General features: G+C 43.8%; 1 protein-coding gene across 3 annotated transcripts; it reads right to left on the bottom strand.

Annotated features, from left to right (window-relative positions):
- Positions 1–15,834: 15,834 nt before the first annotated feature.
- Positions 15,835–57,502, bottom strand: Fbxo32 (F-box protein 32). 3 transcript variants are annotated; one of them, XR_007212751.1, is made up of 10 exons: positions 57,150–57,502; positions 50,918–51,030; positions 49,458–49,507; positions 47,820–47,912; positions 32,134–32,227; positions 30,815–30,999; positions 23,483–23,665; positions 21,938–22,081; positions 21,270–21,554; positions 15,835–16,551 (listed from the first exon to the last, which is right to left on the bottom strand). XR_007212751.1 is itself a non-coding variant. In XM_048358411.1 (9 exons), exons 1-9 carry the CDS (start codon positions 57,263–57,265, stop codon positions 21,465–21,467), a joined length of 1,068 nt encoding a protein of 355 aa, XP_048214368.1. In that variant the 5' UTR covers positions 57,266–57,502; the 3' UTR covers positions 21,126–21,464. The 3 variants fall into 3 exon arrangements, 2 of the variants coding, with proteins under 2 accessions (XP_048214368.1, XP_048214369.1); XM_048358411.1 differs by lacking the exon at positions 15,835–16,551 and having other exon boundaries at positions 21,126–21,554; XM_048358412.1 differs by lacking the exons at positions 15,835–16,551; positions 57,150–57,502 and adding an exon at positions 54,256–54,526 and having other exon boundaries at positions 21,126–21,554.
- Positions 57,503–68,835: the final 11,333 nt, after the last annotated feature.

Below are 68,835 nucleotides of genomic sequence, written 5' to 3'. Positions count from 1 at the left end.
ATTTTAGGGCATTCAAGGAACTATAATAATTGAGGGCCTCTTCAGAGAGCACAGATAGCTATTTCGGTGGAAAGGAAATGAGGACATGAGTTTACTGTGCTTGGATCATAAACTGGATTTAGTCACTTGGAAGAATACATTTGTGGGCCACTTTTGAATCCCAAGTCTGTGCTTGTGGCAGTCTGCGACTGTGAGTGTCTGAAGAGCAGGAGCTCAGCCTGGTGACTCATCTTTCTCTACGTAAGCCACATAACGTGATCCTGTAGGACGCGAAATAGTCTCCAGAACAGCAAGAGAAAATAGCTAAGCACATCATATATATTACCTCACTAAAGTTTCAACACAGTGTGGTCACCATTATAACCCCCTACTTTCCAGTGAAAGAAATGGAAGCACTGAGAATTGAATTTGCAAGAGGAGTAGTGGAACCCATAGCAATACCGATTCTAAAACATTCTGTTCTTGCTGTGCTGTAGAACCGATTGTGAAGATGAAGTGAGATGATGTGGGTACCAAGTTTATTATAGTCCTTAGTCCATAATAAGTATAATTCCACTTATTTGAATGTATAAATAAATAATGCTGGTTTTCAGATGTGAGGAGATGATGCTGTCTCATTTTCATCCTGATGTAAGGCATATACCGAGTGATTTAAAAAATATTATTATTAGTGCTATGATTTGAACAACTTAGAGTCTCCCATTCTTGCTTAGCTTTTTCGTTCAAGTCTAGCACTCTACCAACTTGAGCCATACCTCCACTTCCTAAGTTTTGCTGCTTAATTGGAGTTAAAGAGTCTTTTCAGATGAGAGGTTCTTTTAAGTTTGTCCACTGATGCTGGCTTTCGTGTTCCATTCTCAGATCTCAGCCTCCTCAATTGCTAGGATCTATAATCCAGTGTGCTGAGTGTTCTTAACTGTCTATTGAATGGAAAGGAATGGGTGGTGAACATCTGCCTCACTACATTTCTTACATATTACATGTAGCATAGCCATGGGGGCTGAATACAATAATGATGGTGATAGTTGACCAGGTTAGAGAGTTTGTAAGTAACTAGAGAAAATGGGTCCAGTTTCCCCGAGACATTGTTGACCTTGTTAACCACTGCTTTTTAGAATCTAGGAAATGAGCACATGTAAAAAAAATTATACTAAGTGCCTGCTTAGTTATAATCACGCAAATGCTCTTGAGACACAATATTAGAAGAAACAATCCTTTTTTTTTTTTTTTGCCAGTCCTGGGCCTTGGACTCAGGGCCTGAGCACTGTCCCTGGCTTCTTTTTGCTCAAGGCTAGCACTCTGCCACTTGAGCCACAGCGCCACTTCTGGCCATTTTCTATATATGTGGTGGTGGGGAATTGAACCCAGAGCCTCATGTATAGGAGGCAAGCACTCTTGCCACTAGGCCATATCCCCAGCCCTAGAAGAAACAATCCTTTTGCTTGTGGAATTTAGTGTCCAGGAGAAGAACATACATGAAAAAACAAGATGCATAAAATGGGATAATTGAAGATGGCATCAAGAGCTAGAGTTAAAACAGCAACAACCAAACATGTAAAACTTACTGAATTAGCCAGCAGTTGATAGGTGCTGCTCGAGTAACAACCCCGGCTCTCTGTAGCTTATACGGTAAATGCTTACTTTCCACTTAGGTGTTCATTGTGGATTCCTTGCAGAGGAACAGCCCCTGGCTGGGAATATGCCAATATGGGGTGCATGGGGAAGAGTGATGGTGGAATCATGGGATCATGCAGGTGTATTTTTTTTGTCAGTCCTGGGGCTTGAACTCAGGGCCTGAGCACTGTCCCTGGCTTCTTTTTGCTCAAGGCTAGCACTCTACCACTTGAGCCACAGCGCCACTTCTGGCCTTTTCTGTATATGTGGTGCTGAGGAATCGAAGCCAGGGCTTCATGTATGCTCGCAAGCACTCTACCACTAGGCCATGTTCCCAGCCCATGCAGGTGTTCTTAAATCTCTGCTTGATGTAAAACATTTGTGGGACAGGGAACACATCCCTACTTCTTACATTACATTGGCAAGAGCGACTCAGGTGTCCAAGTCTGATGTCAGTGGGGCCCGGCAATATTACTCTCTTGCAAAAAGGGAATCATTGTTTGCAACAGTTATACTGTCAACTCAGGTTTCAAATTATGTTGTGGGATTCTCCAACAGAATATGACTTTTTATGTTATAAACAGGGAATAATGCACTATGTTAAGGGCTTCTGGGTGCTTTATCAAAGGATTAGGGGGGTGCTCTCCACCCCTGGATTTTCTTAAACAGGAAAAACAGTTTGTGTGTGTGTGTGTGTGTGTGTGTGTGTGTGTGTGTGTGTGTTTTAATTTTCTTTTATCTTTAAGGAGTTGCCATTCAGCTTAGAAGTATATGAGTGCAATGCATCTTGATCAGTGTCACCCCTCTTAATATTCTCCCAGAGGAAAACAGTGTTTAAAAATTAATTTTGAACATGTTAGGCATTTATAAGATGTTAAGATCTAAAATGACAAAAGGGTACCCAGTGGAAAATCTCCTTCCTGCTTTGTGTCTAGTCATCCAGCTGTGTGCCTGTGTATAGCAAGAGCTCTGCTGGCCATGGGTACTGGTGGCAGGCTAGTGGAGTGAAGAAGTGGCTCTGTATCCATCAAGTCTTTCCAAGAGGGCAATTTCACATAAATACTCTAAAAATCATTAAAGGCCACCATAGTTTCAAGAACAAATTTATACCAAAGGCTTATGTCTTTAAAAAATTATTATTATTGCCCTGTTATGAGTACAGAAAGAATTGCCTGAATGAAACATGGATTTTTTGTTGTTGGGCCAGCACTGGGTCGTGTACAGCGGAGTTCATGCTCTCAGTTGGCTCTTTTGCCCAAGCCTGGTGCTTTACCACTTAAGCCATACCTCCACTTCCGGCTTTTCGGTGGTCAATTGGTGAGAAGAGTCTCATGGACTTTCCTGCCTGAGCTGGTTTTGAACTGCAATCCTCAGATCTCAGTCTCCTGAGTAGCTAGGATTACAGACATGAGCCACCAGTGCCTGGTACATCTTTTTTATTTTTAAATTATTATTTAAAGGTGATGTACCTGTCTTGATTTCAGTATAGCAGAATCATAAATTCTCATGACATATGCGAATGAGAAGGGGAAAGATGGCTGCTGAACGCACAGCTGGGTTTGTTCAAGGAAGTTTCTGGAGCAACCACACAGACGTGGGTCCATTCACACACTGAGAAGCTTGCAAGTGGAGTTTGTCCCTTTCTTTCATCCTCTTTAATGTATTCTTTTGCCAAATTGAATAAAGACAAAGTATGCTTTTCCAAATCTAACGATGAAAGAGAGATGATAGAGATGAGATGGAAACTAGGATAACATGTAATAGTGAGAAAATGTCAAGTCCTCTATGTAGATTAAAAACATTCACCACAAGGGAGCATCCAAAGTCTCAAGCATCTCAGTGTGTACTGTGTGTCAATAGGAGATCATTATTGTGCCTTACTACGGATTCCTCTTAATGCATATAGGAAAATATACATCAGCGTATGTGAAGGGGCCAGAAGAGGGGAGGAGATGACTTGTCCAGCACCTGCACTGTTGGGCCATTTCTGGGTTCTGCGCTTTGGTGTTCTGGAATGCTTTCAGTGGCAAGGCACGGGGCAGTGATAGGGACAGCTAAGGTGACGGACAAGCAGGACAATCAGGAGGACTGAGTGTAGTTACTCGGATGGAAAAGTCTTAGGGTAGCGTGCTCAAGTGCTGTCTTCTCATAGTTGAAGGGCGGAAGTGTGGCTGTTAGAGTTATGTTGTGTGGCCCCTTGAGGCAGAAGTGGACCAGTGGGCAGAGAGGGAGTTGTGTGTCCATCCTGGAGAAGAGTCTCCTTCCAGAGCTGCTGTGAGCAGTAGTGTTTTGTCGCTGGAAACCAATGTTGCTGGGGTCAGAGCAGAGGCTAAATGTCTTTTCCTAAGTGGGTAAGGAGGCATTTCTCCCTGGCCTTGTCTCATGGGTCCATATCATATAAGCTTTGGTCCCCCTCTGCCCACTAACACAGCTCTCATATTGTGTCATAATCATTCATATCCACTTAGGTCTTATACCGTCTGGGACAACTTTTTTAAAATTAAATTTTTTGAAACCAGTCCTGGGGCTTAAACTCAGGGCCTGGGCACTGTCTCTGAGCTTCTTTTGCTCAAGGCTAGCACTCTACCACTTGAGCCACAGCGCCACTTCTGGCTTTTTCTGTGTATGTGGTGCTGAGGAATCGAACCGAGGGCTTCGTGCATGCTAGGGCAAGCACTACCATTAAGCCACATTTCTAGCCTGATTTTTGATTGCTATTATAAAGGTACAAGGAGTTACAGTTAATGTTAGGCACATTAAGTACATTTCTTTTTGAATAATGCCACCCCTTCCCTTGCTCTCTCCCAGTTTTTCCCTCCCATCCCTGCTCACAAGCTGTTTGTTTTGTTTTTGCCAGTCCTGGGGCTTGAACTCAGGGCCTGAGCACTGTCCCTGGCTTCTTTATGCTCAAGGCTAGCACTCTACCACTTGAGCCACAGCGCCACTTCTGGCTTTTTCTACATATGTGGTGCTGAGGTGCTGAATTGAACCCAGGGCTTTATGCATATGAGGCGAGCACTCTACCACTAGGCCATATCCCCATATTCCCCATATTCCCCTGCCCACAGTTGTATAGTTCATTTTCAACATAGTGTCTAGTGAGTACCACGGCTGCATTTGTTCATCCTCTATCCTTCCATTTCTGTGCCTCCCCCCACTTGCTCTCCCAAACACAGATAAATGCTACAAACAAGACAAAAAAAAAAGAAACAAAAACAGCCACAAAGAAAACAAACAACAAACCTCTTGCTTCCATTTCCTGGTGTTCATTTCAATAAATATCATTTTTAGGCATTGCACCTTTGTGTTCAGCCCCTCAGAAATCCTCCTTTGGTCTCACTGTAAATGCCTACACAGATTCTGTTTCTTTAATAAAAATAAATTTTTGTGTGTATATATGTGTTGGGAGCCGAGCTATATGTCAGTACTGAGGTTTGAACTCAAGACCTGGGCATTGTCCTTTAGCTTTTTTGCTCAATGTTAGTACTACACTTGAGCCATAGCTCCACTTCTGTCTTTTTGATAGTTAATTGGAGATGAGTCTCCTAGACTTCTGTGCCAGGCCTAGCTTTGAACCACAGTCCTCAACTCTCAGGCTTCTGAGTAGCTAGGATTACAAGCTTGAGCCACCAGAACCTGGCTATAAAGATGGATGTTTTGTGTAGCAATACCTGTGCCTATTTCCTTTTGTAGGAGCTTCCTTGGTCTTCCAGAGAGAATGCTTGAATTTCACAGGCAGATGGAGCTGTTACCCATGCTTTTTACTCCCTACCCACAAGCCTTCCATTTGGTTGTTGAAATCTTTGTTTGGGATGTGGGATTGTTACACAAGCCCTGTGGGCAAGCAGAGGAGGCCCAGACTCATCCTCCAGGCCTTGAAATCCTCTTTGGAGGCCTTGACATCTAAATCCAACCAGCCTCCTGGCAGAGGTGCAGGATTCAGAAGGGTTGGGTGCAGGGTTGGCAGATCTGTGGGCCTGGCTGGTCCTTAGTACAGCGTCCAGTGAGCCTGTGTGCATGCCCAGGACTTGAGGATGAAGTTGTCCCTTTTCTAATTTGAAACTAGATCAAAAAATTCATGTGAATTAAAAAAATAAAGTCCAGAGCCAGACTTCTGGGTTTCAAGTTATTTTAGGATAACATTTTTATCAGTTACTGTTTTGGAAACTGAATTCCCAGCAAGGCTCAGCAAGATCCGCTGCCGCTCTTCCCCGTTCAACTCTGCTTCACAGGGAGAGTGGGTTCTGGAACCACATAGCTTCCCTCAGAATCTAAGCTCAACTGTGTGTTGCCAGGCAAGACCAGTGTCCACGCTGGGCCTCAGCCCCCACCTCTGTAAAATAGCAGCGGAGAACAGGATGTATAATTAGAACGGTTAAGAAAATCAAGTGTTTATTATGCTTAGAACACAGCCTCACTACTCAATATAAATGTCAGGATAAGTACAATACTGAATACTCATGAGTTCAGCTGACCTTATGCAAGGTGCTTTTCTATTGAAAATATATTTTGATAAATCCTCCCAACCATTGGGGCTGGGAATATGGCCTAGTGATTGAGTGCTTGCCTAGCATGTATGAAGCCCTGGGTTCGATTCCTCAGCACCACATATACAGAAAAAGCCGGAAGTGGCGCTGTGGCTCAAGTGGTAGAGTGCTAGCCTTGAGCAAAAAGAAGCCAGGGACAGTGCTCAGGCCTTGAGTTCAAGCCTTAGAACTGGCAAAAAAAATCCTCTCAAACGGGGCTGGGGATATAGCCTAGTGGCAAGAGTGCCTGCCTCGGATACACGAGGCCCTAGGTTCGATTCCCCAGCACCACATATACAGAAAACGGCCAGAAGTGGCGCTGTGGCTCAAGTGGCAGAGTGCTAGCCTTGAGCGGGAAGAAGCCAGGGACAGTGCTCAGGCCCTGAGTCCAAGGCCCAGGACTGGCCAAAAAAAAAAAAAAAAAAAAAAAAATCCTCCCAAACATGTAGGAGAACATGCTATTTGGTCCCCATGTTATAGGTGAGAAAAATTGATCCAACCAATATAAATTTGGTATTATTGTGGCTTTGCTGAACCTCTTGTGTAGCTGATAGTAGAGTGTCATAATATTTAGGACCTTCAAATGTAATGACTTTAGCTGCCTTTTTTTATTTTTTGACATGATAGACAATGCCTGGCACAAAGTAGCTAATGTTGAGTGAATGGAAAGCAGTTTACTGGAAAGTATCAATTGGAGTATAAGTGGAAAGATTTGATTCCCCAATATTAACTCTCAATCACATTAAATGGCTCTTTCTGAGGATTGGTGGAGGGGATGACCTGATGACCTTCAAGATAATTTGCCAACTTTTCAGAACCTGTGGCAGGACATGTGTCTTAGGCCTAGGCCAATGGTTTTTTTTTGGTTTGTTTGTTTGTTTTGTTTTTTATGAGATGCTTGGAGACCACTGGATTAGATAAGCAAAGACTTAGCATGGTGATGTAACACTGATTAGTTGTTACCCTTTTTTTGCAGTGGCTGATTGCTTTTTATTCTTTTCTAGAGTATAGAAAACAAAGCAGAGGGGCTGGGAATATGGCCTAGTGGTAGAGTGCTTGCCTCATATAAATGAAGCCCTGGGTTCAATTCCTAAGCACCACATATATAGAAAAAGCCAGAAGTGGCGCTGTGGCTCTAGTGGTAGAGTGCTAGCCTTGAGCAAAAAGAAGCCAGGGACAGTGCTCAGGCTATGAGTGCAAGCCCCAGTACTGGCAAAACAAACAAACAAACAAAAAAGCAGAAATCAAGAGTAGCCCTAGTAAACAATAAAGACAACAGATGTGTGTGTGTGTGTGTGTGTGTGTGTGTGTGTGTGTGTGTGTATTGGTACTAGGGCTTGAACTCAGGGCTTGGTACTGTCTCTTTTTTGATCAAAACTAGTGCTCTACCATTTGAGTGACACCTCTACTTCTGGCCTTTTTCTTGAGGGGTGGCTTAACTGGAGATAAGGGTCTCATGGACTTTCCTGTCTGGGCTGGCTTCAAACTGTGATCTTCAGATCTCAGCCTCCTGAGTAGCTAGGATTACAGACATGATCCATCGGCATTATATAAACAGGTGTTTATATAAAGTTTACTGTGTCTTGACTACATCGACGTTATCAGCTTTATGCATCCTTCCAGCAGGTCCACAAGGTGGGCTGTGAACATCTTGTACTTACAAGACACATGCTCTACTGCTTGAGCCATGCCTCCATCCTCTCATTGGTTAATTTTGTGGCAGAGTCTCAATATATGCCCAGACAAGCCTGGGCTGTGATCCTTCTATTTATGCTTCCTCATGGCACTGAGGATGGCTGGGACTCACCACTGCCTGCAGCCCCTACCCTTTCCCCTTAGATGGAATAACAGACATGCAACTCTGCACGTAGCCATTGGTGGAGATGAGTCTCTCCAGTTTTACATGCCTAGTGGGCCTCGGCCTCCAGCCTGGAAAGCAGCTAAGAGGATAGGCTTGAGCCACTGTGCCCAACTAAGTGCTCTTGATCTCCATGCTCTGCTGCCTTTAGAAAGCAAGTCAACACTCCTCAGAAGAATTCTAGTTTTGTTTTTGTGTGTGTGTGTGTGTTGTTTTTCCAGAGCTGAGGACCGAACTCGGGGCCTTGCGCTCGCCAGGCAGGCGCTCTTCCGCTGAGCTAAACCCCCAGCCCCTCAGAAGAATTCTAAAATGAAAAAAAAGGCTGAGTGACAAAATAGAATGAAAACAATGGGATCCAGGTTAAAAAGAGTATGGGAAGGGGGAGCCACACCAGTGCTTGTATATGAGCTGAGATGACTTTGTTGTTAGACTCTGGCATTTACCAAATATGATTTCTCAGGATGTGGTCATCGGCTGACTTCCTCCTAGAGCCATTAGATTCCTGCTCTCCCTCTGCCGTCTCCACCCTCTGTCTCCCATAGTCTTTCCCCTACCTTCATCTCTTTCTAGGAGCCTTTTGGACTCTTTCAGAGAAACACAACGATGTTTCTGTCTATCCATCCACCTATCTAGATATATTGTATTAAAATACTTTATTAGAATTTTTTTTTCATTTAGAAACTTATTTGTTTATATCTTTAAGTAGTTGTACAAGGGGGTTTCAATTCAACATGTCAGTTTATGAGTACAGGGCCTCTTGATTAGTCACCTTTTCCATCAAGAATAAAAGGCTTGCCAGGCCCTGGTGGCTCACACCTATAATCCTAGCTACTCAGGAGGCTGAGATCTGAGGATCACAGTTCAAAACCATCCCGGGCAGGAAAGTCTGTGAGACTCTTATCTCCAGTTAACCACCAGAAAACTGGAAGTGGTGTTGTGGATCAAAATGGTAGAGTGCTAGCCTAGAATGAAAAAACTCAGGGACAGCACCTAGGTCCTGAGTTCAGGCCCCATGACTGACAAAAAAGAATAAAATGTTTTACAATAAAATATCTTTGTATATATAGTATACCGCTTTCTCTATTTCTATCCATTCTTTTGTTGTGAGGAATAGATTCAATTCCTAAGCTCTCTCTCTCTCTCTCTCTCTCTCTCTCTCTCTCTCTCTCTCTCTCTCTCTCTCTCTTTCTCTCCTCTCTCTCTCTCTCTCTCTCGCCAGTACTGGGGCTAGAACTCAGTGCCTGAGCACTGTCCCTGGCTTCTTTTTGTTCAAGGCTAGCACTCTACCGCTTGAGCCACAGTGCTGCTTCTGAATTTTTCTGTATATGTGGTGCTGAGGAATTGAACCCAGGGCTTCATGCATTCTAGGCAAGCACTCTACCACTAAGCCACATTCCCAGCCCCTCCCCCCACTCCTTTTCTCTTTCTCCTCTATATGTATCTACGTTAAGAAATTGGCTCTGCAAGACAGTTTGAGACTGCCAACTCTAAAATATGGGTGGTAGGTTGGGGCAGGGTGGACATCAAGGGAAAAACAAATATTTCAGTCTTAGATCTAAGTCAAAGTATTTTGGAAGTAGAATTCCTTTTTTTAGGGGGCTTCATATGCTTTTTTTTTTTTTTTGCCAGTCCTGAGCCTTGGACTCAGGGCCTGAGCACTGTCCCTGGCTTCCTTTTGCTCAAGGCTAGCACTCTGACACTTGAGCCACAGCGCCACTTCTGGCCATTTTCTATATATGTGGTGCTGGGGAATTGAACACAGGGCTTCATGTATAGGAGGCAAGTGCTCTTGCCACTAGGGCATATTTCCAGCCTTTCATATGCTTTTTTTTAGAGCCTTTAGCTGATTGAATGAGGCTGCCCACATTCTGGAGAGTAATCTGCTTCATTCATTCATTCATTCATTCACTCATTCATCCATGGCACCTAAAAAATGCCACCAAAGCAACATCTGAACTGGTCTCTGACCAAACAACTGGCAACTATGATCTCACCAAGTTGACCCCTGAACTTGCTCATCACAGAATTGTTTGGAGGGAGCTGTTTTCACTGGGGCTTGCTGTAATTACCTAGAACAATGGCAAGGCTCTGACAGTGAGAGCTGGGGACATAGAGAACTTCCATCTGTCCACACTACAGGTGTGCTTGGCCAGTGAGTCCTGGTCTCGGGCTTTCCAGCCACAGCTCTCAGCTTTGCTTACACTGATCCAGGAAGAGGCTGCCCTGGGCTTATGTTTTATCCCATGTTATCTGCTTTGGAGAAGCAGGAGCTTCATGATTCCTACTGGAGCTCCTCCAGTGCTTTGGCCTTGGCTCTGGACCCTCGACCCTCTGGGTCTTAGCTTGTAGATAGTATAGATTTTCCCATCTCCTCTTCCTTACCATGCAGGTAAGATCCTGGAGGCTGGGCAGAGCTGGGCTCATACTCCTGACTGGCTGCTCCAGAGCCCAGGGCTGCTCACTGGAGACCCTGTGTAACAGTGATTCTCTGCGATGCTTCTCATACAGGAACTAAATTGGTGTCAGCCTCAATGAAGCCATGGAAAAAACTGTACGGGATAAAGTATTTCTACCATGGACAGAGGCTGACATCTGCTCAGTCTGTATACTGCTTATCTGATGGTCAAAAATATGTTTTGGGGGGCTGGGGATATAGCCTAGTGGCAAGAGTGCCTGCCTCGGATACACGAGGCCCTAGGTTCGATTCCCCAGCACCACATATACAGAAAACGGCCAGAAGCGGTGCTGTGGCTCAAGTGGCGGAGTGCTAGCCTTGAGCGGGAAGAAGCCAGGGACAGTGCTCAGGCCCTGAGTCCAAGGCCCAGGACTGGCCAAAAAAAAAAAAAAAAAAAAAAAAAAAAAAAAAATATGTTTTGGACAACAAACTTCTTTTCAAACAGCATTTCCATTTGGGTCAGCAGCTTTACATTATGTATCTAAAACCAAACAACTACTCAACATAAAAAGGTTTAGAATAAACCTGTCAGTGGATCACAACAGCTCAACAGCTGTGTACACATGATCATATAAGATGAGGATAAGCAAAAACAACTCCAAGAGAAGGACACAGGAGGATTCTATTGTTGACATTATCTTTAAAGTTCTAGATAAATTTCCTGTGGCATACCCTACGTGGTTACTGTGTATGATTTTTGGTACCCTAGATATTGTATATATGACTACCTGATCTAGGGAAGGGAAAGAAAAATGAGGGTGTAAGATATCAGAAGAAATGTATTCACTGCCTTATTATGTAAGTGTACCCCCTTTGCACAATACCTTCTCAATAAAATGTAATTAAAAATAAGTTTTGGTGCTGAATTACACTTATGAAGATGTTTGTGCCTTCTATTTGTAGGCAGAGACTTGTTGGGGGTAGATATGGGATGTGAGGGTCAGAGCAGAAGGAACAGTGAAAGTTGATCTGTGGGGGCAGAACTGATAAGGAAAAAGCTTTGTTGGGGTGGATGACTAGACATGGCCTAGGTACTCTGCCAGAGTAGCTGTATTCATTTCCTATTACTGTTGGAACCATGGCTTAATGAGAATGCACAAAAACATTCTTTTTGTTTGTTTTTTTTTTGTGCCAGTATATGGGGATTTGATCTCAGGACCTCGTGTTCTCACACAGCTGGCACTCTACCACTTGAGCCACAGATTCACTTCTACATTTGTGCTGCTTAATTAGAGATAAGAGTCTCACCGCCTTTTCTGCCCAGCCAGGCTTTAAACCACAATTCTCAGATCTCAGCCTCTCAAGTAGTTAGGACTATAGGCATGAACCACCAGACCTGGCAAGCATTTTATAGTCTCGAAGTTCAGATCAGGTACAAGTCTTCCTGGACTAATGTCAGAATATTGGCAGGGCTGCATTCCCTTCTGAATGGTAGCATCTCTCTCTCTCTCTTTCTCTCTCTCTTTTTTGCTTTTTCAAGACACTACTTTTTTTTTTTTTTTAATAGACACTACTTTCATTCCTAGGCTTGTGGCCCCTTCCAAAGGCAGCAGCAGTAGGTTGAATCCTCTGGACAGTGCATCACACTGTCCTCTTCCTTCTCCATCTTCCACTTGTAAGGATCCTTAGCATGACATTGAGCCCGCTTAGGTAGTCCAGGATAATCTTTCCCTTTTAAGGTACTTAATTGAACCTGCAGTTTCTCCTTTACTTTGCAACATAACATATTCATAGGTTTCGGGGTTGGGATGAGGACATCCACACGGAAACAGTATTGTGCCTACCACAGTATCCTTATGATTTTCACATAAAATAAGTAGCAAGTATAACATATGACTTTAAGTCAAGAGATTGAATTATTTTACTAGTTTTGATATTTGATAGTTTTTAGAGACATTGAGATTAAAATGTATGTTTAATGTATTAAATGTATAAGTTATTTACTTGGGAATGTTTTGCTTATCTTAGCAAGTATTTGATGTGGTCAGATAAGCAAACACACTGGGTTTGTACTTGAAGTATGTAAAAAAATTCAAATGAGGGGTTGGGGAGATTTAGCTCAGCGCCTGCCTGGTGAGCACAAGGCCCCAAGTTCGGTCCTCATCTCTGGAAGAAAAAAAAAGAAAAAAAAACTATAAAAAAAAAATCAAATGAGCCAGGTGCTGGTGGCACATGCCTGTAATCCTAGCTACTCAGGAGGCTGAGACCTGAGAATCACACAGTTCAAAGCCAACCTAAGCAGGAAAGTCCATGAGACTCTTATCTCCAATTAACTACCAATAAAACCAGACATGGGGCTGTGTCTCAAGTGGTAGGGTGCTAGCCTTGAGCAAAAAAGCTTAGGGAGAATACTCAGGCTTTGAGTTCAAAGACTGGCGCGCGCGCACACACACACACACACACACACACTCACTCAGATGAATTAGATTTATAATTGCATGTTTAAAATGTTTAAAGGAATTTTTATTAAGTTTATAAAAGATACTTTTTAGAAGAACTTCAGTCTATTTAATGTGTTTATTAATAGTATAAAAGATCTTGTTTCACATTAAAATTTACTAGACTTGTATGTTAAATATCAAGATTCATTAGTTGAACGTAAAGGAGAATTTAATAAAGACTGGGTTTTGTATTTTTACTTCAACTAACAATTTAAGCCAAGAAACCATAAATTATTAGGTCAATGCAAGTAACCTCTGGCTGATTCATACTCTAGTTTAGGGTATGTGTGGTCCCTAGCCTGCTAAAAGCATTTTATGAATGTAAGTGTGGATTAATTAATTCCTTCAGGCCTGGCACTGTGCTAAGAACTATGTCACTACCCTGAATAAGCATAAAAGAGTTCTGAGAGGCGAGGTTATTCAGTTTGGGGAAGTATGGGTCAGGAAGAGCCTCCAAGGAGTAAGAGGTGTTAACCAGGTAATGAGTTAGAGAAAGAACTTTCTAGATAGATAGGCAGCCTGATCTAAGAAAGCATAGTCTATTGGTGGATTAGTAAGATTGTATGATCCTGGTGGAGGTTCGAAAAATGACTGTAATTGCTGTCATGTTCCTTTTATGTCCTCTTCTAATGGAGAATCAAGGTGTATCCCTGAGTCAAAGTATCAAGTAAGGGATTCCCAGTAAGGGATCGGAATACAGAATGAGCACTGCTTCCATTCTTAGAGTCCTGTTGTCAGGGAATGATAATATTTGTTCATGCTTGAACCAGGTACTGTTGGCTCATGCCTGTAATCCTACTCAGGAAACTGAGATTTGAAGATCACAGTTCAAAGCCAGATTGGGCACACAAATCAGGAAGACTCTTATTTCTAACCAACTAGCTGAGAAAGTGCAAACTGGTAGTTTGGTAGAGCACCAGATATGATGGAAAAAGCCAACTAAGAACACAAGGCTCTGAGTTCAAGCCCTAGTACAGACACACACACACACCTACACACACGCATGCACACACACACACACACACAAATGTTTATTGAACTTTTATTATGTGCCTGACTCCAGGTCTGTACCTCAGTTAGTTTGTTTAACCCTCACAACCAGAGAGATACTTTTATATTCACCATTTTAGAGTCTAGGAGATTGAGACGGAGAGGGCTTAAGTCAGGTGGGGAAGGCCACGTTGCAGGTAAGTGGCAGCCCATAATTTGGACGGCATACAGGCTGTTTTTTTTTCCTCTGTAGTGTTCTTGCCCTCCTTCTTTTTTTTTTTTTTTCTCAAATTTTTATTATCAAACTGACGTACAGAGAGGTTACTGTATCATACGTTGGGCATTGGATACATTTCTTGTACTGTTTGTTGCCTTGTCCCTCATGCCCCCCTCCCTCCCCCCCTTTCCCTACCCCCCCAGGTGTTCAGTTCACTTACACCAAACAGTTTTTCAAGTATTGCTTTTGTAGTTATTTCTCTTTTTTTACCCTGTGTCTCTCGAATTTGGTATTCCCTTTGAATTTCCTACTTCCAATACCAGTAAACACGGTTTCCAATATACTCAGATAAGATTACAGAGATAGTGTAGGTACAAACATAGGAAGTTGATACAAAACATCATCAATAATAGAAACTACACATACACATAGGACGTTGAAAGTAGTTACAACTGTGATATATCACTTGTTTCCATAACATGGAGTTCATTTCACTTAGCATCATCTTATTTGTTTCTAAGTGTATAGCTATTGGGCCTTGTGATGCTCTGCTATGGCTTGCCTAAACCTGTACTAATTATTCCCAATAAGGGAGGCCATAGAGTCCATGTTTCTTTGGGTCTGGCTCACTTCACTTAGTATAACTTTTTCCAAGTCCTTCCATTTCCTTACAAATGGAACAATATCATTCTTTCTGATAGAGGCATAAAATTCCATTGTGTAAATGTACCACATTTTCCTGATCCATTCATCTATGGAGGGGCATCTGGGTTGGTTCCAGCTTCTCGCTATGACAAATTGTGCTGCGATGAACATTGTTGTGCTGGTGGCATTACTGTGATTTTGTTTGTGGGCTTTTGGGTAGATACCCAACAGTGGGGCTGCTGGGTCATAGGGGAGTTCTATATTGAGCCTTCTGAGGAATCTCCATACTGCTTGCCAGAGTGGCTGAACCAGTTTACATTCCCACCAACAATGAAGTAGGGTTCCCTTTTGGCCACATCCCCTCCAACAATTGTTATTATTAGTTTTCTTGATATATGACATTCTTGCTGGGGTGAGATGGAATCTCAATGTTGTTTTGATTTGCATTTCCTTTATGGCCAGTGATGTAGAGCATTTTTTCATATGTCTATTGGCCATTCTCATTTCCTCATCAGAGAAGTTTCTTTGCAAGTCTTTAGCCCACTTGATGAGGGTTGCCCTCCTTCTTCTGAGCTGGCTCCCCACCTCTCTGACTCTCTCAGGAGTCTGCCTCACTTCCTCAAAGGTTCTAGGGTCGGCCTGCCTTAGCAGGTCTCCTTTCTTCTCTGTGTATTCCATTCACAACACTGATTACAAGTTAGTTTAATATCTTTTCTTTCTTTTTTTTTAGTCTTTCTGACTAGAGTTCAAGCTCCATTATGGCAGGAACCATTTCTGTCTTGTTTAACATCCTATTCTCAGGGCTTTTCCCAGAAATGTCTATCAGTGAATAAACAATTGACTTCAACATTCAATATTTGTAAGTCATTCTACTATACAAACAATATGGTATTATTCAATCTAAGAATAATACTGCATTATAGACTCTCTGAGTATTCAGCTCAAACTTATTTTTTATACAGTCCCAGAATTTTTAAAATAATAAATTTCTGAGTGAATGCATATGTCTCAAGAGGCAAGAGATAAACGTATTTGTTATAAAAAGGCAATGTGAATTGATAACCCCCCCAAAAAAATACACTAGTGTATGTTGTTGGAAAAACATTTATTGTAATTCAGTGTCGAATTTTTTTTTTTTACAAAAATATGCCACTGTCTGGTACAAACAACTATAAAAAAATCAGTTCATCATGCAAGAAAAGTGTGCAAATAATTTATACAGGATTCAGCTCACACAATATTAAATAAACATCTTGGCATGGAATTGGTCTAACTTTATGCTTCTAGTTACAATATGCAACCCACTCTGACATTTCTTATCTCAAAAGTACACTCAAGCTTTGAAGTCTAGGTCACAGACTATAAGATAAAAAAACTCTTTCCAGCCAGGGTGATTGGTGTTAGATAGGATAAAGATGACGCCAAAGCCTTCCAAACATAGAGCAGGGCTTGGAACATTCTGCTTAATGGACTTCTGCATCATTAATTAAATCATCTTCTATACTCAGAGACAGAGTCATGTTCAAACTCTAATAGTAATGCTAGAACTGATGGAGTTTCGAAAAAGTTCCCAGTGTTGTAGCAGCCATCCATTTTTGATCAAATGGAGCAGGGCCTAAATTTAGAGAGATTTTTCAGGAAACTTTGTTTACTGAGTTCAAGTAGGCTCAGCAGAAAAAGTCACAAATATCACAGCTTCTTGCTCCTCGCTGCCTGCTGGGATAAACTCTTTGCTGAATGAAGATGAGGTTTCGAGAGCAGTGAACATCTGTTGCATAACAACTCACTGGATCTAGCAGCTGGTACTAGAGGAGAGAGAGATGGGATGGATGACTTACATGTACTTAAGACCTGCTTGCTAACCATCACAACCTCTGTTTCCAGAAAACATGCTTCTGCCTAGCTCTTTATCTTTTTAAGGGCAACTTTTGTAATTACAATGTAAGTACCCAAAGGAAAAACGAATTTTCAAAATATATCACTTACTTTAAAAAATGATGAAGTCTCAGTATGTAGCCCTAGCTGGCCTTGAACTCTGGATCCTTCTGCCTCAGCCTCCCACATGCTGGGATTACAGGTGTGTACCGCCATGCTTAGTCTGTGGCTTACTTTCCAGCAAGTAGGTTGCCCTCACTAGAACACTGTACTCAAAACAGAGTCAGAGGTCTGTGAAAACATTAAATGACTCCTTAACTTTCTCCAGCAAGAATCAAGGGCTTAAAAGGTTTGGAAGACTTAATGGCAGACGCTCTTCATGCAGTCATCTTTCATGCCTCTCACAGTGAGGATCCTGAGACCAATCATATCAAAAATCACGTGTCTCCAGCCATGCTATCGGTGCCTGGGTGGGAGATGGAGATAAACAGTCCAGGCCTCTGAAAGCCCTACATTTCTGTGGAGTTCTATACAGGAGTCCTGGTTGGGGAGCTGGGGTTGAGGGACATCTTCTATATAAGCTGCTTAGACCATTCTGTCTAATAACCCTTCCTGCTCTAAAGCCTGGGGGAGGAGTTTCCTTCATTTGGAAATCCACAAAGCAGAGAAGAAAACATCTACAAAACCACCAAGTCTAAAGGAATTATGACCTTGTTTGTTGAAGCCATCAAGGACGCGGGATATATCAAAGAGTAACATCTCTGCATTTGCCAAGGGGCTCAGGGTGCTTCTGAGGTCTGGTTAAATACTGAGAGATTTCAGGCCAGCATGCAGTCAGAAGAGATGCTTCCCAGACTCAGTTGGAAATAGATTAAAAAAAAAAAAAAAGACCACAAACCCCAGCAGATGTCAACATAGAAAATGATAGAGTTTAGTTTTAAAAACGCACACATAAAATGACAGTTGAAAAACTTTACACATAAAATATAGTGTTTCCATAACAAGACATTATTGCCGCTAGGCAGAAAAAAATATATAAATTCAGGTGCAAATTTTATAATAAACACTGTACTGAGTGCTAAGAAGGATACATAGTTGAACATCTTTTACCATGATTTACCTCCTTGTAAATCATATCACTTGCTTAGACAAACGAAATTCCAAGCTCTCTGCTCCCATAGTAAAAACAACAGAATCAAGGAACATGTGTTAATAGCAAGCTCCTCATAGATGAGCGCAGTGGCAGAAACAGAATATACGCCCACTGCTTCATGTCACAACTGTGTTGAAATTTTGCTGTGCAAATGCTATCCATCTCTTGCAATTTACTTCAATATGAATTGATCATCACTAGCCAAATGTCATCTGACCACTGACATACTGGATAGAAGTTTATGTTGCAACTTTTGTTCCTTTTTTGCTACCTGCCATCCTATTCAACTGATTGGCCCTCTCAAAATAACAGTGTTAAATGATCAAAATGTCATTGGACTTTCTTTTTGAATGGATCTTGCTGTGAAACAAACACTTCCAGACTTCACTCGTTGTCCTTTCCACAAGTTCTGGATGTTTCTCTTTGGGCACTTGAGTTCCTGCTCTTGGACCTTTGAGTTAACATCCAGGATTTACTTCCCTTTCCTAGAAGTCTGGATTATTTCTAGTAGATGTCAACGTCTAGTTCTGCTTCACAGGGCTCAGGATGGGGGCTGGTAGGTACAGCAGAACAAACAATACCCTATCTCTTCCAGCAATTTTTATCCCCTTGCCTTTCCTTGCCTTTCTGATAAGGATTCTTAGTTTATTATCTTTATTTTGTAGGTTAGGTAGTCCTGGGTGGGTTTGCCAATAGAAATTCTCTCTCTCTCTTTTTTTTTTTTTGGCCAGTCCTGGGGCTTGGACTCAAGGCCTGAGCACTGTCCCTGGCTTCTTTTTGCTCAAGGCTAGCACTCTGCCACTTGAGCCACAGCGCCACTTCTGGCCGTTTTCTGTATATGTGGTGCTGGGGAATCGAATCCAGGGCCTCATGTATACAAGGCAAGCTCTTTTGCCACTAGGCCATATCCCCAGCCCCTGCCAATAGAAATTCTATAAATCATGAATGTCTTAGGAGTAAGAGTTTTTAGCTCCCTTTTCTTATATGTAAGGTTCTAGCCATGGTTAACAGAAATGGCCTACTACAAATACTCTGCCTACTCTACTCTTTCCATTGTCCTCACACAAACCACATCTAAGGTCCATCATTTCTGTTCCATTCCCTCTCCCTCTCCACCTGCCATTTCCTTCCTTATTCTCCTCTTCCACTGAAAGAGACTCATGTGTGCTAAGTTTCTTCACGTTCATCCTCCAAACACTTTGTTCCCCCATGCTGCGTCCAATAACACCAAAAGACACAAAGAGAGTGGCAGGCACTCTTTTGGTGAATGTTGCAGGAAGCTGTAACCCCATTGGGAGTCATTTTGTACAATGCAGGTTGTCTGAAGTATGATGTCCAACCCGGTACATTGCTGATGCTCGGTGAGTCTGGGTCTCCAGATTGGTGGTGGCAGTCCAAAGTGCATACAATATTTCTGGGACCACACCCAGTAAGGAGCAAGGGCCATCCATGTCCTTGAACAGCAAGTAGGTGGGTAAATGTGGAAGGCTATGAACTCCTAACCCTAAAAATGTCACCAAAGTCCAAGTATCCAGCGGCTTTCTGCAGCAATGGCAGACACACCCTTCACTTTTAAGGAAGGCAAGATATTTGAGAGGACCTGAATATTATAAGGAAAAATACATTTTTTATTTTACATTCTGAATATTAAATTGATCTGGGGAGAAAAGCTTTAAAATCAAAAGATCAAAACAAGAACAAGAAGCTGGGTGCTGGTAAATTCTATCTACTCTGGAGGCTGAGATCTGAGGATTATAGTTTGAAGCCACTCAAGACAGCTAATTATCTCCAATTAGCCACCAAAAAGCCAGAAGCAGAGCTATGGCTGCAGTGGTAGACCACCAGCCCTAAGCAAAAAAGCTGAGAATGCCAAGGCCCTGAGTTCAAGCCCCAAGCTTGGCTCTGGCGCGCGCACGCGCACACACACACACACACAGTCATGTTTCATTTAGGGAATTCTTTCTACGTTCTTACAATATACAATAATAAAAAAGAAGTAAGTTCCTTTGGTATAAATTTGTTCTGGAAGCTGTGGTGGCCCTTAATGATTTTGCCAAGTGTTTATGAGAGGGGTTGAAACACTATCTATCCCTTGTCTTCTTTCTGTATGTGCTCAGCCATCTTGTCCTCATTTTAAGGGTCACCTGAAGGGTCACTGCTTCAGGGGACTGCTCCTTGACACGAATGTGGGCCAGGTTCCTATTTCTGTTTTACTTCATTGCCAAAGGCACGCAGTGTGGCATCTTTGTTTGGCAGGAGTAGGGCTGGGAAGCAAATACAGCTGCAAATATATGTACATTGTAGGAAAGCAACATTCTATAAAAAGTAAAAAACAAAACCATGACCCACCCTCTCCCAGAAATAGCTGACAATTAACTCATGAAGTCCTGGGTTTTCTTCCCCTGCACAGTGACTGATCTGTGTCTATTTGCCTAGTCAGAACTCCTGGGATCTTAATGCTTGAACTCTCTTCATCTTAACTCTCTGGCCCTGAAGCAAATGAAGTTCTCTCCCTGTTTCTCTAGAACTCCAGGTTTATTTTCAATTACACCTGCTAAAAGTTCTAGCTCAGTTTGCCTCAGTTTGATGGCTTCTCGGCTTCTCACCCCACGAAGGGCAATGGTGGCTAGAAACATGTTTAATTGGCCATGTAAAATTAGTATTTTAAGCCTCAAGCACTTGGGTTCCAATCAGTTCACAGACATCTGCTCATCCATGAAGATAGCCAAAGAAGCTCGGACAAACCTGGAAGTTAAACTGGACAAACCCAGAAGTTAAGCTGGAGAAACCCGGAAGTTAAACTAGAAGAAGGAAGTCTTCACATCTACATGGTACCTCGGTCTATCCATTCTTTGCCACAACTTTGGCTGGGACTTTCCTTAACTGGCTTTCTGTTTCCCTAAAGGAGCTACATCAGAAAAGGAGAAAAAAGGCACAGGTACTTGGAGACTTTTCTAGGACAGAGGGAACTCCAAAGACTCCCCTGTTTGCCTAAAAAGGAAGTCTGAAACAAGATGAGGGTTGCTTCAAATATCCTTTCTATTTTAAATCACTTTTTATAGTGGTGAGTAAACTGACAAGAAACACAGACACTGCCTACTGGATAATGGGTGCTGTTGAGAGAATACTCTATGCTTTTTAGAGGTAGACTATTGTGTGGCATCTTTGTAGGATAAGGCCTTTATGCTCATGCAGGTAGTGGGTGGGTGGTACTTCTTTGCCTTTTGAAAAACAAGCCCCAAATCAAAATAAAAAGCCCAAAGAGTTCTCCTATGTGGTTTTTCTTCTTCTCTTTCACATTGTAAACAGAGAGTGTTCAATCTTGTTATTTGAGTTTTGCCTCCCCCCCACCCCAGGGAATTTATAAAGGAGTTTCCATAAACATCAAGAGAATGGCATTATTCACAGCTCACGGAATTCTTGCCTTTATGGTCTCGCTGGCAAATTGTTAGAAAAAAAAAAGAGTTTATTTACACTATTTTTGCTTTTCCATACCAGTTCTAATGTGAAGTTCACATTTAAAAATTCTCAACGGCAACTGCATCTCTCCCTTCCAACGTCCGCTCCATGACTTCTCGCTGAAGTTTCGAGCCAATGTCTAAAATGTACACTATTTACAAATGAAGTGTCCAAGCTTCCAGCCATCCAATCTGCAGGGGCCCCTTGTGGAGTGTTGTCATGTGTTGGGATTCAGAATTTGAACAAGTTGATAAAGTCCTGGGGTGAAAGTGAAATAGAGCAGCTCTCTGGGTTGTTGGCTGTGCACGGATGGTCGGTGCCCTGGAAAGGAGAGTTGGGGTAGGGTTAGATTTCAGTACTCAGAGGCTGCGCACTCGCTCCTGGCATAAGGAGGCAGCATACAATATCAAAACAGCAATTCTGTCAAATGGGCCCCAGCACTGGAAAAGCTCTGAGTTTTCTCGTGTGTGCTCCCATGCACCTGGAGAGAGGAGAATTCACAGGTGAATGGGATACAGAGATCAGCAATGAAGGTCTTCGTGTTTCTTCCTCCTGTCCAGACACTGAATGTGTTTTACTTACTCCTTGAGCCAGGAGACAGGAAAAGGGAGGAAGAGGAGGAAAGGATGGAGCCTCCTGTCACTGTACTGCTGACTCTCAGGGACTGGCAGGGACTCTGTGGCAGCCACCTCTGGGACACATACCTTCCAGGAAAGGATGTGGCAATGCTTGCAAAGCTGTAGGGTGTCTCCATATTGCTCTTTCCTTGGATAACATCGTATAAGCTTAAAATACATCTTCTTCCAATCCAGCTGCCCTTTGTCTGACAAAATTAATCGCTTGCGGATCTAGAAACCAAATGAGCAAAAGTAGTTGCAGAAGAGTTCCAGAGCATGGTTTGTGGCTTTCTAGAGCTGAAAAATTCTGCTTCCACCCTCTTCTCCCCACCACGAATTTTTTCTTTCCTTATTTCCTTCCTTCCTTCCATCCTTCCTTCTTTCCCTCTATCTAATCATAGCAATGGGGAAAAATGTCAAGACTTAAAGAAATACCTTCCTAGCTCTCCTCATAATAGTATCCAACCAGTCTTTTTAAAGAAATAGGTGACTGCTGACCTCTTTCTAGTTATTGATACCACACTGTATTGGATGTTGCTTTAAAGTTCATAACATTTCCATAACCCGCTTCAGCCTTTGCTTTGCTTTGCTTTAGTTTTGAGTGACTATTTCCCTGGAGATGCAGTAACTGACACTACGGCTCTATTTTATATTTAAGCATTCGTAGCTTCATGACCAGCACCCATACAACTCACACATCTATATAAAGAAATTAGAAAAATCCAAATTCAAATTCAGGGCCATTGTCTCACCTAGAGAGCCACTTTACTAATTTGGACTGGCACTCAGCCATTTTTGGCCTTTGTTCATCTTGTCTAAAGTGGGTGTGATAATGCCTGTCTTCCCTAGGTCATCAGAACAGGAGGAAATAATGTCTGTAGCAGCACTTGGATTATAAAGCACCATAAAATGTTCTTTTGTTTTTTATTTTATTTTATTTATTTATTTATTTATTTATTTTTGGCCAGTCCTGGGCCTTGGACTCAGGGCCTGAGCACTGTCCCTGGCTTCTTCCCGCTCAAGGCTAGCACTCTGCCACTTGAGCCACAGCGCCTCTTCTGGCCGTTTTCTGTATATGTGGTGCTGGGGAATCGAACCTAGGGCCTCGTGTATCCGAGGCAGGCACTCTTGCCACTAGGCTATATCCCCAGCCCTCTTTTGTTTTTTTTTTTAAAGAAAGGAAGTATGGGGCTGGGGGTGTAACTTAGAGGTAGAGTGCTTGCTTTGCATGCATGAAGCCCTGCATTCGATTCCTCAGCATCACATAAACGGAAAAGGCCAGAAGTGGTGCTGTGGTTCAAGTGGTAGAGTGCTAGCCTTGAGCAAAAAGAAGCCAGGGACAGTGCTCAGGCCCTGAGTTCAAGCTCCAGGACTGGCAAAAAAAGAAAGTAAGGAAGTATGCCAGTTTATGAATTTTTTTGGTGACTTGTTAAAAATATGATTAGGTTAAGATTTTTTATTTCATCAAAACAACAAAACTCAAACCCCTAAACCTCTCACAGTCATGTAGAAGGTCCTTAGATGTAGTTTTCCAGACAATGCAGGTTCGGCCTGGGGTGGCTAGCCTTCATGGTAGGCAAGGGGAGGGGTGGACTGGGAGGCGGGCAGGAGGCTGCTGGTCCCCTTCCTTACCTGCCGCTCGGAGAAGTGGTACTGGCAGAGTTTCTTCCACAGCAGCCGGTCCTCACTGAGCACGTGCAGGTCTGGGGCCACCTGCCCCAGACTGACCAGGTCCCGTCCATCACTCAACCTTTGCAGGATGTTCAGTTGCAAGCATAAAGGCAGGTCAGTGAAGGTGAGGCCTTTGAAGGCAGGCTGCAAGAGAGAAGGATGAATGAGGAGAAGTTGGGAGTGAGAGAACCATCATTCTCCTGGTGACACCCTCCAAAGATGCCAGTGGCCCTCCACTTTCAAGCTGGCTTATTGCTCAGGAGTTAAAGGCAGTCATTGCCCCCATCCTCCATACAGAAGTCCTACAGAGAGCAGCCTGGAGTGGCTGGCACTAAATGGTGCCATGGGCCTTTTCCTGTTTCACAGAGTTCTATGCTTCTGCTCTGAATATTTGTCAAACAGCACATTCTAAACTCTTGTGTCTCATGCAGTTCACTGCTCAATGCCAACATTCACGACCTTCCCAAATGTCATGGCCCCGGAAAGCATGAGAATCCCAGCCTGCCATCTCCCTGCCCCTTGTCACCTTGGGGCCCTTTACCCAAGTATGCTTGGCCAGTCCCAAACACATCTTCCTCCCTGTGCACAGTACCCTTCCTGGGCCTCTTTCTTTTCCCTTAGGACAGGAGTCGCTTTGGCAGTTCCCCAGGCCATGGCCATGCATGGAACTTTCCAGGAATGCCTAAGATCTTCAATTATTCCTCCCCCCCACCAAACCCTGAATGGTACAGCCCTGCTACACCAGCAGGTCCTGAAGGCAGAGGGTTTTATCTGGTCCTGTTGCTGTGTCCTTAGGGTCCAGAAGAGGGCTTGTAACAGAGCAAACACTGGCAGGTATAGGTAGAATGAATGAAACTTGAATAGTTTTAACTGAATAGTCTAAAACAGATAAAAAAAAAAACAATTCAAAGACACTGTGCTTGTGTGTGTATATAATATGTATGTGTGTACACGAGTCTTATGTTTGCACATATGTGTGTGGATCTGTGTGTGCGTGTGTCTGAGTTTGTGTGTGCTGTATTTGTGTATGCCTGCATGAATGTATGTGTGTATGTACGCAGGTATATATGTATCTATACATGTCTGTGTGTGTCTTGTCTCTGTGTGTATATGTGTGGTCAATAGATTTTAGCTCGATGTTTTTTTTTTTTTTTTTTGCCAGTCCTGGGCCTTGGACTCAGGGCCTGAGCACTGTCCCTGGCTTCTTTTTTGCTCAAGGCTAGCACTCTGCCACTTGAGCCACAGCGCCGCTTCTGGCTGTTTTCTGTATATGTGGTGCTGGGGAATCGAACCTAGGGCCTCGTGTATCCGAGGCAGGCACTCTTGCCACTAGGCTATATCCCCAGCCCTAGCTCGATGTTTTATAACCTCTGAGAGGTCACAGAATAAAACAAGCACAGGATGAAGAAACCTTTCCTTAGCTTGGAAAGACACCCTGGCAATCGGTCTTATGTTCCCGCATCAAGTTCTTTTCCATGGGGGGGGGGGGGGGCAGTCCTGTGAGGAACAGAGGAGAGGACACAAAGGCCAAACCCACGGAGGACTGCAGGGCTCACAGTCCCAGCCATTGCCCGTGTCGATGGGAGGCAGGCCTGGCGTGCCGTGGGAAGGTGGGCAGCGGCCCTGGGCCCTGAGAAGGGGGCTCTGTGAAGAACAGAAGGGGACGGGCAGCAGGTCTGGATCCCAGGCATTTTTGGGAAATCACATCTGAATTTCCCAAGAACAATGACTGGATTTAGAAGACATCAACGGTCTCTCCCATTTTAACCATCTCAGATTTGGGCCTCCTGTTTCATCAGTGTCTGCGACTTGACATTCTGATCTCTCAGTTCTATTCCAGGTTGCTGGGCTGGGCTTTTCGACTGCTTGTCGTGTTCAAGAGCTGATGTGACTGCAGAAGGCCGTAGACCATTTATCATCTGTTGCTGATCATGTGAGCTCATAAAACTGCCATGAGATTTTCGTTTGGTTTCCAACACTTCAAAGCCTCTCTCTTTTTTTTTTTGTTAAAAATGCCCATGCCAATTATTACATTAACTTTATTAAAGGCAAGTCCACTTGGCAAGTTCTCTCTGTCAAATTTTCAAACCTGAACGTTTCCAAAATCCTTGCTTAGACCCCATGCCAAACTCTTCCTGCTGATAAATGGTTAACTGCTTGCATGCCTTGCTGGCTGGCCATAAACATGTAAAATATAAACTCTTGCTTCTCTAGTGCAGCATTTGGCTAACATCCATTTATGTCTTTCTCCCCCCATCCCACGTTTCAAAACCCTGCCTTGCCCCTAGCACTGTAATTATATTTCATTTTCCCTCTACAAACCAGTTCCTTTAATTTTTTCCCCTTCATCCTTTATTAGTTGAATTACAGTTGCCAACACAAATTCATTCCAAAGAATTAGATAGGAAGATTTCAAAGGAAAAGAAGATTATATACTGGAAAGATATCCATTGGACTTTGGCATACATTTGCTATGAAAGTCACCTTAAATATGTTCATGGAATAACCTACTTCTCTTAGCACTAAACTCTTAGGAAGAATGTTTTAAAATACAATCTGCCTTGAAGTAATGAAGTCCTCTCTGTCTCTTTTTCCTTTCTCTGTAGAGCTGGGCATTTATGGGAAAAGTTCTTCAGAGCTCTATAGATTCCAGTTCAGCTTTAAAAAAAATCATAGAGCTCAGAGCCCAGGAGAACATAGTGGGTGAGAAAGCAAGAGTTAAAAGGATAGCCTGGTCCTGGCAAAATGACACCTAGCCCTCCATATCTTTAGATTGTGTATCTTCAGAAAAAATGAACCATGGGTAGAAAATATTCAGGTCCTGGTCTGGGTATGGTTCATCTCTGCATTCTTAGCTACTCGGGAGGCTGAGGTTGGGAGGATCACAGTTTAAGGGCAGGCTAGGCAGAAAAGTTCTCAAGACCTCTTCTCAACAGATAGCTGGACCAGGAGGTACATCTATGATCCTAGCTACAACAGAAAAGACTATGTAGCTCTTGTGGAGGAAGCAAGAGAGCAGAAAATCAGGGCTGGAGGTTTGACTCAGTGGTAAGAGTACCCCTTTAGCAAGCCCAGAGTTCAAACCCTAATCCAGTGAGAAAATAAAAAATATGCATATATATGGAACATGTGAAGTTTCTTTTCTTGTCATTCTTCCTTAAACAATATAGCATAACAGCTATTTACACAGCATTTCCATGGTAGTAAGTATTAGAGAGAATTTAGAGGAGGATATATGTAGGTTATATGCAATTGTTACTTTGGTGTTCTCGCAGGTCTTGAAGGCAATCCCTGTGGATACTGGGGACACACACACACACACACACACACACACACACACACACACACACACACACACATTGCTGAGCCTGTGGCTTGAACTTAGGAACTGAGATTTTTTTGCTCTATAATTTGAGTCATACCTCCACTTCTGGCTTTTCTTTTTGCCAGTCCTGGGCCTTGAACTCAGGGCCTGAGCACTGTCCCTGGCTTCTTTTTGCTCAAGGCTAGCACTCTGCCACTTGAGCCACAGTGCCACTTTTGGCCATTTTCTATATATGTGGTGCTGAGGAATCGAACCCAGTGCTTCATGTATACGAGGCAAGCACTTTACCACTAGGCCATATTCCCAGCCCCCACTTCTGGCTTTTTTTGAGTGCTTAATTGGAGATAAGAGTCTCACGGGGCTGGGAATATGGCCTAGTGGCAAGAGTGCTTGCCTCCTACACATGAAGCTCTCGGTTCGATTCCCCAGCACCACATATATGGAAAACGGCCAGAAGGGGCGCTGTGGCTCAGGTGGCAGAGTGCTGGCCTTGAGCGGGAAGAAGCCAGGGATGGTGCTTAGGCCCTGAGTCCAAGGCCCAGGACTGGCCAAAAAAAAAAAAACAACAAAAAAAGAGTCTCATGGACTTTTCCTGCCCAGGCTGGCTTTGAACCATGGTCCTTGGATCTTAGACTCCTGAGTAGCTTGGATTACAGGTGTAAGCTGCTGGTGCCTGGCTTGACAAATATAGTCTTCACTCCTCAGGCTAATTGTTTCTCATTTATAAAATGAAGAAATGCATATCTTACAGCACTTTTGGGTAGAATGGATGAGATACTGAATGGAAGTACTTAGCTCAGTGCCCAGTAAATTTTAGTCATTTACTCTAATTCCAGTTATTCACTAGATGAGATAATTAACACACGTGAAGGACTCAGATGACTGTGTGCTTAAGAAAGGACTTGAAAGTAAATAACACTCGACACATTTACCATGCTTTCTGTGTACCGGGCACTGTTCCAACAGCTTTCTATACACTCAAGAGCTCTCTCATAGGGCTAAGCGGTGGCATCGGTGCCCTGATTTTCCATATAAGGGAAACGAGGCCCGGGGACATTGACCAACTTGCCCCAAACCTGTGGTTGGTAATGTACCATGGTCATCCATCATCCAGGGCAGTACATTGTGTTGCTCTGAACACTGAACAAGAACTTCAGCAAGTAGTGAGGAAGAAGATGGCCCCTCATACATTTATTCATTCAACTTGCAATTTCTTGGCTGCCTTGTTCCGGGGACAAGAGCAAAGATAGATAATGTCCTTTATGGAGTTTATAAACTAGTGGGTGGAGACAAAGGTGCGTGGGCATAAGAAGCCCATGGACCTGCTCCCAAGAAGTGCTCTGAGGGAGGGGATAGGACTGTGACTCTCCACAGTGATGGGCAGGAGAGACCTTGGGCCAAAGGGCCTGAGGCAGGACCAAGCTGGGAGTGTGCACACAGCAGAGGAGAGACGTTTGGAGCAGCTCAAGCAGGGTGGAGCAGGAGAGATACTCCTGTTTAATCTCTTTTGCATCAGATTTCATTGGATTAAGAAAGGATTTTTAAAAAGCCGGATCATTGGATAAGTTCAGCAAGCTTTGCCATTTTAGGAATAAGGAGTCCAGGGTTCTGACTTAAGCTCTAGGCCTCACTGCTGTGTCATGCAAGGAGAGTCACTGCGCTTCTCTGGTCCCCACTCCAGTTGCTTTCTGTAAAGAACTATTTTGAGTTCCCAGATTTTGGCACTAAAGATAAGAAAATATTTCGAGGCCTGAAGAAGCTATGTGGTTGCTTTTCTCAGGTTGTTCAGTCCAATAAACCTGCTGGCCTGTGAGTTTGTCTCTCTGATCTTTTAAAATTCATATTCTGGGAACTAAAGGAAATATTTTCTTACACTTTTCATGTCATAGTTACTTCTTCAGAATGTTTGGGGACCAACTAAGGAAGGCTCTGAAGAAGTGAGCTGGTGGAAATGCAAGGTAGAGGGGCAGATGGGGCTCCTACAGGATAGGTAGAGGGAACAGAGAAAGCTCTGGACAAGTGTGACCACCTAGATGTGTGTTCCAGAGTTGTTGGAGGAAAAGTGCCATTGGAGCATGTGGAATTTGTTCCATTATATCACTGGCACTGTAATCTCCTGAGCTTAAGATAGGAAGTTTTAAGGGTAGACAACAGAGAGTGCTAGAAATCAGAAAGAAGGTATAGGGGGTATTCTGAGAGAGAGAGAAGAGAGGAATATCAGTCTCAGATTCACACTGTCGAACTATGTCCACACTTGAGAGGAAACAGTGTAAATTATTAAAATAAATAAGGTTCTGTGTGTGTGTGTATGAGCACACACGCAGATGTGTATGCTTGCATGCCAGTACTGGGGCTTGAACTTAGGACCTGGGTACCACTTGTGCCACAGCTCCACTACCAGCTTTTTGCTGGTTAATTGGAGGTCAGAGTCTCATGGGCTTTTCTACCTAGGCTGGCTTTGAACTGCAACCCTCAGATTTTAGCCTCTTGAGTAGCTAGATTACAGGCTTGAGCCACCTGGCTTGACAAATCAGGTTCTTCATAGTAGATGTATTCCTCTAAAATGATCAAATGATTGAGTTTTTGGAAGATGACCTGCACGTGTGTGTGTGTGTGTGTGTGTGCGCGCGCGCGCCTGTGTACTGTAGTTGAAGTGATTCTAAGAAAGTTACAAAACTCTGAAGCTTCTAGTTATTTCTTGCTTTCAAGTTTAAGGAAGCAAGACTCAGAGAAGCCATTAATATAACATAGCAAAGCAAAGGAAGTGGCTTTTGAAACTTCTTATAGTAAAATAGTTATTGAAGAGGTCAAGAAGGCTTCAGTATGCTACCTCCGCCAGATACAGTACAGCCCCAAACTTTTATCAGTGTGGATTCCGGAAGCCATTAACAGCCACATCCAGTGATTAGATAAGTAAGCCGAGTGCTACGTGAGCTGCTTAAGTGTCTGTCGGTTAGGGAGCCCTAAGCGATTACAACAGTGTGGAGTCTTTCATATGTTTTGTGTGCTTTAGTCTTCCCCTCTCTATTAAGTGGACAAGGATAGAGGGGGGGGGGTTATGTTTTGAAAGCCAAAAGCAACTACTGATAGAGGTGGTTATGCTTTGCTGCTAACCTAGAGCTTTAAAAATAAAATTCAATGAGAATTCTCATCTTCTTTTTCTTTGTTCACAGTACAGTAACATAAATCAGATTTCTTTTTTTGTGCCAGTCCTGGGGCTTAAACTCAGGGCCTGAGCAACAACGCCCTGACTTTTGTTTTATTTTTGCTCAAGACTAGGGCTCTACTACTTGAGCCACAGCTCTTCTTCCAAGAATCAGAATAAAAAAAATTTTTTTTTTTTTTGGTCAGTCTTGGGGCTTGAACTCAGGGCTTAGGTGCTGTCCCTGAACTTCTTTTGCTCAAGGTTAGCCCTCTACCACTTGAGTCATAGTTCCACTTCCGGCTTGAAAAATTATTAGAGATAAGGGTCTCACAGACTTTCCTGCCTGCACTGGCTTTGAACTGAGATCCTCGGATCTCGGCCTCCTGAGAAGCTAGGATTACAGGTGTGAGCCATTGGCGCTCAACCAGGAACCAGAATTTTCAAAGGCTGGTCCCAGTTCACCAAGCCATTCACCAAGCCACTGCCTTCATGGGCTTCGCTGTAGTCAAGACAGCATCAAACAGCTCATTAAAAAAAAAAAAAATTCACCCTGAAGAAAAAAAAGAGCAGAGGGATCCCCGAAATCCACCCGGACAATCAGCAACACCCCCAAAGCCAACTTCTCAATTCCCCATCATGATGTTTCAATTGGCTGTCGTCCTTCACGTCTTTTCGTTCCATTTTACCAAGTGACTGTTCCCACCCTCCCCCGGCCCCTCAGTACCAGGATAAAGCCTGTCATCAGAAGAGGCCAGCTTGGTCCCTCAGCAGCCCTGGTGCGGCTGCGCAGCCTCCCTGGGGGAGGCGGGGCCTCCCTGCTTACCCTGGTGATCTGGATGTTGTTCAGCTGTTGCTGCCAGTGTAGAATGGTCTCCATCCGATACACCCACATGTTGACGTTTCCCACCAGCACAGACTTGCCCACTCTTTGGACCAATGTGCACAGGGAGGTGTAGAGGGTCTGCAGCAGCTCCCTTATAAGTCTAATGTTTTGTTGGTCTTCAAGAACTTGAGTGGGGAGGAAAACAAATATAATCCGAGTTAGGATATGAAAACTGTGAACATTTTATGAGTGGGCGTTTCTTCTTCTCCCCCTGTTCTTCTCACCTGGGCATTGCCTCTGGGAATATGGTTTTCTTTCTCATTTTTTTTTTTAAACACTTGGCAAAGCTTCAGAGGTAGAGGCCAACTGGTAGAGTTTCCATTTATCTAGGTCACTCTTTGTTCTCTTCTTTCTGGGTTTTTATAAAGCCCCCTTTTCTTTCTATTGTTCTACCAGTGTTAATGGCTCACCTGATCAGAAAGTCACTTCTTGCTCAGTAGTGACATCTTTTGGATGGTCAGTGATTCCACTGTTTGGAATCTGGGTTCTAAATCCTGTCTGACAAATCTCTTTGTCATTATAGACAAAGGACTTCTCACAGGCCTGGGTTTCCCCAGGCATACAATGACCTAGTGGAGGCAGAGCCCCAAGGCTCCCTCTAGCTCCAGGCTATGAATCTGGTGTGCATCGCAGCTCTATTTCCTAGGAATCTGGCTAAGTAAATCACCAAAGGAAGGACCTGGGTCCTTCCTGAGAAACCTTTGAGATTTAAAGCATGGCAAAGGGATGATCCCAAAGAAAGGATGGGAGATTGGTGGTCTCTTTCTTTGTCCCTCTCCTAGTTTTTAGCAGAACTCAATCTGTATATGAGTTTGAACCTAAGCCTTGCTAGGCAGATGCTCCACTACTTGAGCCATACTCACAACCCTTCTTCTCAGTTGGTTTAGTTATTTTTCAGATAAGGTTTCCCCTCAAGGCCAGCCTGGGATTCCAATCCAGTCTTTTACTGCCTAACAAGTAGCTACATTACCTATATGGACCCCCATATCTGGCTTGTTGGGTGAGATGGAAGTATCAATAATTGTTGGCTGGGCTTCCCTCAAATTGTAATCTTCCCATTTCTACCTTTCAAGTGCTGTGGTCACAGACATGAACTACTACTTCTGGATCTACCCCTTTCTGAACTGGAATTTGGCATCCTTCAAATACAACTCGAGTTGTTCATTTCCAATGACTTGTATTACTATTGACTGTATCAGAAAATCACCTGCCTATGCCAACACCTACAAAAAGGGGCCAGAGAGTGCAAGAGAGCTCACCTTTTAGTACCACTTTTTCCAAAATGTTCATGAAGTTCTTTTGAGCAATGCCACTCAGGGATGTGAGCTGTGACTTTGCTATCAGTTCCAACAGCTGTGGATAAAAATAGAAGTCGCCAGGCTTAGAATACAGAGATATTTTTCTCTTCTAATCTTTGCTTTTGAGTCACATGACCCATAGATACAGACTGAAGGAGAGAGAGAGATAAATGGCAGCTAGGGAGACTAGGCAATAAAAAGCAGATGCTCAAAGCAAGAGACAAATGGGAGTAATTCAAAACCCAGGTTAAGCTGACTATCTCATTGCTTTTTTTCCACCCCTTTTAAATATAAAGAGTTTTGGCTTCAGCCAAGGCTGTTTCCTTCTACTTTTCCTACTTGGGCAATCAGAGCTGACAGTACTCTGAAAGGAACGAAACCTCCCATGACCTGTGAAAATCTGAGCTTTGTGGAATCGTCCCAGTGGGAATGGTTTTGCCCTTACTCAAACTTCTCCCCAGCAGTACCCAAAAGCTCATGTTCGGCAACCATGTGCATTTTCCAAGGAAGGGGCAATTCTTTTTCAGACAGTTCCTGCTTATGCAGTGGTTCAACAAACATGCCACTTCATGAAGGTTTCTGGCTGCATTTGCATTTACATTTTTCAAGAAAGAGAGAAGGCAACCCTAGTGAAAGAGAGAAGTTCAGCAAGGCACAGTGTATTCTATGTATCTCTTCAGAGACAAGGATGTCACTGTGGTGAAGATCTAGGATCCCTGTAGCATCACTCCCCACCCTTCCCAATCCTAGGCTTGAACTCAGGGCCTGCACACTGTCCCTGAGCTGCTTTTGCTCAAGGATAGTGCTCTACCACTTGAGCCACTGGTCCACTTCTGGTTTTCTGGTGGTTAACTGGAGATAAGAATCTCATGGACTTTTCTGCCTCAGATGTTAGCTTTCTAAGTAGCTAGGATTATAGGCATGAGCTGTGATTATTAGCAAGTCATTAATTCTCTTGACATCTTGGTTTTTTTCATCTCCACTAATAATATTTACAGTCCTTAAGGCTGTGGTGAGCTTTATATAAGAGAATGCATACAAAGTACCAAATAAAACTGAGGTGTTAAATAAAGGTTGGTTGGTTGCTGAAGGATTATATTCTTTCCTACAATCCCCACTATTGACAAATGAAAAAGAACTATAATAACTGACATTGGTGCAGCCTTCATTCAGTCTTTTTTTGTTTTTGCCAGTCCTGGGCCTTGGACTCAGGGCCTGAGCACTGTCCCTGGCTTCTTTGTGCTCAAGGCTAGCACTCTGCCACTTGAGCCACAGTGCCACTTCTGGCCATTTTCTATATATGTGGTGCTGAGGAATCGAACCCAGGGCTTCATGAATACAAGGCAAGCACTCTTGCCACTAGGCCATACTCCCAGCCCCTTCATTCACTCTTTCTTTCCTTCTATAGGAACATTCCATACAGATGTGGAGTGATCTTAAAAGGAAAAAAAAAGCAAAGAATCTATTTTCAAAAGTGAAACATTAGATTGTGAGGTATCTTTGGAATCATCCTGTTCAACCCATTTCCCAGATGAGCACATGAGAATGCACAGAGTAAGCCTTCTGGACCATTCCATAACCCAGGAGTAGACGCAGCAGTGTCCTGCCTAACACAGGAAAATGAAGAGGACACATATCATGCTTTTCAAGAGTCATCGTACAAAAGGGTGATGTAAGTGAAAACAAGTTCATCAGAACAAAGGAAAACCAGGCCTCCATTGGATTCCGGCTTAGTAAACTAGACCTAGAGAATCAAGACTCCTCATTTCTTAGCATCTCTGCTACTTGGAAACTTCTATCTGCTCAGGCCCTCAGCTGACTTTGTCTCAGGCTTATTAACATGGATGATGATACATGTTAGGTTTTGCAATGAAAGCTGAACAAAATAGTAAAATGGAATGTAAAAAATGGGCTGGTTGCTGGCAGCTCATGCCTATAATCTTAGCAGCACAAGGGCTGAGATCTGCAGGTTGTGATTTGAAGCCAGATTGGGCAGGAAAGACCATGAGACTCTCATCTTCAGCAATCTATCAAAAAGCCAGAAGTAGGACTATAGCTCAAGTGATAGAGCTCTAGCCTTGAGCTTAAAAGAAGCTCACACAAAATTGGGCTGCAAAAATAGAAACAAAATAGAACAACTCCCACCCCCACGCCAGGAGTTGGAAGGAAAAAAGAATCAAATCTGCCCTACCCCTTTGCATCAATGTCTCAGTTCAGAATACTACAGCTTCCCAGACATTTAAGCATTGTGTCCCTGTAGCCCTTTGGGTGCTTGTCAAACCATATATAGACTCAATTTCTGGAGCATAATTTTACTTAGTATTGAAAAAAAAAAGCCCCACATGCCTATCTTTCTGGCCTGGCTGCTGTACTTTTTACACGTGCGGATTTTTACACATGCAGGGAGTAAGAAGGACTGACTGGGGGAAGGACATGGGACTGTTAGGAGACTCTGATGTTGTAAGGCTAGAAGTCAGGAGCTGACAGGGAGGCTAACAGATACCAGAAATCAAAACACCAAGAGAGGCCACATCCCTGGACAGTGCACACCGAATACTCTCTGCCTGTCTGGTTTAGTTCTGTCACCAGCCAGCACGTGACAGTCAAGAGAACAAGTGAAAAAATAAATGGTACAAAGGGATTAGCCAAACATTTCATTTATCACTCTGACCAGCATCAAGATCCAGAAGGCCAAGCTGGTGGTTTATTAATACCCAGAGTCTCACATGACCAACCCAAAGCAAGATGAAAGAAAACAAAAGCCCAGAGCTCATTCTTGCAGGGCAGTGGGCTGAGCACTGCGACTCCTCACTGAGGCGGGGCAAGGGTCGAGAGACAGCGCTCGGCCTGAAATCCATCCAAAACCCACCGCCCATGTGACCACTGGCTCCCGAGGATGTCCGTTTGAATCTCATCTGAAAATGCACCAACCACAGGGACAAGAAAAGTGAAGGGCATGACTGTGCATTTAAGGGGAAACAAAAAACCCTTTGGACTGGCTGAGATTTTCTTTGACTAAGGCGGGGGCTGGATACAGTAACAAACATTTGTCAACTGAGAGCAGAATGATGTGTCAACTCCTCTGTCTCACCCTATCTCAAGAGAAAGTCCCCCTGTTCACTGCCAGGCAGCTATAGGACCCTGGAATAGGAGAGCTAGGATCTCTGGCTTGGTGACCTTTACAGCTGTCATTCATGTGGCAAGTATTTTTGAGTGTGTACTCTATCTTAGCATTGCCGGAGGTGACAGGGTTATGACGATAAAGACATATGATCTCCAGACTCATCTAGTCATCTAGCAACTTTTTTCTTTTCTTTTCCTACCCCCACCTCCTGCCTCTGTGTGTGTGTGTGTGTGTGTGTGTGTGTGTGTGTGTGTGTGTGTGTGTGTGTGTGTCTCATACTGGACTTGAACTCAGGGAGTCATACTCTTCCTCAGCTTTTTTTTTTTTTTTTTTTTTTTTTTTTTGCTCAAAGCTGGGGCTCTCCTTTTGGGTCACACTTCTACTTCTGGCTTTTTGCTGGTTAATAGAAGGTAAGCACCTCAGATTTTTCTGCCTGTGCTAGCTTTGAACCTTGATCCTCAGATCTCAGTCTTCTGAGCAGCTGGGAATATAGGAGTGAGCCACTAGCACCGAGGTCTGTTTCTTCATTTCTAAGATGGCAATGACAAGACTACCCATATCTTAGGATGGTTACATGAATCAAGTGAGATAACTATATAAAAATCCAACTGTATATACTAAACATAAGGCATTACTACTCTAAGTAACTCTTCTTGCAAATTATAGTCTTTTAGGAAAGATTAACATTGATGTGTGGGTTGGCAAATTTCTTCTGTGAAGGACCAGACAGTACATGTTTTAAAGCTTGTGAGTCCTCTGGTTTCTGCATCAATACTCGGCTCTGCAGCTGTAGTGTAAAAGTAGCGGTAAACAATATGTAAATGAGTGTGCATGGATATATTCCAATAAAACTTTATTTACAAAAACAAGAGAAGGGCCAGATGTGGACCCTGGACCAACTTCTGGTATATGTCATCGTCAAGTATAAGATTGAGGGCTCCAGAGACAAACTGTCTCAGTTTTTCCATATAGAAATGATGCACAATAATAGCACTCACTTCACAGTTGCTGAGATTTAAAGCCTTCCTAAGACACAATTGTGCCTGGTACTAAGAATATATTCAATAGACTATTATCATTGGCTTGTATCATAATACAGAGACATTGTCAGATAAAATTATTGCCAGGCAGATAATAGTGAAGTAAATTAAGGCCCCATATTTCAATTGTATGTGTTGCTACCTAAATGCTTTCGGATTTTCATATTCCTTTGTAATCTTTATGTTTGTGACACATAGTTACACTTGGCATGAGGTCTTGTTTCGCTAAAAGCAATGGGTGTTTCCTTTGTGTCAGGGGCTGTCCTCAGCCCAGGGCGGTATGTTTCCCACTTGACACTGAAGTTCAGAGAGGTTACTTACATCCCGTAAGATAACTAGCAGTAGAAAATAGTGGAGTCAGGATCTGGTCAGGAATAACTACTTCAGTAGCATAAAGACTTCAGTTTGGCAAGGCCAATGGATTTTGCATGTAGGGCCAAAATTTACTCCGAATACAACAGTGATATACCCTAATAAAATACAATAGCCAGATCGTTACATTCTGGGGAAGGAGTTTTGTTTGGTAATATTGAGGTTTGAACTCAGGACTTTATACTTGCTAGGCAGGTGCTCTACCACTTGAACCATGCTCCCAGCCCTGAGCCTGGACATTTATTTATTTGGCCAATCCTGGGGCTTGGACTCAGGGCCTGAGCACTGTCCCTGGCTTCTTTTTGCTCAAGGCTAGCACTCTGCCACTTGAGCCACAGCACCACTTTTGGCCGTTTTCTGTATATGTAGTGTTGGGGAATCGAACCCAGGGCTTCATGAATACAAGGCAAGCACTCTTGCCACTAAGCTATATCTCCAGCCCGAGTCTGGACATTTTTATTTGAACACTATTCTGTGACTGGCAATCAGCCTTTTCACATTAAGGGAGAAATAGTACCCAGAAAATGTAACAGCATGTTTAGGAGGAAGCAACCGCTTTGAGTCAACTATGAAGCTTACTTACTACATCGGGTGATGTCAGGAACCAGCAGGCAGTGTTGTGTTGTGTGACACTCATAGTAAAAGCACAGAATCTGTTCTGTTTATTTCTGTGTTAAGTGAGCTATGTGCCCAGGGTTTATATCTAGCAATTTGTTTACCATGATGATGGAGTCAACTGGACTCCTTGTCCTTAGCCACAAGAGAAAGAGCAGAGGAAAATGTCTTGGTTGAAAATGGCTGTTTTCTGCTAGGCAAATTTGAGCCTAGGTGCCAATCATTTGTGGCTGTGTTGAGGAAGAGGCAGGAGGTGAAAGGGAAGAGGGAGGAGGGCTCTGGGGGGGCCTCCTCCTGAATTCCACAGTGTCACTGCTGTGTGGTCTGCATGCAGAGCTGGAGCTGGCGAGCGGTGCAGAGAGAGTCATTGTGCAGTGAAAGGGGCTGTGCTACTGGAGAGAGGATGGTGGCTACCACATCCCCTAAACCACATCCTGCCCTTCAGCTTCTTCTCATGCTACTTTTGGAGAGGATGAGTGGGAGAACAAGCTAGTTGCAAGCAATGTTGTACAGCAAATCGCAGAACCAGTTTGAAGGGATGTGTAAAAGGTGAACAGGCAGAAGAGAGGCTTCCTCTTACTTAGCTTAAAGATAGGTTCTTAGCTGGGGAGCTGGGAGCTCACGCCTGTAATCCTAGCTACTCAGGAGACTGAGATCTGAGGATCATGGTTTGAAGCCATCTGGGGGCAGAAAGGTACTTGAGACTCTGATATCCAATTAACCATTTTTGCAAAAAGTAGGAAGTGGAGATATGACTCAGGTGGTATAGTGCCAATCTTGAATGACAAAGTCAAGTAAAAGTATGAGATCCTGAGTTCAAAAGACTAACACGGGCTGGGAATATGGCCTAGTGGTAGAGTGCTTGCCTTGCATACATGAAGCCTTGGGTTTGATTCCTCAGCACCACATATATAGAAAAAGCCGGAAGTGGCACTGTGGCTCAAGTGGCAGAGTGCTAGCCTTGAGCAAAAAGAAGCCAGGGACAGTGCTCAGGCCCTGAGTTCAAGCCCCAGGACTGGCCAAAAAAAAGAAAGAAAGAAAGAAAAGAAAAGATCAGCACATACACAAAAAGAGTGTTCAGTCTAGAAGGGAGCTGCAAAATAGTTTATCCAAAGGCCCCCTGCTTTGAATGAAGTGCTTCATGATGGCCAAGTGACACAGCCAAGGTCAATGGTAGGCCATCTGGACTGTCAGGTTAGCCTTCACACGATAGGAGTGGTCTGGGAGGAAATCACTCATAATACTACTGTTCGCCAATGCTTCCCAGAAGGGCAGGGAGGCTAGCAATTGTGCTTTAGGAAGTAACAACAAGAAGAGCAGCAATCCTGCCCACTTGTGTAAAAGATCAAAACCACACTGAAGTGAACTATGAGGCTGTTGTCCAAGCATATTCTATCCTCCATAGGATATTGCTTATAGAATATAATTAGTCTCCAAATTCCTCCATCTCCTAGGATGGGGGTGGGGCTGGACAGCTTACTTAGAAAACCTGCCGGCATGATCAAAGGCAGGAGAGTCTCAGCCTCCAGAAGCTCCAGCCTGGTCTCCTGTGCTTGAGACCCACGCTTGTGCCCACAGGCAGGCTAAGTCTTTCATAACAAGCTTCCGGTTACATTAGGCAGTACCCCTGGCAGCATGAAGTACAATGGACTTCCAAGACCCTTATTTACTCAATGGATAACACGGGTTACAAACCTGGAAAGTTCTGCCCTGACTTTGAGCTTAAGCACTGACAGGTTGGAAGAGGAAAAAATTCAGCGGCATTAATCATCTACAGGCATGTCAAGATTGGGTAAATATTATGTGCAAGTGAAACATCGAACTGAGGGAGTTACAATAAAAAGGGCCAAGTTTATACAGATTAACTGTATCATCAGCCAAGAGAAACTTGCTCTTTATCTTTCATCTAGCCCAATTATATGTGTGTGCATGCCAACACATGGAACTTGAACTCAGGACCCGGGCACTATCCCTTAGCTTTTTTTTGCCTAAGGCTAACACTCTACCACTTGAGTCACACTTACACTTCAGGCTTTTTGGTGGCTAAGTGGAGATAAGAGTCTCACAGACTTTCCTGCCCAGGCTGGCTTTGAACTGTGTGATCTTCCAGTCTCAGCCTCCTGAGTAGCTAGGATTTTAGGCGTGCACCGCTGTTGTTGGATGCTAATAGCATTTCAATTGGATCCAAAGCTCTTTGCTAGCTGGCTGTTGCTGTTGTCATAGTGGGCCTCCTTCCTGCTATTCCTATACCCCTAGCTTTAAGACTATCACAAGAAGGTCATCAAGTGTGTTCAGTGTTGAACAAATCCAAAATCACTGTGTCCAGGGAGCCTGCAGGAAGGGCCAGGCTGCTTGTGGACATCGCGGCCCTCCGGGCTTGGCAACTGCTTCTCCTTAATTTAAGGCATGGGGTTTGAATTTGAGTCATCAGGCCACATTCAGCTTTTCGTTTGCCAAACCACCAGTCAACTTATTTTGGAGAATGTTTTTTTTTTTCAGGGGTGGTAGGAATGCAGCAACTTGCTGGAAATATTCATAATAGACCTAGAGTGATAGTTTAGAAAACAGAATGTGCATCACTGGCTGCAGTGAGTGGTTCAAGCCCGTAAGCCTAGCTACTCCAGAGGTTGAGATCGGAGGGTCATGGTTCGAAGCTAGCCCCGGCAGGAAACGCTCTGAAACTCTTATCTCTGATTAACCAGCACAAAGGCAGAAGTAGAACTGTGGCTTCAGTGATAGTGTCCCAACATTAAGGAATAAAGCTAAGAAAGAATGTGAGGCCCTGCCCGAGTTCAAGCCCCAGTACTGGTAAACAAACAAATCATGATATGTATTGGTCCAGGTCACCTATGATCCCAGCAGGATCATAGAGGCTGAGATCTGAGGATCACAGTTAAAGCCAACCCAGGCGGGAAAGTCCTTAACACTCTAGTCTCCATTAGACACACACACACACACACACACACACACACACACACACACACACACACACACAGAGAGAGAGAGAGAGAGAGAGAGAGAGAGAGAGAGAGAGAGAGAGAGAGAGAGAAAGCCAGAAGTGGAGCTGTGGCTCAAGTCATAGAGTGCCAACTTTGAGCAAAAAAGACCTCAGGGAAAGCACTCCAAGACTGAATTCAAGCCCCAGGACCTGAAAAAGGAAAAAAGACAAGGCAGGCTGCATTCTTCATGTGTCCAGCAAGCAATGTGATTAAGGAGGGATAACACAGGACCAGTAGTCAGAGTACCATGTTTTTTAATTTTTTTTTTTTTGCCAGTCCTGGGGCTTGGACTCAGGGCCCAAGCACTGTCCCTGGCTTCCTTTTGCACTTGAGCACTTTGCACTTGAGCCACAACGCCACATTTGGCTTTTTCTGTATATGTGGTGCTGAGGAATCGATCCCAGGGCTTCATGCATACTAGGCAAGCATTCTACCACTAAGCCATATTCCCAGCCCCGAGCACCAGGTTTTGGTCCTGTTTTCTCCCTGCATCCCTTCCTAGGCAATCTGGTGCAGAGGCCTTAATTCCCTGACCTCTGCTGCTTTATCTTTAAAACCCACTGATAACAGCTACCACTTGTGAGTACTTTTTTTTTTTTAGCTACAACAAAAAAGTAGCTCTACAGGTATGGAATTAGTTGATAGAATTGTAATTTCATAATTGATAGAATCAGAAGCTTTAGACATTATGACTTTCTGAAACATCGTTTTCCCAAGGGACTCTCTTTCTTCCTTCTTCCTGTACCTTGATTGGCACTGTCTGGCTGGTCTGATGATGTCACACAAAGTAGACACACACTCCTTTCAAGTCTGTGCAAACTCCTGGCCCAGCCATATTTAAACAATCATCACCAAGGCTTATGGGCTTCTCATCACACAGTGAATGTGCTGTGAACTGCTTATCTTTCTCAGTGTAAGCACAGCTTTGAGATCCTCACTTCCATTTCAAGACTTGTTCAGGATCATATAGAAGTAGCACATGGGAACACCATCAGCAGATCCTGAATACTAAAGCACATCTAGACTGTTCTCTGAATGGACAGATGCTCTGCCTGCCTCTCTCCTTCTCCCCCGAGTTCTACCCTTACTTAAAGTTCCATTCAAAACTAACCTTCCTTGGAAGCTTTTCTTGGACATCCTGCCCACAATCACCCTACATTCTGAGACTTCATAGGCCATCCACTCTATTACAATACTGGTACTTTTCAAACTCTTTGTCATATGTGTTGGCTTAGATAACTTCCTTTAATGTTTAACACCACCAATTAGAAGGTTGCAAGGGTCAGCATTATTTTATCCTGTAAAAGGCCAGATAGAGCATATTTTAGAATCCAATTCCTATTTAGCACAGAAAAAGCCATAGATAATATCTTATGAATATGCATAGATGTACTTCAATAAAACTTTATGGACACTGAGATCGAAATTATACATAATTTTCATGTGTTAAGAAATATAGGGGCTGGGAATATGGCCTAGTGGCAAGAGTGCTTACCTTGTTTACATGAAGCCCTGGGTTCGATTCCCCAGCACCACATATATAGAAAATGGCCAGAAGTGGCGCTGTGGCTCAAGTGCTAGAGTGCTAGCCTTGAGCAAAAAGAAGCCAGGGACAGTACTCAGGCCCTGAGTTCAAGCCCCAGGACTGGCCAAAAAAAGGAAATATACTTAATTTTAGTATAAGCCAGTGGCTTATGTCTAATCCTCACTACTCAGGAGGCTGAGATCTGAGGATCACGGTTCAAAGCCAGCCCAGGAAGGAAAACCCATAAGGTTCTTATCTCTAATTACACTGAAAACCTGGAAGTGGAGCTGTGGCTCATGTGGTAGAGTTCTGGCCTTGAGTGAAAAAGCTTAAGAGACAGCATTCAGGCCCCGAGTTTAAGCCCCAGAATTGGCACAAAAAACCAAAAAGAAATATACTTAATTTGTACAAGTTAGCTTGTAGGCCATATGAAAATAAGTGCTTGGCTATATTGGCCTGAAGACCACTAGCTTGATAATTTCTGCTGTAGATTTAAGGCAGACATCTTGAACTCAGGTCCTCAGCTGTTGCTTGGTTTTTCCACGCAAGGCTACCACTCTACTACTTTAGCCACACATTCATTCCTGGCTTTTTGTTGGATAGTTGGAGATAAGAGTCTACTGAATTGTCTGACCAGGCTGGCTTTGAATCTCCCTCCTAAGATCTCAGCTTCCTGAGTAGCTACGATTGTAGGTGTGAGCCACTGGCACCAGTGAGTCTTACCTATTTTATCATCTTATTTCCTTACTGGCTGGCAGAAGAACCAAATGAAAACAGCACAGATTTTGGAGTCATTTGTGTCTGAATTCAAGGTCCAGTTCCATTTTACATTGACTCAGTAATAGCAGATATATAATCATTGGCTTTTGTTTTGTTTTGTTTTCTTTTCAGTGCCAGTACTGGTGCTTGAACTCAGCCTGGGTGCTGTCCCTTGAGCTTTGTTGCTCAAGGCTACTGCTCTACCACTTGGGCCACACCTTCACTTCCTGGCTTTTTGGTGGTTACTGGGGGATAAGAGTCTCACAGACTTTCTTGCCATGGCTAGGCTTCTAACCAAGATCTTCAGATCTCTGCCTCCTGAGTAGCTAGGATTACAGGCGTGGGCCATTGACACCCAGGTCTATGAGCTTTTTAAGCCATTAAAAAAAATTGGTACCGTTCACTTTTTAAGATCTTAATTCCTTTTTCCAACAACGCAGCTTTCTCAAGTGACTCAGTGGGGGAACAGAGTTGTTTTTGGATAAATGTCAGTCTTTTCCATCATTGAACCTCACTGGGAAGATGCCCAATATTTAAAACATGCAGAGCCACGCGAAGCACCTTCGAAGTCCCACTGAGAGCAGGCAAGTTTTTGCCTGACTGGCCTCCAAACTGATAGTTCCCATTGTTCACCAGGAAAGATGGCTTAAATCCTACTTCCTTCCTGAGAAATGTTAGAAGAAATTTGGAAACCTATATAATATTTTTCACACCCATTATCTTTAATCTCCCATTCTTATTAAAAATGCTTTGCTCTACATATGGTTTCACTAGTTCTATGGAGCGACAAAAGGATTCATTTGGAGAAAGTGTCACAACTCATAAGCTGTTAACTTTGGCCCACGGTGTGAGATGGGCCACTCTCTTCCATCACTGAATTCCACACGGATTGCAGTCACACCCCACAAGTCATATCTAGACTATAATGCCTCTGTGTATATTGTTTAGAAATGCCTATTAGAAAAGATGAGATTCAGGTGTTGTAGGTAGGAAATGTTGGGGGGGAGCAGAGCTGACTCCATTTTGATTATCAGGTCAACCTGACCCTAAAATTCTGCTTCTGTAAACGGCTTAACTTGTTTGTTGCTTGCTCTACCCCCTGCGTCAACCCCCTACATCTGTGCTACGCTTTTACCTTTCTAAACCCCAATTTGAGGACTGCTCGGGGGGGGCACGGTGGCAGCTCCCAAGTCTGCACTGTGTCCCTGGCCAGATGGCCAGTGGCCCTGGCTGGTCAGTTTGCTTTTGCTTCCCCAATAAACCCATCTTTTTGCTTGAGATTGTCTCTGAGTGGTGAACTCTTAGAGGGACAGAGACTCCCCTCCCTTGAACCCCTTAACAAGGTTCCAAACTCTTTTTTGTTTGTTTTGCCAGTTCTAGGGCTTGAACTCACGGCCTGAGCACTGTCCCTGGCTTCTTTTTGCTCAAGGCTAGTACTCTACGTCTTGAGCCACGGTGACATTTCCGGCTTTTTCTGTTTATGTGGTGCTGAGGAATCAAGCCCAGTGCTTTGTGCAAACACTCTACCTCTAAGCCACATTCACAGCCCTCTTCCTTCCTTCCTTCCTTCCTTCCTTCCTTCCTTCCTTCCTTCCTTCCTTCCTTCCTTCCTTCCTTCCTTCCTCCCGCCCTCCCTCTCTCTCTCTTTCTCCCTCCCTCCTTTCTTTCTTTCTTTCTTTCTTTCTTTCTTTCTTTCTTTCTTTCTTTCTTTCTTTCTTTCTTTCTTTCTTTCTTTCTTTCTTTCTTCCTTCCTTCCTTCCTTCCTTCCTTCCTTTCTTTCCTTCTTTCTCTTTTTGAGCTGGTTTACAGGCTTGAAAATTTATTGGGATCACCTGGCAGATTTGTTCTTTAAGTGGCAATACCTGGGTAGCACCTTCAGCAAATCAAATCCCAGTGGGCCCGTTTGTAACACCCAGCCAAGGCAGAGAGCCACTTTCTCCTCTGGCCACGCTGTGCCTCTGTAGTCAACGCTTGGCTGCTGTCCCCAGGACCCAGTTTCTAGCCCTGTGGTTGGCTCAAACCCTGGAAGCCTCTGGGTCTTGAGATAGAAGAGAAATGATTTTGGCAAGTGACCCTCCACAATAGGTTGTTGCATCTATGTATTTAAAATCATCTTTACCATGCATAGCTGAACTTGTATTCACTTCATTGAGGGGTGGCTAGGGGGAGGGAACTGGGGCAGTGGGCGTGGGGTGAAGCCCATGAAAATGACATGAAACTTGTAGAAGTGTAGAAGGGGTAGACTGCCATGAACCAAAAGAAAATCATATAAAAATCTTTCTGTGTTATATCTCAAAACTTTTCAGATAACAAAGATTCTCTGAAATGTTTGTGCTATCTCACATTTTCACATAGTACTACTGGCTCTCTCTTTTATCACCTTTGAATATATCTTTTTGTTTGGAAGATGACTGCCAGCAGGAATGTAGGAAAATGTTAAAAAAATATGTACTTTGGCTTTAAAAGCTTTAAACTTTCCTCTCCCTCCTTCCCCATCCCCCGTGTCCTCAAAATTGGTTTAGTTCCCTACTGGAACCAAGTAATATTGTATCATTAAAGCATCATTAAGTCAAAGTGAAAAATAAGGACAACGTGTTGGTAAGCTACTTGGTAGAGTTGGTTTAAGGATAAAAAGAACCTATGAGACGTATGTTGAGTTCCTAGGAAGAAAAAAACCTCAATACACAGTGCCTATCATTAAAATATTTTAAGTTCCCTATAAAAATAACATATTATTTCTCAAATTACAGAGGCTTCTGACAGCAAAGGGGAAAATGATTGTTCTTTCCAAAACAGAAAGATTTTTCCATTATTTGTGAACCTATCAACTTTGAAAGCCTTCAGTAGTTTCTATAACTTTTAAGATTATATAAAGGAAAGTGCTTAAGATGTATTTTACAATTAGATTCAATCAGATATAAATTCTCTGTGTTTTCACAGTCAAATACCAGAGACCCCATTTTAATATCTATCTATCTATCTATCTATCTATCTATCTATCTATCTATCTATCTATTTGGTGGTATTCAAGGTCTCATGCTTTCTAGCAGGCACTCTGCCACTGAGCCATGCCTCCAGAACTGTTTTTTTTTTTACTGATTATTGTTGAGATAGAGTCTCATTTCCTACCTAGGCTCACACCAGGATCTGCCCATTTTATTTTAGATTTCTCATCGTTGCTGGGATGATAGGCACATGTCACTGTTCTCTGCTTCCCTTTGCTGAAATGGAATCGCTTGGATTTTCCTGCCCAGGGATGGCTTAGAACCATGATATGCCCAATCCCAGCCTTTTAATTAGGACAGAAGTATGCCATTGGACCCTGAGAAGGGGTCTTGAGAACTTTCTACCAAGACTGGCCTTAAGCAGTGATCTTTCCTTTCTTGGCCTCCCAAAGTAACTAGAGTTACAGGCATGAGTCAGTGGGCACCCAGCCAAATCTTTTTAATGTTTTTTTAAAGCAGAAAAATGCTCTTATCAATTAAATTGAAAAGGCATTTTGTGGGGAATCGACAGCAAATTTGGTAAATAGGTAACAGTAACTATTAGTTCCTGACTTTGCATTATGGATTCTAATTTGCAGAGTATTCATGAATAATATATTCCCATGTTTCTATATGTACCCTGTGAGGTTGGGGCCAAACCAAGTCTGTGAGGGGTAAAAACAGCTGGAATTTAATGTCTTCAGGACATTTCACTTTAAATCCTCTCTCACGTAGAAATTATTGAAGCCATTAAGTATGGATCCTATGACTGCCCAGGTTTCCAATCTAGATTTTGTTCCTTATGTAGTACTGCCATTTGTTTAAATGGAGATAATAAAAGTACGTGCATCTCACGGGATTATGGAAAGGCTAGAAGGTGAAGAGGCACATTGTTGAGTGAAACAGATGTTTTTCCTTTGCTCAATGTTATTTGTTTTGAAAGGAAAAGTAGATAGGAAGGAAAACCATCTAAAAATGGACTGTTTTGGTGATCAGTCTGTAACAAGAAATCAGATCTAAGTGTCTTCCTTTAACACTGAAGATGGAAACTATTCGTATTCTTAGCAACAGAAGTTTCCAGATCTACCTGGGACTGGTTCCAACCAGTTGGACTAGTTTGCAGGCACTAGGACTAGGTGACCTCTTTAAACTGGCAGAGTCATGCCAAGTGACACAAACATTTCACCCAAGAAGCGCTCTTCTCTTCATGTCTGGGATGGAGGAAGGTTTAGTGGGAGGATGGACAGATCTGCTCATTTGTCATGGGCTCAGCTCTGGGTTTTTCACCTGTTTCTTACAGGCTTGTTTTTCTTTTTAAGCAGGTCAGTCTGCACAGCCAGTTTGCATCTGCCCAGCTAGTATGCATCTGCCCAGATAATAGGTGAATGAGCCAGGCCTCAAGGGGGAGGGGGGAAAATGTTCTAACTCTGGCAGAGCTTATGTGATCATCTGACCCCATGACAGGGCATGGAGAAGCCCAACAAGCCAGAAAAAGAAAATCAAAACCCAATCATGCAACACCCACAGGAGGATAAGTCCCTTCTATTTCAGAGACTAAGACCTGAGCAGCTGTTCCTCCCCAGGATGAACAACCAACAGAAATGCATGCGGGAACCTGGGGCCAGCTGGAGCTGAAAGTCGCTCAGCCAGAGAGAATGAATGCCTTGAAAGTCATAGTTAAACTTGCTTTCTTTACTTCCTTCATCATTAATAATATACATTAGTGCTCATTCCTTTTTTTCCCCCCAAAATAAGATTTATAATGGAAAGCAATCGACCCCCATGAGGCAGTTTAGGCTTTAGTTGACACAGGACTGAGTTCTGTGGTCAGTGGGTACAAGACGGGAAAGGTGTTGGGAAGGCCACAGTGAGGTGCTTTGAAGTTCAACTTTGTGGCTTAAACTGTGGGTGGTCCAGGAAGACAGTAAGCATGATCAGAGGTGCAGAAGGATATTAAATATAAGCTAAAGGATAGCAGGGCTTGCCCCCTGCTGAACGCTGTCTTGCTGGTTTTACCTAAGGGGACTGGTTCATTAGTTGGTGAACTCACTGAGAAGTCATGGTGGTCTCTGTCGGCTTGGGAAGTCTGTTTGCCTCAAAACTCTCAGGGTCCTAAGAAGTTGTGGTTTTTGGTTTTTTTTTTTTGAAAGAGAGAGACAGAGGAATGGACAGTCTGAACCGGCAATCCGACCTGAAAGTTGGAATAAGCTGTAGGCTCTTGGGACTTACCCGTACTACATAGTTGAACCTTCTGGAATCCAGAATGGCGGTGGAGAAGTCCAGTCTGTTGAAAGCTTCCCCCAAAGTACAATATCCATGGCGCTAGATGGGAGACAGAAGCACGCAAGTTATTCCTCCCAGTGGGGGTTGTGCTCTAGAACAATCCAACTGAACCACTGGACAAGATTGATGCTTTGCTTAGGGGGTCTGGGTATTGACTGAGATCCCAGAGACCATGGAGAAGGGCAGAAAAGTATGGGACTTGCATGTGGAACACAGCTTTTTTTCCTGTCTGGTACTATCTGGGCTCTTGTGGGAAGACATTTCTAGAAGCGAGATAGAAGGTGTATGAGATTGTGAGGATTGGTAACGCTAATACACCGCTGGGAGGAGGGTTAGATATACTGGCTTTTCATTGATGGTGATTAAACAATTGCATTTCTCTTATCTTTAAGTAGTTGTACAAATCAGTTTGCAAGTACAATGCATCTTGCTCATGTCTCCCTGTTCGTCATTATCTCTCATCCCTCCCAACACAAGCCCTCCATTCAATTTTCCTAGTTTCATTGGATATATTGAATACTGATAGCACTTTTTTTTGTCAGTTGTGAGGCTTGAACTCAGGGCCTGGCATTGTCCCTGAGCTTTTGCACTCAAGGCTAGCACTCTACCACTTTGAGCCACAGCTCCACTTCCAGTTTTCTGGTGGTTAATTGGAGATATAAGTCCCCTCTACATCACAGGAAGAAGACACTAAAAATTTCTAGATTTGGTGATTGGCCTTCCCAGGGTTAAATTTTAACCAAGTTAAGTTTTTTCTTGTTTTTGTTTTTTGGCCAGTCCTGGGCCTTGAACTCAGGGCCTGAGCACTGTCCCTGGCGGAATTCCTTTTGCTCAAGGCTAGCACTCTGCCACTTGAGCCACAGTGCCACTTCTGGCCGTTTTCTGTATATGTGGGGCTGGGGAATTGAACCCAGGGCCTCATGTATACGAGGCAAGCTCTCTTGCCACTAGGCCATATCCCCAGTCCTTAACCAAGTTTAAGTCTGAAGAGATCTTAGCACAAGAGGGACACAGTATCTAAGTAAAAATCCAGGGCTTAGTAAAAATAGTTATAATTGCCATATTAATCTTGAGAAAGCATTTTTACCTTTTGGGCCAGTCCTAGGGCTTGAACTCAGAACTTAGGGTTCTGTCTCTGATCTTTTGCTCAAAGCTATCCCTTTACCACTTGAGGCATGACTCCATGTCTGGCTTTTTGCTGGTTAGCTGGAGTTAAGACTTTCTTGCCTGGGCTGTCAGTGATCCTCAGATCTCAGCCCTGTGAGTAGCTAGGATTACCACTAGGGCCTGGCTTAATAAAGCACTTTTATGAATACTCTATCACTAGATGACTAAGAAGTTCAAGTGGCTTTTACCTCTCTCTCCTTCTTTGTAGTCCCTAAACTCTGATGATTGACTAAGCATGGGTTGCTAGCTGCTAAGCCCTCCTGCCCCGCCCCCTCCACCGACTCAAGACAGCAGTAGCAATATTATTGCTCAGTAATATTATTGCTTAGTTCCTCCCATTACACCCCTCCCCCACCCCGTGTCTTTAGGGAGGACTAAGTCTAAGCAGAATGGTTTTATAAATCGATGGGCACTCACCTCTTTGGTACTTCCTTTATGAACGTAGATCCATTTTTCTTGGTGGAAATCTATAGAGACCAAAACCAAAAAATGATATACACCTTAATAAATTATAACTTGCCTAGATTTTAAACATGACTCTTTCATTTTTGCAAAGTTAAGAAAAGCCTTTATTAATTATTTTTTAAATTGAAAATGGGATCTTTAAATTTAAAATGGAGACCAAATTGGCCTCCACTAGAAATCCTCCAGCCTCAGCCTCTTGAGTTAAAGGATTATAGTCATGCACAACCACTTCCAGCTAAAGAGTTTTGACCAAAATAAAAAGATTCTACTGACAATCTAGGAGGATGGAAATATTTAATTTCTCCCTTCCTTTCCCTCCCTCCATCTCTTCCTTTCTCCCTTCCTTCCTTCCTTCCTTCCTTTTCTTTTCTTGGCTAGTGGCAATTGAACCCCTTCCCAGGGCTTCATACTTCTTGTTCAAACACTTTACCACTTAAACCATGATCTCAGTTCCAAATGCTTAATTTCTGTAGTGCATAAATACTGGAGCTATAACTTGCTTTGTTTGAAGTATTCTTAATCTTTGATAGTCAGATTTAGTATATAAAAATTCAAATGAAAAAATCTAATATTGAACAAGGTACATTTGTTTTAAATGTCATACCTAAAATTTATCCAAGGCCATAAAAAGTAGAGATAAAACTAATAACATGAGAACACCATGCAGTATAATTAGATTAAACTAATCTATATTACATTCTTACAAATGCAATTTTAGGTCCTTTTCTAATACTTATGACAAGCAGCTAGACATGTCAATAATATCTCTAGAAGAGGAACAAAGCGGTTCCCAGTCTCTAAACACAGTTCTAAATAAAAACACACATGGGATTAATTCAGCTGACTACATCACTATAATAACTATATTACTTATATAATATAACTATAATAACTATATTACTTATATCCAATCCAAGGAACAACTAGTTAAAAAGCACACCAACTATTAGCAAATGACTTAGGAACAAGACTATCAATAACTCATCAGTCTTGCTTGTGAAATTCACAGCCAGCTTTCTGGGTGTAAACATCTCAGTCTCAGCTGGGCACCAGGGGCTCACACTGGTAATCCTAACTACTCAGGAAGCTGAAATCTGAGGAACTGAGGTTCAAATACAGCCCAGGCAGGAAGGGATGTGAGACTCTTATCTACAATTAACCAGTAAAAAGCTGGAAGAAGAGCTGTGGCTCAAGGAGTAGAATATCAGCCTTGAGTGAAAAAAGCTAAAGAATAGCCTGCCTCCCCACCCCCCAAATTTGAGCCCCAGTGCTTGCACAGAAAAAAAAAATCCTAGTATTTCTACAAGTGACACAGTAAACATTAAAGCAGCAGGTATGATTTTTTTTTTTTGAAGAGGAACCAATCACAATGATCTTCAAATAGCTTCTCAAGTTCAAGGGTAATGGCTTACATTGAGTTTTGGTTTTGCTATTCTGTATGTCCTTCTTTCTCTTCTTGGCAGCAACATCGTAGTTGAGGCTGTTGAAAAGGTTTTCCTTGTTATATACCTCCTTGTTGCGGTAACTGTGAGTAACACAAGACAACAGAGGGTGAGTTGGAACTCTACTATTTAATATGAGCTGTTTCTATAAATAGCTTATTGGGTTATAAAACACACAAACAAATACACTTCCCAAACCATAGAAAACAGCAAAACAATCTTTCAAAAAGAAGTCCAGATTGCCACAGACTGATCTGGTTTAGGATGAAATACTAGGGGTGGGGGCTCCTACCTCTTTGAATTCCTTAACAGGGTCTGCCATTGTAGTTTGATACCTAGCATTATTCTTTGTCTAACAGCAAGGCAGGGAACTAATGGGTCACTTCTAACAGGTGTTGAGTGGGAGGGGCTGATTCTTGCTTCATTCTGCAGAAGCATCCAATCAAAGCTCCCCTTTCTCAACTTTCTCCTCCTCTAACAGCTCTATTGAAGTAATTCACCCATTTAAAGTGTAGCAAACAAACCAAAAAACCCCCCACAACCCCCCAAAAACCCACCATCAGGACTCTAGACATTCACACACAGTGAGACCAAAGGAGGATATTCTTAAGAGAGGGTCACAAAGGTTCAATGCCTATGTGCTTCTGATCATATAAGATAATATTTATTAAAATGAACTCCAGGAAATGAAAAGAGGTTATTTTCTTTGTTGTTGTTTTCTTTTTTGTCTTGTTTGCTAATTTATCTGTCTATGGGAGGGTAAGGAGTGAGCATAGAAATGGAGGGACAAAAGGTAATGAATGCAGTGGTGGTAGTCACTGCTATTCTATACTGCTCTATTCTACTATACCGTTGAAAATGAACTATACAACGTGTGAGTGGGAATAGAAGAGAAAAATTGGGAGTGAGGGAAGGGGTGGCATTGTCCAAAAAGAAAGGTAACCACTGTCTGACTTATAATTTGTATTTGTATGGGAGATATGACTCTGTATATCACCTTTATAATTATTTTAAAAAAGCAAAAAAAATCATGTCTTTAAAACATGATCATAGCCGGGCACGGTGGTATCCATGTATAATCCCAGCACTTGGGAAGCTGAGACAAGATGGCCTGAAGTTTAGGGCTAGCCTGGGCTACTTAGCATGTTTCAGGGTAGACTGAATTAGTAGAATAATTGTTTCAAAAGACAAAACAAAACACCCAAATGAAACCAAAAACCAATCACATTTACAAAACCCGGACAAACTCCAAATTTCACAAATGCTTAATTTATACCACTAGCTGTTTAGGTTCCATAAGGTAAAGACCTTGGATCTTGATGGAAACAATGTAAAATAATAACTTATAGATTTAGAAGGGATCAAAGACATTGAGTGAACCTATTCAAGCTACTGGTCATTGAAGGATGGGCAGGTTCACTGTGGGCCAGGCATATATTTCCTCCAGCAGGTGCAGCAATCGTAGGGAGGGAGACTTGATGAGTTCTAGTCTACTAGACATGGCATTTCAAAGTAAGCTGAGAAGTTTCACAAAAGGGCTGCAGGAAAAAGTTCACATGGAGAGTCCCCACTTTCCTTGACCTGCTTGAGGTCACGTGGAGTGGCCTGCAATGTAACAATCAAATCAGTAGAACATAAACTGGAGCATGCTGATTTGTGTGAAGTGTGATTTGACTGATACCTTTTCTTTACATTTGTGGGACAGTAGAAGGCACATCTGTATTCTTTACCATGCCTTTTGGAAATGGTAGAAGCCCAAAGGGTTTGCAACCATTTCTAGTAAGCATCCTTTTGTTTCGAACCTCTTCAATTAGTCTACTAAGTATTATACTGAAGTAAGAACTCTGCCCATAACATACTCAGTGCTACTTTTTTGGACTCATGGGGTGGGGGGAGCTTGATGGATCATCAATCATTTGTTAATCTTCCTTCTTAAAGCTATCCTGAATACCATTTATCGAGTTTCCTAAGATCTTTAGCCTTCTCCTTTTCATTCAGGGAAATAAGATATTTTTAGATTACAGATAGGGTATTGCAGAAATGTCCTCTCAGAGGGCTTGCTCTTAAGCAAGCCAAGGGTGAATGTTTGGGGCAGGCTTTGTGTAACTTATGAGTATGTGTTTGTCTCTTTGCATGGCTGTAGGGGTTACAGAGTCACTGGTCAGTGGATCATCTGACCCGATGTCAGCATGCAGAATGGGGCAGAACTAAGAACAGAACCCCAACATTTCAATCAATGCTCAGGAAAAAAGATGGACGATCACTTGAGTGGTCTATGATGGACCAAAGCTTTACAAAGTAAAGCAAAGACATGTGTGTAAAAATACCACAGAAAGGCTTGTTTTTATAGAAAACACTCCCTCCCATACAAATAGCAAAGCTTACAATATAAATTCCACATAGAGGAGCCGTCACACAAAGGTATTTATTCTCAATTGCACACTGAAGGATCCTCAGAAACTTCTCAGATCCCGGGCCACAGTTGGTGCCCATTCTTTAGAAATTTTAAATATTTATATTTCATCATATTCTCTTCTAATTGAAAGCATTCTTCAAGTGAATTTGAATGTCTGCTTTTAACACTGAAGCCATAATAACCTGCCGTAAGGCTGAGTGACTCATTTCAAAAGCCAGTTTAAGACAAATTTTACATAATTGGTGATGCTCTCTCTCCCTGGGGAATGTAGAAAAGTTTGAACTGAAAGGAAACTGTATTATTTCTCATTTGGTGTTAGGTTTTGAATTCCAAAGATAGGGACTGGAAGGAAGGACTGTGAGGTTTATTTGTGTTGCCCACTTATGTTTTCTTTTAAGCTATAATATATTCAGAGGCTATTTTGAGAATTCAATTATGTCCACTTCAAGGAAATGTAAAACCAATGGAAAACTACAACTGAATTTTTTTTTTTAACAAGACAAACCACCACCATTTGGGAATTACAACATTTAATTTTTTAAAAAATAAGCATAACCATCTCAAGAAGGCTGCTTTTTTTGCTAAATTCAATAATAGCCAGCAAGTTGCTATTATGCAGTCAGTTCTTACTAATCTTGATTTTTATAGACATAGGCCTAAAATAAAGACAAAAAGATAGCAATACCACTCCCTCCCCCCACCATCAAACACATATTAAGACACTGTAAGGCAACTTTAAGAAAGGTAGAAAGATTTCAAAGTAAGACCATAAGTAAGACCATTTGGCAGCAGATTAAAGAGGGAATGGAAGAATCAGAGGCCTATCTCTTATTTCATCTGTAACAGAAAGGATAGCATTTAATGAAGCCATGTCCTGCCCCAAAGTACTTACATAGTCTTGATTAAGGCCCGTGGGATTTTAATATTAAGCTGTTCTAGTCATATTCAGATTGCCAAACTCACAAAAGACCAGTACCTGGATTGTTCCAGTGAAGCAAACAGCCTAGTATACAAAACTCTTAGCATAGTGTTTTACACATAGTCTAGCACTCATAAAGTCTTAATTACTAATTTTGTCCAGGACACCAAGACAAACTTCCTGCTTCCGGGTCTAGCCTTAGCAACACAGTAAAGCAACCTTGGAGAGGGTTTTCAACAGCATTAGGGGAAGGTGGCTTGGGTGACTCCCTCCTCCCTGGGTGGTGGCTAGCTGGGGGGGGGATGGTTGGTGAGGGCAGGGCAGGCCGCCTCAGCCACCACTTTCTTGAAGTATTCTTGGATCACTCCAATTCATGCTCTGTTCTCCCTTGAATTTTCAATCTGCCTTACCAAATGGAGCACTGGCTGTTTGTCTTCTATCTTACATAGTTTCACTTTAAAAAAAAAAAAAAAAGTAAACGTCACTCCTCCCATGACCCCAGGAAGCACTTGGTTGCTGTTGGAACACAGGGAGGATAATCCACGGAGTCTAGAACAGATGTGCTGTGCCCATGAGCTGCGATTAGCACTGAACAATAACCACCCAATGTACCCTTTATGCCTGGCTCACTGATCAGTAGATACAATTGGAGAAGTATTCCAGGCCTCTGCAGTTCTGTGCTACAGTCCCCTCCCCCTCCCCTTTAAGGGCCTGCCTTTTGTTTTCTGGGAACAGGAGTGGTCATTGGAGCTCACCTGTGCAGCCAGGCACTCTGCCCAAACCTGACATCACTGAGAACCCAAGATGGAAAACAGTGAGCGAGATATTTGAGATTACAAAGTCAGACCTCGGGAAGCCAACTGCTTTTAAGTTGGCAGACTCCTCCAGCTAAGTAAGGAGGGGATTGTTTACAATTGCTGGGGGAAATATATCATGCAAACAAACAGCCAGCTGCTTTGCTGGGAGATTACGCAAGGATTCCTCCCCTGACTCATCAAAGGACTGCAGGTGGTCACTGTACAGTTCACTGATGAGTGTGGCAGTTCCAGCTCACAGGTGTGAAATGGAGGAAAAGGGATGGGGAGGGGGTGGTTCAGGAAGGGACAAAGGGGTGGGAAGCAAGCTGGCTGATTCTAGCCAGAGTCTAAACTTCTGGGGTAAGTGTAAACTATCTCCAGACCTACAAATGGGAGAGCCGAGGAGTCACCAGTTCTAAAGGGATTGAAGGAGTGTTTATAAGAATCGGAGGCCTCCATTGCAAGTCCCCTCCTGCTGAACACAGACAGCAGGCTTCTGTTCTGTTCTTCACTGTGTCACAGTGGGAGGGGCCCTGCTATACCTTCCTAGAAAGAATATGAACTTTTAGACAGAAATAAAGAACTAGAACCTTAAATCATAAGGAATGAGGAGGAGGAAGGAAGCTGCTTCTCTGCCCCCTACCCCTCAGTTGAGGGAGAACTGCAGTCCCTGGAAGACAGGCAGGCAACAATTGGCCTTTAAAAATCTCTTTCTGTAAACACATTATCTGATTTTCTGCTAGTAAGATTTCTTTATTGTGCATCCCAAATGCCTCTGTGAGGGGCCTCAAGGGATCTATCATAAAGGGTGCCAGGCTCTTGTCTCTGACAGACCCTGCCATTAGATAATTTGTTTCTCTTCACTGAGAGACAAAGGGAATTTGATGCAATACAAATCACAAACAAAGGAGAGGCTCTGGAGGTCAAGCTGCCCAAACAACTACAATTTTTCTTACAGTTGATTACAAGGCTTTATCCAGATATCACTGGTAAATCTCAGTCAGTGGGAACTTGGCTCAGTTTCAATCTAGAAGTATATTGAGAGACATGAGGGATAGTGATTTTAATAAAAGGAAGGGCTGGGGGAACAAGGCACCCCAAGGGTAATTTTGGCAGTACCAACTCAACTCTGGATCCATTTTTATTGCCTTCCTAGTTTCAGCCAAATGGCCAGTTTCAGGGAATCAAACTGTCCAAGTCCAGGGCTGACTGATTCCAGACCACATCATTTATTGGTTGACACTTTTTTTTCGTGACCAGCCAAGAGCTCAGGTGAGACCTAGAGTCCCCATGGTCTTTTTGGAGCCGGCAGACACCACTTGGAGAAGGGAGCATGCTCACCACGCAATGATGGAAACCGGCCACTGAGGAGACAGGTGCAAAGGCTCTCCCCAAAGCAGAGAGAGCTTGTGGGTTTTGTCCCCCTGGCAGCCCCCCTACCACAACCCCCACCCCACCCCCAAGTCAGCCCAGCCAGACAGCTGTGCCAGGCACCACTCTGCCCGCTCTGCCGTCACCTGCCTGGGCGTGGGAAGGGCCTGCAGGCGCTCGGACCCACATCCAGCCCCGTCCCCTGGCCTGTGGCAGCCGTGCCCAGGCGCTCCGCGCAGCCCCCCCCCCCCCACCCCAGGCGGTGAAAGGCGTACAGCCCACTCGCCTGTGCCCACACAAAGCACCGGCTGCGGTGACTCAACTCGGGTGTGTCCAAAGACCCCTGTTCGCTCCTGACTGGTGTGCGTGCGTGTGAACGGCTGGGGATAAGAGCCACCATGTGTCACATGATCAGAGGGATTGGGCTGTGGAAGGGGGCGGATTTGTGTCCACCTGGAGGGCGCTGATCCCTGACCAAGGATAAGAGAAAACGAATTCTGCGTCTCGGGGTGCTCTGCCCACCTCCGCAGAAGTCTGCGCGGCGGCGCCCTCCCCTCCTCGGGGTGTCCCCACCCTGTCCCAGGCCCGGCAGTCCTCATTCACCTGCCCTGCGCGGGGGGGGGGCGGGGAGGGGGACCCCCCCCAATCTAGCCAGGTGGGACCGGCCTGGCTGGAGGTCAGCGATGTGGGTCCCCTCACCTGCCGAGCTCGCTCACGAAGCTGCCGCTCTTCTCATCCAGGAAGCGCTTCCAGCCATCGGCCGTCTTCACCCAGCTCTGCCCGGGGGACCGCCAGTCCTGTCCGAGGAAGGGCATGGCGCTGGGAGCCCACGGGGTGGACGGGTTGATGGACAGGCAGCACCGGCCTGTCGGCCTGGGGACCTGCGCGCAGCCCTGGGCGGGTGCTCCGGGGCCCGGGCTGGCGGCGGGGGGGGGGGGGCAGCGCCCGGGAACTGGTGCGGAGGGCTGGGCGCTCGGTGTCCCCGGCGATCGAGCGGAGCGCGGGGACTGGGGATGGGCGGGCGGGCGGGCGGGCGCGGGGCGCTCCTCGGGCTCCAGAAAGTGCAGCACCGCTGCTGCCCGCCCCGTATTTATCCCGGCGGCGGCTGGCCCGGCTCTTTGTTGCCGGAAGAGCCTCAGCTCTCAGCCCGCCCCGCTCCGGGAGGCCACGTGGCTTTGTTTATGGGCTCGGCTTGTTTTCCAAGGCGCCCGGCTCGCTCCTCTCCCAGGTTGCACAACCGTGCGCCCCGTGGAAACTTGAAGCCGCACTGCCTGGCCCAGCCAGGTCTCCCCTCGCCCCCCCCCCCCCCCAGTCCCCTGGCACCTCTGCATCCCCTGTGGTTCCCCCACCCCCACCCCGCACCCTCCCGCGCCCCCTTAGGGCCCCTCTGCACCCCCCTCCCCCAGAGCGCAGCTGCAGCGGCCCAAGAGAGCAAGTCTGCAGAGTCGTGCCCGGACCTCCTGTGGCTTTTGGGGTGGTACCCCGCCGGGGGGGGGTTGGGGTGTCCTTGCCTCCTGGAGATCACCTCACCGCAGGGCAGATGGGGTGGGGGACAACCAGCCCCTTCCATCCCCTACACCAGGGTCAGGTTTGCAGGCCAATCTTCTCCAGGGCCAGGCTAGGGGGCATCCTCCTGATCTCTCAGGGTGTCAGGGTTGGAGGTGTGTGTGTGTGTGTGTGTGTGTGTGTGTGTGTGTGTGTGTGCGCGCGCGTGCGCGCGCGTGTGTGTTTGATGCCAAGCTGTCATTAAGTGTTCTGTCAGGCCTCACTTCTCCTCCAGTGGCAAAGGAACAGTTGGGGTAATGGGGGGGTACCCAGGAGGACCTGGTTTCTGAGGGCCAGACTGCAGGGACAGTCCCCCATTTCACTTGGGCACCCACCAGGTTACTAGGAACCTGGTCCTGTTCACTATCCAAACCCTGCTGTAAGGAATGGGGCTGGGCCTCTGTTCTGAGGAAGCCCATGCTCTCCTCTCTTTCCTCCAACTGGGCATCTAAGCCTGTGGCTAATGAGTCCTCTTGTGAGCTTGTTGTCCTGTTGGTAAAAAGTGAAGAGGGAAGGCCCCCCCCCCCCCATGCCTGCCTGCTGACTGCCTTGCACTGCTGTGCCCCAGGGCCAACCCACCTTAGTTATGAATCTAACCCAAGTGAGGGTTGCCCAGATTTTCAGAGGAAGGGACGGAAGGTCCAGAGGGAGATCAAGCTTCTCAAGGACAGTCTAAAAAGATAACGGCTTGCTTTTACCCGTGTGTGAGTCTATGAGTGTGTGAGTACTGGGGTTTAAACTCAGAGCCTAAGTGCTGTCTCTTAGCTTTTTGGCCCAAGGCTGGTACTCTGCCACTTGAGCCAAAGCGCCAATTCTGGCTTTTTGGTGGTTACTTGGAGATAAGAGTCTTAGGGGCTTTCTAGGCTGGCTGTGAACCACAATACTTAGATCTCAGCCTCCTGAGTAGTTGGAATTACAGGCATAAGTTGCCAGTGGCTGGATTTACTTTTTTTTTTTTTAATAAAAAATCTACCCTTCCCTGCAAAATGAAGCTCCAGAAAAATTAGTCCTCTCAGCCCAGAGTTGGCCTTCAGTGTTTCTTGTGTGACTAAATAAACGGGAGTAGGACGGGGTAGCTTGAAGGTGGCTCGTGGCCTTTCATCACATCTAGTTAGGATGCTTTACAGCCTGCTCTATTAGTTTCTAGCTCTTGTCTTCATACTTCCATCTCTGTAGCCACTGGCAGCTTCTTTTCTATGTTCTGGTAGGATCTTGAAGGCAGAATAGGCACAGGAACCTGTGTCCCCTGTGTGGGAAGGAGGAAGAAGATTTTTTAAAATAAAGTTTCTTTTCAAGTAGCCAGGGTTTTCTGATTTAGGTTTACCTACCATAAATAATTTATTATTGTAGCAATAGTAAAAAAAAAAAAACAAACAACAACAACAGCTTGTAAAAACAAGATGGAAGATCCCAAACAAATATTCAGCACTGACATCATTGTAAGAGGTGAGCCCATGTTGGTTCTTCTGGACTTTGTTGGAGCAGATTGGTACTGACAAGGAAACACAATTAAGGGATGTGGTTGTTAAAGATGAATGCTTAGTTATGAGCCAGAAAATTAATTCCCTGAAGAATCTGCAGAGGGCCAATAAATAGAAGATTTGATTTCTAATTCTGCTAGAGCAGCATATGGCTTACCCTAGCTTGAATGAATAATACCATATAATAATACTCTTATTTACTCAGCTGTCAAGAACAAATGGTGCCAACCATGCCTACCTTTTCAGGAGTACTTAGAAACGATGGTAGATTAGATTACTAGTAGGGCTCCTTCCTTTTTCTGTAGTATTGTTATTTGCACCCATACCCTTATCATGATCTCATACTGGGTCTGTATACTTTTCTAATTTTTAACCACGTGACTTGCTTTGGCTAATGGGATGCCAGTTCATAGATGTGTCTAGACTATGACGTATGGACTAATCTGGATGGTTTGATCGCTTATGTTTCTACTAATTCTGTGACCTAGCCACAACTCTGAGTTGCTTGAATCCTAGGATTTGACACATGGAACAGTTACTTCAATTGCTCCACAAATGTATGAGGAATAACATTTGGGTTGAATGTTGCTGAAGTTATGTTGGTCTTTTTCTTATTCAGTGTTGTTGTATCCATAGTTGACCACTGCAAAGGGTTGAGTAATTGGAACTTGAAAGTTTTTTAATTTCTAAAATCTGAATGTAATGTAGGAAGTCACATTTTTTTCTTGGTCCCTGTCTTCTTGTCTCAGATCTAATCTCAGGAGGCCTCAGTGTTTGTCTTGAGTCAACTTTCTGTGCCTTTAACAGTGTGGCTACTGTATTTTAGACTTCTAGAGTATGATCTATTGCTTTAGATTTCCTCCACCATACATGAGTTCACCCTTTTGCAAACACACAGTTTCACCTAGGAAGCTTTGCAGGGCTGGCCCCCTCAAGATAATGTGCTGGGTCAGTTAGTTTTACATTAGAGATTGTCTTTGCAAAGGCCTTGACGGGAAGTCTTATGGAAGCTGGACACTTTCGAATCACTAAAGGCCAAGTATCAGTGTTAGAGCTTTATTTAGGCTGAAGATACAGAGGCAGGTGGATATTGGAACATTCCAGGAGGCTCATATTGTCCTTTATGACGATGTGAGTACAATGTGATCACCACAGCTGTGGTTTCACTCCACTTGTATGGGTCACCATGCAGCCCCCTAAAACAATCTGCCCAGATTGCATGCTGGGTATTTGACTTATCACCTGTGTTTAGTTCTTGAATGACAAGACAGTGTCTCAGCAGTTACCATAGTACCTGGCATGGTGCACAACACATGGCATACAACCAATAAATGAGAGTTGTTGGCCTGACCTGGAAGGCTATCAGTCCTGTGTCTTTCATTATTGACATTATACTGGGGACTTTGGAGTGATGGGAACAGCTACATTCGTGACAGAAGTAGCTTACCAGTTGGTGAGGCAATGTGGTCAAAAGGTGGCATTTTAGAAAACCTAGATGACTGGTCCATGGTGGAATGTGCTATGCCACATACACTATGCCAAGGGCTTTGCAAACACCATCCTGTTTAATATCACAAACTATTTCACAGAGAGGAAATTTAGGCTTAGAAAAATTAAGTGGTTTGCCTAAGATCACCCAGTGTGTATGAAATGGAACTCAAACAGAAACCCAGTTTTCCCTCTGGTGTAGACTTAAGCTCCATTGCTTGGGATCAGACTATGGTTCCCCATGTAAAAATCTGTGTGTTTGGGCAAGACACTGTCTTCATTTGGAAAATAATAGTAATTATGTTGACCTATTTCAGAGACTATTGTGTCGATTTATGAAGAGAATATATGTAAAGTGTTTAAAACTATGCTACCATCAGCCATAGTTCTTGTTTCTTTATGCAGGGTTTACCCTTTGGTAAGTGTGAAGCTAAGTCCCTATCCACCTTCCCCTTCCCTGGGATCTTTTGTTGTTTCCCAAGGCACAGAGCACATCTCACTCAGCTAACTTCTAGCTCTGGGAAAAGTGTCCATTGCAGTAAAAGCACAATGAAATAATAGCTTGCCCAGCATTAGGTGCTATTGATTGCCCTTGAACTGTGGAAAGGGTCCTTATTCTGTAGAACATGTAGAAGACGTTTTTGTTGTTGTTTTTCCCAAAGGCACATATGGCATGCAAAACTATTTCCTCCTCGGCCTATTTTTTAAAAAATTGTATTTTTTATTATCTTTAAGTAGTGTACAAAGGAGTTGCCTTTCAGCATGTCAGTTTATGAGTCCAGTGCATCTTGACCAGTATCATCCCTTTCATCCTTCTCCTCCATCTCTCCTAGAAGTTTTTAGCGACATTGTTTGTGGAAACGGCTGTGAGTAGCTTGATAAATGTGAAGTGCTTTGTTTCCTTTAAACCAGAATGACATCCATTTATGGCTTTGGCTAAGGGACTACTTTTCACTAAAATGTAATTGTATTTTGTGTTTTCATAGCTGTTCTTTCTGAAAGGGATCTGTGTGTGTGTGTGTGTGTGTGTGTGTGTGTGTGTGTGTGTGTGTAAAGTAGCAGTAGTCGTAAGTTAAAAATAGCTTTTGCTAGTCAGGTGGGGCCGGAGCAGGAATCAACCATATCTATTCAAGCGAGGGTAACTTTTATAGAGGAGGAACTAGAGGAAGTCAAGGTGTTAACTTGGACCCGCCGGGGCTGTTGCCAGGAATGTAGGTTTAATGCCACACACAACATGTTGTATCTGACCTTACACCTCGTCGGTCTAGGGTGTGGTATCTTCAGAACAGTGTGAAATACGTCTTTGAGGTGTGTTTGTGCACAACTGGCCAGCTGTGAGTTATTTTTGGGTCTCTGGCTGCCACAAGTCCTGCCAACTAAAGTCGGTCAGACACATGTCACCAAAAATATGCTTATTACTTTAATGAGAATCATTTGGCATTCCTAAGGGGTGGTGGAGGGGGCTGTTTTTGAGAGAGTCAAGGACATTTTACTGTAGTCTTCCTTCTTTCATGGGCCAGTCACTCAGTTGTAATGAAAGCCTTTAAAATTGATATAATTTTAAAATATCTAGTTGTACAAAGGGGTTTTCAATACAACACTTCAGTTATGAGGTCAATGCATCTTGGTCAATGCTAGTCGTCTTGTCCTCTCCTCCTCCTCCTCCTCCTCCCCCTCCCCTCCCCCTCCCCCTCCCCCTCCCCCCTCCCCCTCCCCCCTCCCCCTCCCCCTCCTCCTCCTCCTCCCCCTCCTCCCACTTAGAGGCAAGGTTGCTAACTTTTGTATGGAAATGAGTGAAAGGCAACATGCACACCCATGGAAGGCTAAACTTGCAGTGTCTTAAAACAACTAGGTCTTAAGATAAGGATGTTGAATTTGATGTGGATAGACAGCTTTCAAAACATTACCTAAAACGTTAAAATCATCCTGGAACTGGTTACAACCTGATTGTCTATAACCCTTCAACTGATATCTTGCATGCTTGAGTAGCAAATTTTAGTTCTGGGGTTTCACATGTGTAAATAGAACTTGCACTGAAATTGTTCTAGGCTTTATGTTTGGGGGTTTATTTCTAACCATCGCTATCTTCACATAAATTTGCAAGGTAAATTTTTTTGGGGGCCAGTCCAGGGGCTTGAATTCTGGGCCTAGGCACTGTTCCTGGGCTTTTCTTTTTCTCTCAAGGATCTCACTCTACCCCTTGAACCACAGAGCTGCTTCTGGCTTTTTCTGTTTATATGCTACTGAGGAATTGAACCCAGGGCTTCATGCATGCTAGGCAAGTACTCTATCACTATCCAAGCCAGGTAGATATTTTTAAATTTTCCCTTTACAATTAAAGAGACTAAGGCTCAGGTACAGAAGCAACTAATGTTCAGCTTCAAAATCCGAACAGTTGTCAGTCACTGATGACACATGCCTGTAATCCTAGCTACTAGGAGGCTGAGACCTGGAGGATTACAGTGTGAAGCCAGCCAGGGCAGAAAAGTCTGTGAGACTTCATCACCAATTAACCCCTCAAAATGCTGGACTGGAGGTGTGGCTCAAGTGGTAAAACATCAAAGAGGCACAGTACCAGCAAAAAACAATCAGAACAGTCCTGAGGGGGAACTTTTAAACATCACAGTTACTAAGGCTCAAAGGATAGAGACTCACTATGGAACACAGCTATTTCATAGCTGCCCTGTGAATTGGGCACCATGATGAAGTTGAATATAAAATTTGAAGTAAAATCAAAATTCTCTGATTTATGCACTCCAGTGATAGGATTTTTTTTTTTTTTTTTTTTTTTTTGCCAGTCCTGGGCCTTGGACTCAGGGCCTGAGCACTGTCCCTGGCTTCTTCCTGCTCAAGGCTAGCACTCTGCCACTTGAGCCACAGCGCCGCTTCTGGCCGTTTTCTGTATATGTGGTGCTGGGGAATCGAACCTAGGGCCTCGTGTATCCGAGGAAGGCATTCTTGCCGCTAGGCTATATCCCCAGCCCCCAGTGATAGGATTTTAACAGAACCCTCACGAGATGAATTTGGTCTAAGTGTACAAGAAAAATACTGTCAGATGCTTGACCCACTAGAAGAGGTTCCTCTTTGAAGGCCGCCAAGATTTGAAAACTCAGGTGCCCATAGTCTTTACCTGACTATCAGATGAAGTGTAGACCTGCGACTTGTTTATATATATTTACACATTGTTATCATGTATGCATGTTTTGACTGGTTGACCCTAGTGATTGTTAAAGGCTTTAATGAGTCTTTTAAAATGTATTTCCTTGTATGAATCAGCTGCCAATTTGTCAAATCCTGTTTTGTGTTCAGTCTTCATATTTACACACACACATTACCAAAATGATCTTATAAACTTTTGACACTGATGAAGGATGATTATTAACAAAAGTGAGGCTTTCTTTCTTTCTTTTTTTAGTTGCTTATGGGGCTTGAACTCAGGGTCTGGGTGCTGTCGAGCTCTTTTGCTCAAGACTAGCATTCTACCACTTTGAGCCACAGTGCCAGTTATGGTTTTCTGGTGGTTAGTTGGAAACAAGAGTCTCATGGATTTTCCTTCCTGGGCTGGTTTTGAACTGTAATTCTCAGAACTCAGCCTCCTGAGTAATGAGGATTATAGGCCTGAACCTTGGCAGCCATCTTCACTGGCATATTTGAGATCTCAGTGTAGTTGGAATGGATTCTCAAGGTTGTAAGCTAACAGTTGTGGCCTGTGGATTGCAAAGCATTTAACTGCTTTTCCCAGATGATTCAATACAAAATGGAAAGAAAATGAGTCCATGATTTCTTTCAGGAAGAGGCAAATACTTCAGAAAGCTCTGCAGAATGCCCCTCTTTTCTAGCCTGAGAAGTTCAGTCCCTTAAGGGATGTAGTATTTTCAGCTAGCCTTTTTTAAAAAAACTGCAGATAGTAATTTAATCTTTTAAACATCTGCTTTGTTAAAAATGGAATTCCATAAAATCCCCTTGCTTAATCCTGTGCCTACTATTCCTGCCAGCTCTAAATGGAGTATTAATTGACAAGATGGTATGTAATAGATTTTTCTCTTTCTCTATCGACTAAGCAAAAAGAGTGTTTATCTTCAGTTCTGTTTCACTTGTAGTAAAACTTACTACAGAATCTCCTTCGTTCATTGTTATAACTGGGGTGTTTCACATACTTGCTGTGTTCCTGGTCCTAGCAATGTTCTAAAGAAGATTTGGGAGATCTGGAGGGAGACGTTAGGCCTTCAGAAGAGTGATAGGAACATGTAAACCTACATCTATTATGAGACACTCCTAAGGACAAAGCACCTGTTCTAGCTTGGGATGGCCAGAGAATGCTCCCAGGACTCATTTTTTTTTAAATTAACTCATCAATCAATCAATCTATCTATCTACTTTGGGCAGTATTGAGGCTTTGAATATGGGATCTCATACTTGCTAGGCAGATTCTCTACTACTCGAGCTACACCCCCTGCCCCTTTTAGGTGTGGTTGTTGTTTTGGATAGGGTTTTTCCCTGAAGCTAGCTTTGGACTGTGAAGCTCCTACCTATGTTCTCCTGTGTGGCTGAGATGACTAAGTGTGGACCCCCAGTTTATTTGTTGATATGGGGTCTCACTAGCTTTTTAGCCTGAGTTGGCTTTGAACTGTAATCTTTTTGATCTCTGCCTCCTGTGTAACTGGCATTAGAGGATATGAGTCATTGTGTCCATACTCAGACTTGCTGTTGAGTTATAGCTACACATCTGAGTAGGACCCCATCAGGGAAGCGAGGGTAAGCGTAGGGATGGGAAGACGTTCCAGGTAGAGGAGACAGCAGGGACAGGAAGAGCATGGGTGTGGTGGAAAGAAAGTGAGGCAGGGAAGGGGGAGTGGTGGCGGTGGGAAAGCAGGTGGAGGGGACAGTACAGAGGGCTCTGTGGGCCTCAGTAGATAGTTCTGGCTTTCTCCAATTGGATGGGCTCTCAAAAGGCTGCCTGGAGGAACACTAATGGGTAGAAAGTGCAGTGTGCAGGTTGCTCTTGGCCTGGTGGGGTGGATAGAAGAACTACATGGTATTAGGTAAGAGACAAATTAGGAGAGGATTAGCATTCTCAGAATGTGGCTGGTGGACACCACCATGGTCTGGAGACCCTGTGGAGGACAGTGCAGGATGCAAGGATTGGCTGGAAATAGGAATGAGGACAAGGGAGCACCAAAGAGGACTCTACAGATTGTGGGTTAGGGGAAAGATGAAATGAATGGTTGGAATTTGGACTGAGGACCAGAGTCTCATTGTTCCGAGTGAGCGGTCACTCTCACTGGCTTTTGTGCCAGGAACAGAACAAATGATGTGCTTCTCATGCCTTGGGAAGATTGCCGGGGTGCTGGAAGGACTTGGTCTTCCCTGTCCAGACCTGCCCGTGGGCCGGGGGGGAGAGCCAAGCGCTGCACTTGAACAACAGTCAGAGGGATCTTTGCTTCTTGCTCCCAGCTATCTTAGCCATCTTCAGGAAGGCAGATTTTCCCTGCCAGGAACTCTTCTGACATGCAGTACTGTACACGGTTCACTTACAATTGCATTAAAAATGTGATTGACATATATTTGGCACTATTTCTCACACTTTGTAATGAAATTTCACTTAAACAAATAAGGGAAGAATAACCTCAATTAAATGAGTCAACAAGTACATAAAGGTTGGTGAAATCTTCTATTACTTTTGACTCTCTAGCTAGAACCCTTTTGTGCAAGCCCCTGATTTTTTTTTTTTTGCCAGTCCTAGGCCTTGAACTTAGGGCCTGAGCACTGTCTCTGGCTTCTTTTTGCTCAAGGCTAGCACTGTACTTCTTGAGCCACAAGGCCACTTCTGGCTTTTTTTTTTGTATATGTGGTGCTGGGGAATCGAACCTAGGGCTTCATGTATGCTAGGCAAGCACTCTACCACTAAGCCACATTCCCAGCTCTGGTAGTAGTTTTCTTTTTTTAAAAATTTGATTTCCTATACATTAAAAAAATTTAATTTCATTGTCAAGGTGATGTACAGAGGGGTTACAGTTACATCTATAAGGTAGTGAGCGCATTTGCGTTCGTACTTGTTACCCCTTCCTCATTTTTCTCCCGCCTTAATCTAGGCTCCAGGTGAGACAGTGCTGCGTTGTCATCTCCTTACCCGGATGTGACAGTTGATGGCAGGTCTTTGCTGGAGTAAGGGGCCAGGTGGCTGTGGAGTGGTTGCAAGCGAGCCAACCACAAAGGTGATTCTCTGTACCCTCTCCACCCTTCCTAATCCTTCTCCCCGGCCCAGAGAAGCTGAGCCCCACACACCTCCTCGCCTTGGCTTCTAGTTTCCTGTTGCATTTGGTCACTGACGGTTACTGGGAGATCAAGAGTGCGAGGAGAGCGGCCAGGTCGCCCTTCCTTGCTTGCTCTTTGCTTAAACACCATGGATGACGAAAGAAGCTCCTTAGGCTTGGTTACTGCCCTGAGCGCCTTTGTCCTGCCATCAGCCCTCACCATGCTCTATGAGATGACATTCTTCCTTTTGCCCCTTAGGCCCCTGGCAGGTCTCCTGAATGCTGTCCATACCCTTGTAACTGGCCTTATAATCAAACCATCTGAGCAGGGTTTTGTCCTTTGCTGGGTCCCTTAAGAGCTGATGTCATGTCACTAAAGCAGTCTTAATTGTCCCAAAGGCTATTAACAATGTGCTTTGAAAAAGACAGGAGTCTCTATGATATTGAAATCAGTGTGTGCTACAAACATTGGATTTACATGCAGGCTTCCAAGAGGAAGAAATGACTGGAGTAATATAATAAAATAAAGAAGGGAGCTAGCTATTTGCCCTCAGAAACATAGGCAATTGTGTTCTCCTCCTAAGATACTTAAGGCAAAAATGTCATGAACAAGCAGACTGATTTCTACAGATATGGTAGAAATGAGCAGATCCTCTACTTCGGTGGGTTATCATCAGATAATGGTCCTCTGGGATTTACAGTAATGGAGCATTCATTTGACTCCTTCTGCAAGCTTTTATTGAGGCTAAAGTTCCTGTTGCTGAGTGGCAAATGGTGGGATGTGGTCCTTACCGGCTCACGCTGGGCGCAGAAGCACGGTACGTGATTCCCAGCTGTCATCGGTTAGCTCTGTGGCCATGAGCAAGTCCAACTGAGCTTCTGAATTTCTCATATGTAAAAATAACTTCTATTCATTCATTTAGTCACTGACTCATTCATGCATTAATTTCACAAATACTTGTTGGAGCTTTGCTATGTATCCGTGTTGGAAAGACTGAAGAGGGAAAAACGCATAAAGAAAAGAAATAAAAAAACAAACACTTTTAAATAGAAACTAAAGCCCAATACAAACAAACAAAACAACCCTATTTACAACACGGTCTCTACAGTTGTAGTAATGGTGGATCTTGAGCTCTGTTTCACAGAGTGGTTAGGAGGATGAACTGACATGTTTATGGCAAGGTAGGCATGTAATAGATGCTTCATGAATACTAGAGGTCATGGTCATTGCATAAAGTGTAATGCACAGTCTATGTGTGCAAACAGAAAAGGCGTGTAGGGAAGGAAGAAATTTATTGTGCTATGAGAAAATCACTGACGTCACATGGAGCAGGTGACGGAGTGGGTGACATTTGGAAGAAGACCCTGAAGGTTGGGAAAGTAGCTCAATGGTTGAGTGCTTGTCTAGGATACTTAAGGTCCTAAGTTCAATCTTCAGGCACTACAACCCCCCTCCCACTAAATTATATACATGCTTGAAAATGTAGTAACAAAAAAAGAGCCTGGGGTCTGGGAGAAGGTGTTGACTTAAGTTTGGCTGGAAGGCAAGTTAGGGCCTATTGCATAGACTTTTCTCTGTCCTGTGAATGAAGTTCCCCACACTCCTACCCCCAGGGA

Source organism: Perognathus longimembris, chromosome 12, assembly GCF_023159225.1.
Source record: "Perognathus longimembris pacificus isolate PPM17 chromosome 12, ASM2315922v1, whole genome shotgun sequence".
Classification (NCBI taxonomy): Eukaryota; Metazoa; Chordata; class Mammalia; order Rodentia; family Heteromyidae; genus Perognathus; species Perognathus longimembris.
Note: the sequence above shows the minus strand (reverse complement) of the source record. Positions and strands in the feature narration are given on the sequence as shown.

Coding starts and splice junctions, on each gene's coding strand:
- Fbxo32 (XM_048358411.1), bottom strand. CDS start 57,265: ATGCCCTTCCTCGGACAGGACTGGCGGTCCCCCGGGCAGAGCTGGGTG. Junction 51,031..57,149: donor TTCGTGAGCGAGCTCGGCAG/GTGAGGGGACCC, acceptor TGTTACTCACAG/TTACCGCAACAAGGAGGTAT. Junction 49,508..50,917: donor TAGCAAAACCAAAACTCAAT/GTAAGCCATTAC, acceptor TGGTCTCTATAG/ATTTCCACCAAGAAAAATGG.